General features: G+C 37.0%; 9 protein-coding genes across 11 annotated transcripts; 4 read left to right on the top strand and 5 right to left on the bottom strand.

Moving 5' to 3' along the window:
• The first annotated feature begins 4361 nt into the window (after positions 1-4361).
• On the top strand, positions 4362-6901 carry LOC107640259 (SUN domain-containing protein 5-like). The gene is made up of 5 exons (XM_088489029.1): positions 4362-4532; positions 4854-5185; positions 5222-6187; positions 6284-6369; positions 6661-6901. Exons 1-5 carry the CDS (start codon positions 4391-4393, stop codon positions 6899-6901), a joined length of 1767 nt encoding a protein of 588 aa, XP_088345155.1. The 5' UTR covers positions 4362-4390.
• Positions 6902-7213: 312 nt separating this feature from the next.
• Positions 7214-8676, bottom strand: LOC107641733 (SGNH hydrolase-type esterase superfamily protein). Its single transcript, XM_016345205.3, has 5 exons — positions 8415-8676; positions 8203-8330; positions 7879-8118; positions 7550-7805; positions 7214-7446 (listed from the first exon to the last, which is right to left on the bottom strand). The coding sequence occupies exons 1-5, from the start codon at positions 8674-8676 to the stop codon at positions 7214-7216; spliced, it is 1119 nt and encodes a 372-aa protein (XP_016200691.2).
• A 2667-nt stretch (positions 8677-11343) lies between these two features.
• LOC107643129 (phosphatidylinositol 4-kinase gamma 2) lies at positions 11344-14356 on the top strand. The gene is made up of 2 exons (XM_016346700.3): positions 11344-13331; positions 13535-14356. The coding sequence occupies exons 1-2, from the start codon at positions 12006-12008 to the stop codon at positions 13910-13912; spliced, it is 1704 nt and encodes a 567-aa protein (XP_016202186.1). The 5' UTR covers positions 11344-12005; the 3' UTR covers positions 13913-14356.
• A 1526-nt stretch (positions 14357-15882) lies between these two features.
• Positions 15883-16830, top strand: LOC107641732 (uncharacterized). Its single transcript, XM_016345204.3, has one exon. It carries the CDS (start codon positions 16119-16121, stop codon positions 16725-16727), a length of 609 nt encoding a protein of 202 aa, XP_016200690.1. The 5' UTR covers positions 15883-16118; the 3' UTR covers positions 16728-16830.
• A 3813-nt stretch (positions 16831-20643) lies between these two features.
• LOC148563488 (uncharacterized) lies at positions 20644-21995 on the top strand. The gene is made up of 2 exons (XM_088486826.1): positions 20644-21579; positions 21885-21995. Exons 1-2 carry the CDS (start codon positions 20644-20646, stop codon positions 21993-21995), a joined length of 1047 nt encoding a protein of 348 aa, XP_088342952.1.
• A 2796-nt stretch (positions 21996-24791) lies between these two features.
• LOC148563487 (uncharacterized) lies at positions 24792-25906 on the bottom strand. The gene has a single exon (XM_088489026.1). The coding sequence runs from the start codon at positions 25816-25818 to the stop codon at positions 24946-24948; it is 873 nt and encodes a 290-aa protein (XP_088345152.1). The 5' UTR covers positions 25819-25906; the 3' UTR covers positions 24792-24945.
• Positions 25907-30163: 4257 nt separating this feature from the next.
• Positions 30164-32349, bottom strand: LOC107643128 (alpha/beta-Hydrolases superfamily protein). 2 transcript variants are annotated; one of them, XM_016346699.3, is made up of 3 exons: positions 32109-32349; positions 31684-31798; positions 30164-31428 (listed from the first exon to the last, which is right to left on the bottom strand). In XM_016346699.3, the coding sequence occupies exons 2-3, from the start codon at positions 31743-31745 to the stop codon at positions 30462-30464; spliced, it is 1029 nt and encodes a 342-aa protein (XP_016202185.1). In that variant the 5' UTR covers positions 31746-31798; positions 32109-32349; the 3' UTR covers positions 30164-30461. The 2 variants fall into 2 exon arrangements, with proteins under 2 accessions (XP_016202185.1, XP_016202184.1); XM_016346698.3 differs by having other exon boundaries at positions 32000-32196.
• An 18667-nt stretch (positions 32350-51016) lies between these two features.
• Positions 51017-56085, bottom strand: LOC107643127 (dynamin-related protein 5A). Of its 2 annotated transcripts, XM_016346697.3 has the most exons (15): positions 55588-56085; positions 55378-55485; positions 55149-55250; positions 54980-55030; positions 54815-54876; positions 54570-54660; positions 54325-54389; positions 53773-53967; positions 53556-53675; positions 53236-53306; positions 52894-53119; positions 52427-52477; positions 51725-51953; positions 51471-51610; positions 51017-51333 (listed from the first exon to the last, which is right to left on the bottom strand). In XM_016346697.3, exons 1-15 carry the CDS (start codon positions 55778-55780, stop codon positions 51205-51207), a joined length of 1833 nt encoding a protein of 610 aa, XP_016202183.1. In that variant the 5' UTR covers positions 55781-56085; the 3' UTR covers positions 51017-51204. The 2 variants fall into 2 exon arrangements, 1 of the variants encoding a protein (XP_016202183.1); XR_015883193.1 differs by lacking the exon at positions 52427-52477 and having other exon boundaries at positions 51725-51980; positions 52873-53119.
• Positions 56086-56603: 518 nt separating this feature from the next.
• On the bottom strand, positions 56604-60786 carry LOC107643126 (UDP-glucose 4-epimerase GEPI48). The gene is made up of 9 exons (XM_016346696.3): positions 60075-60786; positions 59260-59309; positions 58990-59125; positions 58532-58633; positions 58182-58409; positions 57985-58063; positions 57795-57877; positions 57493-57584; positions 56604-57084 (listed from the first exon to the last, which is right to left on the bottom strand). Exons 1-9 carry the CDS (start codon positions 60420-60422, stop codon positions 56982-56984), a joined length of 1221 nt encoding a protein of 406 aa, XP_016202182.1. The 5' UTR covers positions 60423-60786; the 3' UTR covers positions 56604-56981.
• Positions 60787-70371: the final 9585 nt, after the last annotated feature.

The raw sequence follows: 70371 nt of genomic DNA, 5'->3' as shown, positions 1-70371 counted from the left end.
GGAACAACCATGATGAGGAGAATTATTGAAAACTCCCATGGACATTCACTAAAGAACCAGAAGATTCTTAAATCTAGTAAATTTTGTTGTGCTGCATGTTCTCAAGGAAAGTTAATTTTAAGGCCATCACCAGTAAAGATTGGATTTGAGTCCCCTGAATTCCTAGAAAGGATTCAAGGTGATATATGTGGACCTATTCATCCACCATGTGGATCTTTTAGATATTTTATGGTCCTAATAGACACATCTTCGAGATGGTATCATGTGTGCTTATTATCTTCTCGCAACCTGGCGTTTGCGAGATTACTGACTCAAATTATTCGATTAAAAGCACAATTTCTAGAAAATCCAATCAAAGCAATTCGTCTTGATAATGCTAGTGAATTTACTTCCCAAGCTTTTGATGCTTATTGTATGGCTAATGGAATAAGTGTTGAACATCAAGTAACTTATGTTCACACACAAAATAGGTTAGCAGAATCGCTTATTAAACGCCTCCAATTAATTGCTAGACCATTGCTTATGAGAACAAATCTCCTAACCTCGGTTTGGGGACATGCTATTTTATAGGCCGCAGCACTTATTCGTTTGAGGCCAACGAGTTACCATCAGTTCTCTCCTATGCAATTAGCATTTGGCTAGCAACCAAATGCTTTCCATTTAAGAATATTTGGGTATGCGATATATGTTCTCATTACACCACCTAATCGCACCAAAATGGGACCCCAGAGAAAATTGGGAATATATGTTGGATATGATTCTCCCTCTATAGTGAGGTATCTTGAGATACAAACTGGAGATGTATTTAAAGCTCGGTTTGCGGATTGTCATTTTGATGAATCAAAATTTCCAACATTAGGGGGAGAGAATAAGCTTCCTGAAAAGGAACTTAATTGGAATGCATCATCGTTGATGCATTTAGATCCTCGATAAGGGCAATATAAACTAGAAGTTCAAAAGATTATACATTTGCAAAGAATAACAAATGAATTGCCTGATGCATTTTCCGATACAAAGAGGATAACCAAATCTTATATACCAGCGGAAAATGCCCCAATTCGAATTGATGTCCCAGTAGAACAAGTAGCCACTGAAGCAAATTCACGCCAGAAACGTGGCAGGACGGAAAATGCCCCAATTCGAATTGATGTCCCAGTAGGACAAATAGCCACTGAAGCAAATACATGCCAAAAGCGTGGCAGGCCTGTCGGTTCCAAAGATAAAAATTCTCGAAAGAGAAAAGATGTAAATACTATTCCTGTTGAAAAAGACACAGTAAAGACACCTGCAGTTGTCTAAAATTCTGATATAATTTTAACGCCAGAAGACGTTCAGGTACCTGAAAATTGTGAAAATGATGAGATCTCGATAAATTATGTCTTTACAGGAGAGAAAGGGGACCGAAATAAGACAATTGTCAATGAAATATTTGCATATAATGTGGCGTTAAATATCATGCATGAAAATAAGGATCTTGAGCCAAGATCAGTCGAAGAATGTCGACAAAGGAATGATTAGCCAAAATGGAAAGAAGCCATGAAGGCTAAGTTAGACTCACTTGCAAAACGTGAAGTCTTTGGACCTATAGTCCGTACACCAGAAGATGTAAAACCTGTTGGATATAGGTGGGTATTTGTGAGAAAACGAAATGAGAAAAATGAAATTGTGTGCTATAAAGTCCGACTTGTGGCACAAGGTTTTTCACAAAGGTCTGGTATAGATTATGAAGAAACATATTCCCCTGTAGTGGATGCGATAACATTGCGTTATTTGATCAGTTTTTCTGCATATCATAAACTGCATATGTATTTAATGGATGTGCTAACAGTCTACTTATACGGCTCATTAGATCGAGATATCTATATGAAAGTCCCTGAAGGACTAAAGATATCTAAACCATCCAATGAATATTCGCAAGGGTTATACTCAGTCAAATTGTAAAGATATTTATATGGTCTGAAGCAATCTGGACGAATGTGGTATAATCGTCTTACTGAGTATCTGGCCAAAAATGGATTCAAGAATGATGATATCTGTTCATGTGTTTTCATAAATAAATATGCATCTGGATTTATTATAATTGTTGTGTACGTTGATGACTTAAATATCATTGGGACTCCTGAAGAGATTCCAACAATTATAAAAACTCTAAAAGAAGAGTTTGAGATGAAAGATATTGGAAGGACTAAATTTTGCCTCGGCCTGCAGATCGAGCATATAAAAAATGGGATCTTTATTCATCAAACAACATACACAGAGAAGATCTTGAAAAGATTTTATATGGATAAGTCACATCCCTTGAGTACTCCAATGATCGTAATATCTTTGGATGTGGAGAAGGATCAATTCTGTCCTAAAGAAGAAAATGAAGATATCCTTGGTCCTGAAGTACCATATCTTAGTGCCATTGGAGCGCTAATGTATCTTGCTAATAATACACGACCCGATATATCATTTGCTGTGAACTTACTAGCAAGGTATAGTTCCTCTCCAACCAGAAGACATTGGAGCGGAATCAAGCAAATCTCTCGATATCTTCATGGAACGGTTGATATGGGATTGTTTTATCCCTATGGATCCAAGTCACAATTAGTTGGATATGCAGATGCTGGATACTTGTCTGATCCACATAAAGGGAGATCTCAAACAGGATACTTATTCATATATGGTGGTACAGCTATATCATGGAGGTCCACGAAACAGACGATAGCAGCAACCTCCTTTAATCATGCTGAAATACTAGCGATTCATGAAGCTAGTCGCGAGTGTTTTTGGCTAAGAAGTCTGATCCAATATATTCTGTCATCATGTGGACTGATTCATCATAAGATAGATCCAACTGTCCTGTTTGAAGATAATAACGCATGCATTGCTCAACTTAAAGGCGGGTACATCAAAAGTGATAGAATTAAGCATATTTTTTCTAAATTCTTCTTCACCCATGATCTTCAAAATCAAGGGACAATTGATGTCCAACAAATTCGCTCAAGTGACAATCTGACAGATTTATTCACAAAGTCCCTCCCAAAATCCTCCTTTGAAAGATTGGTACATGAGATTGGGATGTGCCGATTTCGAGACATTAAATGATGTCGGTAAGAGGGGGAGACTGTACTCTTTTTCCTTTGGTCAGATTTTTTCATTGGGTTTTTCTTGACAAGGTTTTTAATGAGACAGTCCCCATCACTAAAGGATATTGTACTCTTTTTCCTTCACTAAGGTTTTTTTTCACTGAATTTTTTTTAGTAAGGTTTTAACGAGGCATAATTCTAAATGAGCATCCAAGGAGGAGTGTTGTGATAAAATTGAATTGAATGCCCATTTATGAGATTGGGCGACTAACCTTTCCTATACTAAAGGAATAGCTTTTCAAGGCAAAATGAAAGTAAATAAAGGTTGAAAACAAAGGCTTGTCACCAGTATAAATAAGTGAAGCCTCGCTTGATTTTAGACACAACAAAAGCAATAAAATCTTCTCTCCCTCTTACTTTATTTTACAAGTATTTTTGAATACTCTTCTCTCGCACTCTTTATATTAATATTAGTAAATATATTAATCATCTTTATTATATTGAGATAGTAATTATGGTATTAGAGTCTTTTACTTATACTTTTATATTTACTTTACAACAATAATAACATACATAACCAATTTTATTTTGTTTCGTACTGTCTATTGACACGGAAGAATATATATATATATATATATATATATATATATATATATATATATATATATATATATATATATATCTACTGTTTAGAGAATTTAATTAATACTTTTTTTTTCAAAGACTAATTAATCCTAAATCAAAATTTTCGAGAATCTAATTATCACTTTATTCTATAAAAAATTATATAACCAATTTAAATTATCCGTTTAAACAAATGTTAAAGTTTAAATACTGTATATAAAATAACTCAGACTTTTAAATAAAAATTAAATTTGTGGCAAATTAGTTAATGAATTATATAAATATTTTTTAAAAGTTAACGAAAAAAAATAAAAAAAAACTAAAAGTACATTTGGTTGCATTTTCATTTTTTACGTTTTTTATTTTTTATATTTTATAAAAATTAAAATAAACAATAAACAATAAAAATAAATTTATTATTTTTGTTATTTTTTTTTAATAAAATCTAAAAAACAAAAAATATTAAAAATAAAAATAAAAAATAAAAACTCAAACCAAAGCACCCTACTCTCCTTCCTCGCCATCCTTTTTGTTAACGACAATTTTGAGTTAATTAATAAAAAAAAACTAACTAAAACAGAAAATTGAGCATAAAACGCAAAAGCTTTGTATACTGTTTCGTGTAGTTTTACCACTTTTAGCTGCATCTCAATCACCCAACGACGAAGAAGATGATTCAACAATTCGAATGAAATATGAAGCATCAACCTCTCTATCCACCGAAATTAAACTGCAAATGTCAATGCAACCATGCATTACGGTCACTTTTCACCTTCTTCCTATTCTCTTTCTTCACATTGCGCTCCAATCTTCGCCTCCTTCATGCAACTTCTTCAGGTTCCTTTTTTTTTATTCATATATGTTTATATTTCCCCCATTTCTAGGTCTCTCGCATTTATCAGGAAACAAAAAATGTTAATAACAAAAATGCAAGCTCTAATTCCATTAATAATACCAATTTGTTCCTCGATATTATGTTCTGTACTGAAATTATCGTAAACAGTTTGCAATGACTTGGTTTGATTCATGCAGTTGGTTCTAGCTAGTGGAATAAGGCTTAGTTGCTATACTGTGACTATAATAACAACAGAAATAGTAGTAGTATGAATATTCCTATATTCCTATCTACAGCAGTAACAAGCAATGCTTTATTCACAGATGCAGCTGTAATAGAGTTCAGTGACTCAGCTAGCTCCAATAGTCTCGGGTGCCTTAAACAAAAAACTACAAAGCACAGTTACTCTCTTTCCAAAACAAGTAGATTAGAGATAGCATTTTGGAAAGTTTTAGGTAGCAGCACTGATTTAGTGTGCAAACTGCAACCTTCTGAAGAAGAGCAAGAAGAGAAGATTCTTCCACTAGCACAAAATGCTGATGAAAAAGTTCATCAACCTACTTCATACCTCAGTTATGTCGAATTCCGAAACATAGCAAAGCAAGAAAAACCCAAGGAAGTGATCACCATAGTGAAGCAAGAAAAACCTAAGGAGGTGATCACCACAGCGAAGCAAGAAAAACCAAAGGAGGTGATCACCCCTGTGGTCGTTAATATAACTCACAGGCTTGAACCTGATGGCTCAGTGTACAACTATGCCTCTGAGTCCAAAGGTGCCAAGGTGGTGGCTCACAATAAAGAGGCCAAAGGTGCCAACAATATACTAGGGAAGGATCATGATAAGTACTTGAGGAATCCTTGTTCTGTTGGAGATAAGTTTGTTGTTATTGAGCTTGCAGAAGCGACTCTGGTTGATACTGTGAAAATTGCAAACTTTGAGCATTATTCTTCGAACTTCAAGGAATTTGAATTGGCTGGTAGTATGAGTTATCCAACTGAATCATGGACAATGATGGGAAACTTCATTGCCGCAAATGTGAAGCATGCTCAGACCTTTAGGCTTCTTGAACCCAAATGGGCCAGGTATTTGAAGTTGAGCTTGCTTAGTCATTATGGATCTGAGTTTTACTGCACTTTGAGTGTTGTGGAGGTTTATGGTATTGATGCAATAGAGAGAATGCTTGAGGATCTTATTGTTGCTTCTGTGGGAGCCATGCCAGAGAAGTCTTCAGAGCACAATGCCAGTGATACCCCTTCTTTGAAGCTAGAAGCTGGTCAAATTGAGAAAAGAAAAGACAATGAAAGTATGAACGATAGTGTGCCTACTGAGATATCAACTGTTAATGATGACGCTCAGAAGATTGTTGTGGAGGTGGCAAAAACTCCACCAATGGTGAACTTGGTTCCTGATCCTGTACTAGAATTGAGGCAACAGCTAAATGGTAGGATAGCTGGTGACACTGTTATGAGGATTTTAGTGCAAAAAGTGAGGTCAGTGGAGGCGAACTTATCCACAATCGGGAATTATATCAAAGAGTTGAACAGGAGACAATGCGATACAATACCTGATTTCGAGAAAGAGTTGCATAAATTATCAGAACGCCTGGGACAAAGCAAGTCAGAGATTAAAGACCTACGGGAGAGGAATGCAAATATGGTATTACCATTTGCTATTTCTTTCCGTATTTCATTTCCTCTCATCATTGTTATTCTGTCTGAATGTGCTAGTTATTTGGTCTCTTTCCTTTCCCAGGAAAAAGAAATATCCGAAGTTGAGTCATGGAAAGATGCTGTCTCATCCCAACTTGATGAACTGGCCAGACAAAATTTATTGCTAAGGTTAATTTAATATGATTATAATGAAGTTACTTGATATGATAAATAATGGATCATTGTGGTACCTTTCATTAAAACCCATTGTTGGTTATAAAAATGCATGTCTTTGTCTTGCACCGAATTTAAATTTAACCTCTGTTAGCCACTACTCTTCCTGTTTGATAATTTTCTCCAGTTGTAACTGTTCTTCCATGACCAATGTTCCTTACCATGTGTTCCATGATGTTTCTTTATTTTGATATCTATTTTATATTCTATGATGCCTGACATGCCATTCATACATTCCCATTTCAGATCAGATGTTCAAAAGGTTGCAAGTGATTATGCAGCCCTAGAAATCAAAGAGCTTGCTGTGTTAGGAATGAGTCTTCTTTTTGTTTGCATATCGATTCTCAAGATAACTTCAGTCCACATGTCGTTGATGTTTTCTGAAGCACACAATAATGCTGATAAGGGACCTCGGACAATAAAAGGATGGGTTACCTTGCTTGTATGCTGCAGTATAATGATATTCGTTATTTTGTTCTATAACTAAGCAGTTACTTGTAGAAATTTGGATACTTGTACATACGATTTTGTTAAAGTTATCAAATCAACACAGAACACTTTGTATACTGAAGAGTGAACACTTTGTTCAGTGCCTCCTCACTAAGGTGACTGCTTGCTGATAAATGTTAAAAGAAATGCAAGGATTGTCTTTGATTCAGTCGGTTAATGGAGAACAATTTCGCCCAAATAAAAGAGATTCTCATTGTACAACCTTATATGTATAATTGTATATATACACGGTTCTTTACAGTAATATATGCAAGAAATCATAATACCCTAAACTAACATCACAAATCAATCATTTTTCCTTTCGAATTACCATGTCCTCCAGGTTCATAGGATGACACATTTTTGTGTGCCGACCATTCCATATGTTGTCTGCTAAAATTTCATTGACTGCATCAGTTGGATGGAACTGGTCCCACCAGATATGGTTTGAAGCGTTACTGCATGCCATTTCTGGTGATAAGCACATGATCCAACCCTTGTAATTCCCAAATCCACAGCATGCCTCGTTAGTGACATTGAATCCTAATTATACAACATAAAAGCTTAGTGAGATTTGATGTCCCAGAAAAGCAAAACCGAGAAGGAAAATAAAATAAAATATAAAAGAAGAAAGAGGGTACTTTACCATAACTTTGATGATTCTTCAAAATATCCATGGAGCCTTCAAACACGTCACAGAAGATGATACTGGCATCAGAGAGCTCTCTACCAAGCTTGATAACCATGTACCTCATGAGATAGTTAAACTCAGTGGCCATGTCATTTATCTGTTCAACACACTCTCCATTTTCACTACCATACTGCCACAGGTACTGAGGGGCACAACCAATAGGGGCAAGTCCCGTTACCACCACTTTCCTAACATTTAAATTGTACAAGTTCTGTGCCACAAAGATCACATATATCAGGTACCAAATTATCTTAAACTATGCAGCGAAATTGCTGTATTGTTACCTTGATTTCTTGCCTAACTGAAGAAGCTAAAAACTGGTTGAAGCTCCAGGGTAGGTACAAATTATCAACGTTGGAAACATTGAGCAAATAGTAGTGAATGTAATCATTGATTCCGATAGAAATATAGAAGACAGAGTTAGATATGAGGTTGGTTGCAGCATCCTCCCCCATACTTATTACAAACTGCTGAAAGGTGTCAGTAAATTGCTGAATTTGTTGAGCAAACGAGATATGTTGACCCTGCAAAGTTAATTATTCAATCAAACTCAACAAATATTTGGAGACGGAAGAAAGAAAAAAGGGATAAAAGTAAAAGAAACACACCAATTCAGAGCCACTTGAGAAGATAATGCCAGCACCTGCAGAAGCGTAGTTGACTCCATGAATCATATCTTTCACATCTCCAGCTTGCCCTAGATAACTCGGCACCAATGGAAGCCCAAGACGCATAGCTGATTATGCAAAATTGGATGAGATATTAGAATCTTGAGAAGAAAGAAAAGGTAAAGTAAGGATCTTGAAAGGAACGAACGAACCAAGATAATCGACGGGGATTCTGCCATTGGAGAATCTGCCAGTGGGTTGGTGAGTGTCGAAGTCTCTTCCATAAGGAAGGTGGTTGGCGCGCGCAAAGGTTCCAAGGAAGTTGTTGGTTCCACAGTCGACGGAGGAGTCTCCGATCACGAATAGCGCCGGCGCTAGAGGAGGAAATGTAATCGCCGACTTCAACGAAGAAGCAAAAGAAGAAGAAAAGAGAGTGCACATTGCCAAAAGGTTCAGAATAACGTTCACACCCATTTCTTCTTCTTCTTCTTCTTCTTCTTCTTGCACTTCTCAGATATGCTCAGCAATTTTGGCGGGTAACTATAATAATATTTTAAAAACATAATAAATAATAAATATTCTATCTACTGTTTTCTTTTTTCTTTTTTCTTTGTTTGGTTTGATATGCCATTAAGGGCCCAAATTTTCAATAGTGGGTCAGTCGTCATTTTTAGCCCAATTTGTAATCTAGTTCTAATCAAGTAATCAACTACCAATTCCAAAAAAAAAAAATAAAAATAAATTCAACTACCATACCCCATTAGACATTAGTAGTCCATTACTAACGCCTTTGATCCTTATAGTTTATTGTTGCTTTATTTCATAAAATAAAAAAATGTCGGTAAAAAATCTGGAATCTAATAATTGCTTGAAAAACAAAACAAAAAATAAAAAAATGAAACAATAGTCTCAGGTTGACGCGTGCCTAACTAGCTAACTGCCCCACCGACCAAAACGGTCACCTGAAAGATACCCTAAACATTAACAAACATATTTTTCGCAAAATCATTATGTTTTCTTTGTGTGAAATATAGAGTTTAATTTTAATGTAACGTTTTATATAATTATCTAATTATTTATTTTTTTAAATTATTATTTATATGACTAAGATAAAAAAAATAATTCATTTTATTAACGTGACATTATGATTATATATATATATATGACAGTATATTAAAATTAATCTTTTCTATTCTACATTTTCTTAAATTAATTTTTTTTACATCAAGAAAATATTCACTTATATGTATATATACATAATGCATCTCAACTGTAGATTTTAAAAGAATGTAATATTAGTGTATTGTTCAAATGTGAATTAGAATGGTAAAATATTAATATATAGATCAATATATTTTGATAGATATAAAAATAGAGCACAATTTTGACAAAAAAAAAAAAGTTATTATATGTGTTAAAATGTTCAAATTTTTATTAAAATATTGCCGTAATTTGCAAGGCTCTTCGTTTTTATTAGAAAAAAGTTGCTTCCAACAAAACGAATTTTTCGCTTCCATTGGAAAGGCTTTTCGCGTGTATGTTCTCCTATACATGTAAATCATACTATCAAAACTATTTTCAGGGTATATATATACGCCTCTGACGCTTCCATATTTTAACTTTTTAGTCTCTACCATTTTTTCTTTTGGTGTCGTCTACCATTTTTATATAAATGACTTGTACAAAACTTAAATTAGATATGTTCTAAGTAAAATCCATTATCCATATTCGAATCCTAATAAAACGGCTGCTTCCTTCACCCATTGATTATTGTTGTTTTAGTTGGTTCGTCTCAGATACGATGATTTAGGTACGTTAATATGTTATGGGGACATAGTGGGTTCAAGCGCACATGAAGAGTGATGACACTCTAAACTAGATAAAATAAATTAAAGCTCAACCTTATTCCCCATTATTATACTGCATTATTAGTTAGCACTTAGCACTGCTACTATATATTATATATATATATATATATATATATCAAGAATTCAAGATCATGGGACACTAATGGGAATTATTTTGCCTATTTTAGATTCGAACCCATGTGCCACATTACAGATTACAATTCCAATATTCAGTGAACCTACTCATCAAGTTCATTTAATTGAATCATCATCGTATAACAAAAGCATGCATATATAAAATAAAAAGCATACTCGCTCCATAATCAATATCAATTGTACAAACAAAAACAACTAAAATGAGTGTGCATTGAAGAGTGCTTTTAGTTTGAATATGCAAAGCATGCTTCGTGGATGCATAAGACAGTATTATGTGATTACCTGAGGTAAAAGGTAGGGAAATAATGAGTAGTTTACTAGAGAAATAGCTTAATACCATATTACCACAACCACAACTAATTTTATTTTTGAATGTGGGGTGCCATGTCTTATACTCTGATTAACCCTCTACCACATGTACATTGGTTGTTAGTGGTTATATATTGTGTGTAGTTAACTTATCTCATTCATAAGTCGTAAGCATGAAATTAGTTAACAAGAACTTATTATCATATTTCCCTAACTAACGTTTAGTTAGTGTTCATGTGTTACATGTCTCCTATTTATTTTTTAAAAAATACAATTTTACACTAAAAATTATTAAACCAGTGATCATATATTATATATAAATATATGTGTAATTTTATTTATTTTATTTATGTAATTAGTTTAATGACTGACTTTTGATGTTATTTTATACATGTTTAACTCTAAAAAACTATTTTTTTTTTTAAATTTATTAAATTGATAATTTCTTTTTATTTTGTTAATTATAGTGGTGATGGATCACAAATTGGTGGCTAAAATATAATCTTAAATAATTTAATTAAATATGTTAAATTATTTCATCAATTATTTTTATATAAAAAAAATTCATATGAATAGTCTTTATATAGTTTTAGAAACTAATATTTTATATTTATCTTATAAATAATGTTTATATTACCTTATGTGTATTTTTAAATTTTTTCTAAAATAAGATAATATTCTATTAAAAAAAGAAAAAAGTCCTCCAAAAATAGAAACGCTCCTGGTGCTTGTGGGGTTGGTAGAAAAGAAAATAGAATAATATTTACTTTGTGTTGCTCTGAAAGAAAGCAATGTTCCCGTTATAGGGAGTAAGGAGCCAATTTTTGTTTTGATAAATAAAGGCAACGACTAAAATACCGTTACTTTTCTTCAACTTTCTCTCTCAGAGAAGAGCGCCACCAAAATCGGTTCTACTACCTCGAATTAGTTTCAATCTACCGCTAAACCCATTATCAATCAAATCTCTGCAACCTCCTTATTCGGTTATTCTCGGTTATTCCCTTCTCTTCCAATTTAAGCTCTCTCCTTTCGCACATTCCCATTTGGTTCTTTCCGTTGGTAAGAATCCATTCTCGCTCGCTGCATTTTCACGCATGCTTTTTTTCTCGAGTGATCCCAACCCAAACACATTACACTTTCACCCAATTTTTTTAGTTTGAGTTGGTCTGTTATTCATACAGCAAATGAAGTATCCTTCTGTGAATACATATTTTCCTTTGAAAATAAAATAAAAATCATTTGATTATCCTTTTTTCTTTTTTTCTTCTTTTTCTTCCTCAAGTTTTAGGGTTTTTGAGGGGGTCTTTTCGATCGTTTTGATTGGGAGGCCTTCTTTGTCTCATAATTAATGGAATCACTTCGCTAATTAGTACCCTTTTTGAGAACTCAAGTTTCTTCTATCTGCATAGAAAACTTGAGTTTTAGAATCAAGGGAAAAATAATTAAAAGCAAAAAATAAAAAAAAAAGTTGGTGATCCTGCTCTTCCAAAGATGTCAGCTGCTGATGTTGCTTTGAGTCCGATTCGTCAAGAATCGGCACATTGGCTTGGACCTCTCTCTGGTGAATCCATATTGATATATCTCACTGTGGATGGTGTTATGACTCCAATGCGTGTGTTGGAGTCAGATTCCATTTCTTCAGTGAAAATGAGGATTCAAACATGCACTGGAGTCTCAGGGAAGAAGCAAAAGCTTGTCTCTAATGGCAGAGAGCTTGCCCGCAATGATTCACTCATCAAGGATTACGGTGTCACTTCTGGGAATGTTGTTCATTTGGTTCTTCGTCTCTCTGATCTTATCTTCATTGTTGTAAGGACCACGACTGAGAAGGAGGTCGAGTTTCGTGTCGATCGGCATAGGAATGTTGCGTACCTCAAGCAGCATATTAAGAAGAAGGGGAAAGGCTCCATTGATATTGAAAATGAAGAATTTTTCTGTGATGGGGAAAAGCTTGATGATCAAAAGCTATTCCATGACATATGCAAGAGTGATGATGATGTGATTCATTTGATAGTTAAGAAATCATCAGCACAGGTTAAGGCCACACCAGTTCAAAAGGATTTGGAGCTTTCTGTTGAGGCTGCAACTGCACCATGTGTAGATGGAGAGAATACTAATCAAGCAACTAAGATTCCTCCACCTGGTGTAGATTTTTGGTTGGAACCAGTTATTGTGAATCCTAAGATCAATTTTTTCCCTTTCCTTTGGGACATGATCAACTCCACATTTGATGGTTTGAAGAATAAACATCATCCTATTAGGTCTTCTGAGGGCACAGGTGGTGCTTACCTCATGCAAGATTCATCAGGGATGGAATATGTTTCTGTGTTTAAGCCAATTGATGAGGAGCCAATGGCCGTGAACAATCCTCAAGGCCTGCCACTTTCGTCAAACGGCGAAGGGTTGAAAAGAGGGACAAAGGTGGGGGAAGGCGCCGTGAGAGAAGTCGCTGCATATGTATTGGATCATCCAAGGGCCGGGCCGCGTTTGGTGTCTGGTGAGGCTGTAGGCTTTGCTGGTGTTCCACCTACTGCTATGGTCAGGTGTTTGCATGAAGCATTTAATCACCCAGATGGATATGCTTGCTCAGCCAAGCATGTCAAGATGGGGTCATTGCAGATGTACATGAACAATGATGGCAACTGCGAGGACATTGGACCCGGTGCTTTTCCAGTGGAGGAGGTACATAAGATTACTCTTCTTGATATAAGAATGGCCAATGCAGATAGGCATGCTGGCAACATTTTGTTCAAGAAGGAGGCAGGTGGCCACATTTCTCTCATTCCTATTGATCACGGCTACTGTCTACCGGAACAAGTAAGCAATTTCACTTTCTGTGCATTGATATCTTTTGTCTGCATATCTGATTAGTATATGTAAAATTGGTGAATGTGGATAAATGTGTTATCTATGCAGGCTTGAAATTGGGTGTTGCATTGGTAGAAAAAAGTATTGGCCTGTTGAAATTAAGATGATTCTTATTAACCTTAGTTGAATATCATTTTTTGTTCTATATGCAGTTTGAAGATTGCACATTTGATTGGCTATACTGGCCCCAAGCACGCCAACCTTACTCTGCTGATACAGTTGATTATATTAGGTCCCTGGATGCTGAGAAAGATATAGAACTTCTGAAATATTATGGGTGGGATGTTCCAGTTGAGTGTGCACGTATACTCCGTGTCTCCACAATGTTATTGAAGAAAGGGGTTGAGAGAGGTCTCACTCCTTATGACATTGGAAGCATCATGTGCAGGCAAAATTTCAAGCAAGAATCAGCGATTGAGAAGATTGTTTATGAGGCACAGGAATCATTGTTACCTGGCATGGAGGAATCTGCATTTCTTGAATCTGTCTCGAAGATCATGGATTCCTGGCTCGATAAGCTTTCAAAATAGGCTTTTTTCTGAGTCATATATACATATGCGTATATAAGGATATAAATATGGACGTGCATGGATTGAGTGAATGAGTAGTCCATATTTTTCTTTCAGGATTGTATTGTCATTTTGAGCAGAAGTTAAAGGTCTGAATAAGAAGAGTCTGTCTTCTACAGAAATTTAACATATTGTAGGTTTTTCATGGAGGCTGACACAAGAGTTGGATCTGTCTTGGCCTTGTATTCTGTACATAAGTGTCTTTTGTTAGGTGTTCATTAATTGTGCACCTAGGTAAGTAAGCAGGTGCCATTTGGAAATTTAAATTTCCTTTCTATTTTTTGTATTGATGGAAGAGAAGAAAAAAAAAGGAAACTTGTTGAATTTCATGCGATTTGCATGAAAGTATTAACGTTATCATGTAATATATTCAATTATATACTACAACACAGACCTTTTTGTAATTACTTTTTTGTGTAACCTTCTGTTCTTTACCATTCAGTTGTGATCGTGTATGTCATGGTCTGATCATGATTCAAAACATATTATAACTGCAAGACTGAAATCGGTTTGGGATCTAAGATTTTCAAGGAACATAGTGGATTGGCTAAAGACTATAAGGCTGGTCTTTGTGAATAGAAAGTAAAACAAGTGCTTGGTAGTGGTAGCTAAATTTTCTGTTTGCATAGAAATAGAAAACTAGTGCAGAGGGCTGCATTGCAGGAACTCATTTTGGCTTGGAGATTTTGTTAAATCTGCAATACTTAGTTACTTAACAAAGCCTTTTTCCACTAAGTAAGGTCCGCTACATGGATAAAGCTGTCATTGTTTTACATTGGCTGTCGCAGGCCTAACATAACCCAACATGGCTTCAAAGACGTCACTGCGTCGGGACAATGCATTGGGATGCAACATTGTTTTCCGTTGGTAGTCGCACACTGAACAACCTTTCTTGTTTTTTCGGGCTTGGGACCGGCTATGTAAACATTGGCCGAGTTTTGTTAAAGCTGCAATATGGAGCTTAGTATACTCTAATTTCTCATTGCTGTCATACATACTAGTATATGAATGAGATTATTGGCAGGGTATTGTAGAAATGCTTGGGATATTATGTATGGGACTATAGATCGAAATCTATGATGCAGCAGATGGTACCAACTACCAACTACCAAGTACAAATATTTATCATTTATTTTTAATAAACTATCAAAATGAATCTCAAAAAGATTTTGGTGCTAAATTCTGAAAAGATTAAAACAACAAAAAATACCTTCAAAGATAAAGTTTGACAAAACCATCCGATTGTTAACTTGCCTCAGTTCTTTTTCTTTATCAGAAAATATAATAGGTTGGGCCAAGTTTACACCAAGAAAGATAAATGGGCTGCTGATCCAAGAGGTGACCCATATAGATACCAATAATTCAGTCCAGAAATAACGAAAACTAATTGACACGTGTTTGTTAGAAAAGAAATTAAACTTGTATAGTGAGTTTCTGACAAAAAAAAAACTTGTATAGTTAGTTTGTGACCAACAAAAAAAAAAAACTCGCTCGAAGAAGATGATGCTCCAAGTGATGGATCCGGGTGGGTGGGCTTCCGGTAGTTTCGGGCTGGGTTGCCCTAGCCAATTCCACCCACGACAAAAAAAAAAGGGCTTGTTGAGATATCTAAATTTCTCAATCCAGCAATTCCAAAAAAGAGGAATTCTCAATTCAGCATCTTCTTTTATCAAGCCCCAGAAAAAAAAAAAGCATCTTCTTTTATGAAACGCAGAACGATGAGATGTTTGCATCTTGTTGAATTGAGATCTCAATATGCACAGCGTACTAAAAGAACACAGATAGAGCCATAAAAAAACATGACAGATGGGGACCCAAACCACATCACATAAGCGGCAAGAGTAAGAAGCAACAGCACTATCTTAGGCTCTTAGCGGACCATAATTTCGTGTAGCTGTAACGCACATCACTGTGAAAAAAAAAAAAAAGAAAAAAGAAAAAAGAAATCATTGAGAATTGAGAAAGAGAAAAATACAGACAGAGAAATTTTACTGACATATAGGTAATTAACAGTATAACAGACAAGATCCCCTCCATATCATAACAAATCCACATGCTTCCAACATAAATTAGTAAAATTACCATTCATTCATTAGAGATCTACTTATCCTGTTTAGTTCCCTTCACTTCACTCCACTCCACCGCAACCGGCACCACCGCACCAGTCATGATGATTGCGAAGCCGCAAAAGCCGCCACCGTCAGGGGGCACCAACCTAGCGTCTTGTTTGGTGGCCACCATCTTCTTGATCTTCATCCTCATCGCCATCTTTCTTGTTTACTTCATACTCTTCAGGCCTCAGGATCCCAAGATCGCCGTCAGCGCCGTCCAGCTCCCCTCCTTCTCCTTCTCCGCCTCCAACGCCACCGCCAACTTCACCTTCTCACAGTACGCCTCCGTCACCAACCCCAACCGCGCTACCTTCTCCCACTACGACAGCTCCCTCCAGCTCCTCTACTCCGGCAACCAGGTCGGCTTCATGTTCATCCCCGCCGGCACCATCGAAGCCCAAACCACAAAGTACATGGCCGCCACCTTCCACGTGCAGTCTTTCCCCTTGTCACCGCCATCTCAGCCGCTGAGCGTGGGTCCCGCCGCCGTATCTAATGGCGGCGTCATTGGTAGAGTGGGCCCCGCGTTGGAAATGGAGTCGAGGATTTCGATGGCTGGGCGCGTGAGGGTTCTGCACCTTTTCAGCCATCACGTGGAAGCCAAGACTCGTTGCAGAATTGCAGTTTCAGTCACCGATGGATCCATCATAGGTTTTCATTGCTAAAATTAATTCTTTCTTCCTTTCACTTTTCTTTTGTAATTGTAGATGCTGCATCTTCTAAATTTAAAATTTGTTACTATTTTAATTGAAGCGAAAGGCTAACTTAGCTTAAACCTACTGAAAAGCTAAACAATCTAGATTAAAATTTGTAAACAAAAAAATTATATAAAATTAATTTTAATAAATAATAAGTTAACGTTAATGTAGCACATTTTTATTTTTAATATTGGATTAACAATAGTGTATTTTTGAATTGTAATCTGTTATTTTTTTAAAATGTGGGATGATTTAATTTAGAGAAGACAAATTGGACCGTCCGATTTTTAAGGAGTACAAAAATTGGACCGTCCGAATTTTGTACTTAGATTTTTTGATTTGTGTTTAAAAAATAAAAAAAATTGGAGTACATAAATGAATCCTCCAATTTGTGTACCCAAAATTTTTAAATTTTTTAAACATAAATCCGATTTATATACCTTTCATAGTTTTAAAAAATACAAAAAAATTACAATATTAAAATATATCACTTCTTCTACTTCCATATCTAAATTTTTTATTCGTAATGTAATGTAGATTATATTTGTCAATTTTTATATTAAAATATATTATAATAAATTAAATATTATTTAAATTATATTATTTAAAATTATTTTTTGATAAAAAATTATTAAAAGAAATATAAATTTAAATAATTATTTTATTAATTTAAATAAATTTTAATATTTTTAGTCGTACTCTTTAATATTTTAATAATAAAATCATAATACAAAACAAAAATATATTTCATATAAAAAAAACAATAACAGTAAAAATATTATATAAACAAAAAATAATTATTTTATAAAAAATAATAATATACTTAATAGAACATTAAATAAAAAAATATTATTAAATAATAAAAAATAAAATTAATAGATGTGAAATAAATTTCAATCTAATTCAAAAAAATGAACCTAAAAATTAGGATTTTTAACTTTATGTAAACATGAATTGAAAGGTAAAATCATCTTTGTTTTTAGAAAAAAAAAAAAAAAAACCAAATAAAAAATTAAAATTTCATAAAAAAAAAAAAAAACTAAACCGCGTATTTAGTGTTTGATGCTGGAACCGTTAAACCAAAGACACCTTAGTGTTAAATTAAATCAATAATAAAGTAATATCAAATGGTAGTTTATAATAAAAGTAATATCAAATGGTAGGTTAAACTAGATTAAGTTTAATAGAAAGCATAAACAGTTGAAACTGACAATGACGCTGTCACTAGACACTTCAATATCAATGATCGCATCCTCCATAAATATTTACAGTAACACAGTCATGCTACCACAAACTCAAACATAACATATCAATAATCCTCCGGATCGTCGAAGTTTGGATCATTGGCATCCAAAGCCACCAGATCGATCTCCATCTGCCAGTAGTCTTGGCCGCCGATCCACGTGAACTTTTCGCCGTGGCCTCCCTTCTTGGACGATCCGCTGAGTCCGCTGCTGACAAATTTCCGGCTTTTCTTCGACTCGAAAAACGATTTTCGGCTTTCCTTCCACTCCAAAAACGATTCTCTATTTGCCTTGCGGTTCTTTCCGGCGTCCTTCGCCTTGGGGTTCTTTCCAGCATACTTCATTCTCACTGCTTTCGTTTTTCACACTTTGAACCCTGATCACTGACGAAGGGGAAGGATTACAATGTATTCATAATAGACCAGAAATAATAAGTAAATTCTAAAATTCTATCCAAACAATATAAATTAGATACAAAATACCTGAAGACCTTTATTATCGATAAAAACTTTTCTTCCTCTAATAGTACCAAGGTGCTATGCGCATTCAGCAAAAATTAATCCTTGCTCACAAAAAATTGTATTTAGACATAAAGGAACAAATTGTGATTTTTTACTATTGTTATACATATGTATATTGTTACGGATCCGGCCCACCGTCCCGGATCCAAGAATGAACCCGACACCGGTTCCCCGGGTCCGACTCGTTTCCCGCTTCTAGAAGGCCTGAAAACGGCACTCTCAGGATTCCTAACCGACTTTCGAATTCAAACGTCTCCCTTATCTTAGCCATATAAGATAAGATAAGATATTCTCCATCACCTATAAATAGAGGACCCAGGTCCCTCCAGGTATTCATCCACTCCACACACTTTCTACCTCTCAGATCCATTCTGACTTGAGTGTCGAAGTGTCTTTGCAGGTACCTCCCCCCATCGCCCCAGTCAAGTGATCCGGCATCCGCCTCGACCCGCAGGTTCCCGATCCATCTCTCAACCCGTACCAGAGACATCTTGTACATTGGCGCCGTCTGTGGGGAACCTGCGCCAACCGGGCCCGATGGGGGACGTCCTAGAGGAAACCCCCTCAAGCCAGGATGACTCTCAACCAATTAACCCAACCCCCGAACACCGTGAAGTCACAAACCAAGCAAGAATAGCGACTACGGTCCAAAACGCGAACAATTACGACGTCACGGACGGACGACATCCTGAGAGAGCCAGCGACAAAGCAGCGCAGATCATCCAGGATCTCTGCCTCCGGGTTCAGGAACTCGAAGGCAGGATAACCAATAAAGGAAAACACAACAACGAGCACGAAAGCCATGCAACCTCCAGATCAAGATCTCGCCGCGGTAGATCGCCAACCCGACGACACGACAGAAGAGACGGTCGCAGTTCATCACGCGATCACAGACACGAGAAATCGCCAGAACGGCGATACAACAAGAAACATAACCGTAGTGCCTCTCGAGATCTGAGTTATCAACACTACTCAGACGAAGATCGGAGGGACCGAAACACTAAACGCACGAGAAACGACCATATAATAATGGGCGCTACACCCTTTACAGAAAGAATCCTAAGAGCAAAACTCCCCAAAGGCTTCGACAAACCTACCGATATGAAGTACGATGGAACTAAGGATCCCCAAGAACACCTAACGGCTTTCGAAGCCAGAATGAACCTAGAGGGAGCAGCCGACGCGGTCCGATGCAGAGCCTTCCCGGTAACCCTCGCAGGACCAGCGATCAAATGGTTCAACGCCCTCCCAAACGGATCCATAACCAGTTTCCACGATATCACACGAAAATTCATGGCCCAGTTCACTACGAGGATCACTAAAGCCAAACACCCCATCAGCTTGCTCGGGGTCACACAAAAACAAGACGAATCCACAAGAAAATACCTCGACCGCTTCAACGACGAATGCCTAACGGTCGACGGACTCACGGATTCCGTCGCAAGCCTTTGCCTGACCAACGGACTAATGAACGAAGATTTTTGCAAACACCTCACCACCAGACCAGTATGGACCATGCACGAGATCCAGAACGTCGCCAAAGACTACATCAACGACGAAGAAGTCAGCCAAGTCGTCGCGGCCAACAAACGGCAGCACGGCAACAACCAACGCGGCAATTCAGCTCCTCACCATAACGCAACACCCAAAGAGAATCAACGGGACCACCCGAGGCCGACCAACCGGACACCGAGAATAGGCAAATTCTCCAATTACACACCCCTAACTGCACCAATTACCGAGATATACCACCAAATAGCGGATCGAGGCATCATTCCGAAAGCCCGACAACTCAAGGAAAGGACAGGAGGCAACAAAACCCTCTACTGCGAATACCACCGAGGCTACGGTCACAAAACACAGGATTGTTTCGACCTTAAAGACGCCCTTGAACAAGCCATGCGAGACGGCAAACTCCCAGAATTTACCAAAATCATCAGAGAACTGAGACGCGCGGAGAGAGACAGGTCACCGGAGAGAGAATGACGTAACCCGAGAACCCAAAAGCGACCCCCAAGAGAAAGTCCAGAAGAAGACCCGACCATCATAGTAAACGTCATCACGGGCAAAGATGCACCATGCAAGTCAAAATCCAAGATAAAAAAAGACCTCCAGGTAATGGCCGTCAGAAACCAAGCCCCAACTCCCGTGTCCAACAAAGCAATAACCTTCCTACCCGAGGACTGCCAGCACGGCACCGCAGCCGAAGACGCACCCTTCGTGATCTCGGCGAAAATCGGAACCGGACTAGTCCGAAGAATATTAGTAGACACCGGCGCAGATTCCAACATCCTCTTTCGACGGGCCTTCGACAAGCTTGGGCTCCGCGACGAAAATCTTCAGACGCACCGCAACGGTGTCACGGGACTCGGGGACAACTTCCTCAAACCGGAAGGCTCCATCACACTCCCCCTCACCATAGGAACCGGTGACAAGAGGAGGACGCTCATAGCCGAATTCGTGGTCCTAAAAGACTCCACTGCCTACAACGTCATCCTCGGAAGAAAGACAATCAATGACTTTTCGGCCATCATCTTTACCAAGTACCTCCTTATGAAGTTCGTAGCGGAGGACGACTCCATCGGAACCATCCACGGAGATCGGGAAATCGCGGCAGAATGCGACAACACCAGCCTGGCTTTACGGAAAAAATCCCGCGACGCAGCCGGGATATTCCTAGCCGACCTAGACGCCCGACAAGACGACCAACCTAGACCCGAACCGGAAGGCGACATGGAGAAACTGCAAATAGGACAAACCAAGGACGAGTACACCTTCATCAACAGGAACCTCCCCTATGACCTAAAAGAAGACCTTTCCCAATTTTTAAAACAAAACAGAGACCTGTTCGCTTTCACGCCAGCCGACATGCCGGGGATAGATCCCGACTTCATGTCCCACCGGCTAGCCGTGAATCCCAAAGCCAAACCCGTAGCACAAAGAAGAAGAAAAATGTCAGCAGACCGAGCGGCCGAAGTCAAGAGACAAGTACAAGCCCTGCTCGAAGCAAACTTCATCCGAGAACTTCCCTACACGACCTGGTTGGCAAACGTTGTACTTGTAAAGAAATCCAACGGGAAATGGCGAATGTGCGTCGACTATACGGACCTCAACAAAGCCTGCCCCAAAGACGCCTTTCCCCTGCCGAACATCGACGGACTAGTGGACTCCGCATCCGGACATCGATACCTCAGCTTTATGGACGCATACTCCGGCTACAATCAGATACCCATGCACCGACCCGACGAGGAAAAAACGGCGTTCATCACCCCGACGGCACGTACTGCTACACAGTCATGCCCTTCGGTTTAAAAAACGCCGGAGCAACGTACCAACGGCTCATCAACAAAATATTCCAGAACCTATCCGGAACAAAACTAGAAGTCTACATAGACGACATGCTCGCCAAAACTGACTCCGACGAACAACTCATCAGCGACCTCAAGGTCGTAATGGACACCCTAAGATGACACCAAATGCGACTCAACCCAACAAAGTGCGCCTTCGGAATGGAGGCAGGGAAGTTCCTCGGCTTCATGATTACACAACGCGGAGTTGAAGCCAACCCGGAGAAATGTCGCGCCGTTCTCGAGATGACGAGCCCAAAAAACCTACGCGACGTTCAGAAGCTCACCGGTCGACTGACAGCCCTATCTCGCTTTCTCGGAGCGTCAGCCCAAAAAGCAATCCCCTTCTTCAAACTAATGAAGAAAGGAGCCCCCTTCACGTGGAAAGAAGAGTGCGAAGCGGCATTCCAACACTTCAAGAAAACCCTGGCGGAACCACCAATTCTCGCCAAACCCCAAACAGGGGAAACCCTGTACTTATACCTCTCCATAACGGAAGAAACACTCGCGGCGGCACTCATCCGAGAAAACAAGAAAAAGGAGCAAAAACCTATATACTTCACAAGCAAAGTCCTACAAGACTCAGAAACCCGCTACTCGCGCCTAGAAAAACTAGCCTTTGCCCTCCTCACGGCGTCCCGACGCCTGCGACAATATTTCCAAGCCCACCCCGTAACGGTTCGAACCGACCAAGCAGTCAAACAGGTACTACAGAAGCCCGACCTAGCGGGTAGAATGCTAGCATGGTCCGTCGAACTATCCCAATTCGACATCAAGTTCGAACCCCGATACGCAATCAAAGCACAGGCCATGGCCGACTTCATCGCCGAGATGACCCCAGGAAACGCCCCTCCCGAGTCATGGAAACTACACGTCGACGGCTCCTCGAACGTCACTTTCGGAGGCGCAGGAGTCATTCTGGAAAGCCAAAACGGCGTCGTGATCGAACAATCGGTCCGATACGATTTCCCGGTCTCAAACAACCAAGCAGAATACGAGGCCCTCCTGGCAGGCCTAACCCTAGCCAGCGAAGTCGGGGCAAAAGTCCTGGAAATCAACACGGATTCGCAAGTAGTCAGTTCCCAAATCAACGGAGACTACCAAACGCGAGATCCCCTACTACAACAATACCTCGCAAAGGTCAACAAACTAAAAGAAGAATTCGACCAGGTAACCATACGGCACGTCCCCAGGGAAAGAAACGCCAGAGCCGACCTCCTCTCTAAACTTGCTAGCACCAAACCAGGACACGGCAACAAATCGCTAATTCAGGAGGTCGTCAAAACGCCGTCTGTATCCCTAACAGCCGACACCCACCTGACACACTCCCACCACAAGTCCTGGACCTACCCCATCCTACAGTACCTCCTCAACAGAACGCTGCCCGAAGACCCTAAAGAGGGAAAACGAATAAAAAGGGAGGCCGCCGGTTATACGGTCGTCGCAGGACAACTATACAAACGTGGATTCTCGCAACCCCTGCTCAAATGCGTCGAGCCCGGGAGCACTGAATACATACTACGCGAAATCCATGAAGGCTGCTGCGGCCACCACGTCGGAGGTAAAACCCTTGCCCAAAAAGTCATCCGCGCCGGCTACTTCTGGCCCACGATCATCCGGGACTCCACGCAACTAGTGAAAAACTGCGATAAATGTCAAAGGCACGCCAACATCCACCAAGCCGCCCCACATCAGTTCAGCATCATATCGGCAGAACGGCCATTCGGCACCTGGGGGATCGACCTTGTCGGACCTTTTCCCACGGCACCAGGCCAACTCCGATATCTCATCGTCGCCATAGACTATTTCACCAAATGGATCGAGGCCGAGCCGCTAGCCTCTATCACGGCGACCCAATGTCGAAAATTCCTTTGGCGACAAATCATCACCCGATTCGGGATCCCCGAGATTGTCATCTCGGACAACGGAACCCAGTTCGCCGACACAAAATTCAAGGAATTCCTAAGCGGACTACGCATATCCCACCGCTTTAGCTCGGTAGAACACCCCCAAACAAACGGGCAAGTGGAATCAGCAAACAAAATAATAGTCAAAGGCCTCAAGAAACGACTCGACGAAGCCAAAGGGCTATGGGCAGACGAACTCGGATCGGTCTTATGGTCGTACCGCACGACCCCCCAGACAGCCACCGGAGAAACCCCCTTTCGATTAACCTACGGCACGGAAGCTATCATCCCAGTTGAAATCGGCGACCCAAGCCCGCGAAGAACAGTCGGAGGCAACGACGAAGAAGCAGAACGAGACCTTACTGACGAAATAAGAAGCGTAGCCCATCTCAAAGAGCTAGCCCTAAAACAAAGAATCAGCCTAAGATACAACCACGGAGTCATTCGGCGAGAGTTCGCAACAGATGACCTCGTCCTACGACGAAACAACATCGGTCCCCCAACCCCGGGAGAAGGGAAACTCGCCCCCAACTGGGAGGGACCATACAGAATCAAAGCTGCAATCGGGAAAGGAGCGTACAAGCTCGAACGGCTTAACGGTAACGAAGTCCCGAGAACGTGGAACGCCGCCAACCTACGGCGATACTACTCCTAAAACCAACCCAGGTCTCCATTTCCCCCCTCCCCCGTTTTCTTTTACGCTTTCGCTTTACTTATTTGCAAATTTACATTTACATTTCAAAACTACGCCTATGTATCAAACTCGGGTACTCTTTCCCGCCAACAACGGAGGGTTTTAACGAGGCCCACCCATCAATAAAATCACATTACAAAGCTATCCCGAAATTCTTTATTTTTTCGCACAATGTCCCAAATACAGAACAAAAACACGGCCACAACGGGAGGACCGATCACCCTCCGGGCCCAACCCACGGATATCCATATAAACCCGACCACACGACGGTCCACCCATCCCAAATACGGGAAGAAGATTAATTAAACGGAATAGCTTTAAAACGGAACATACGAAAAGAGCCCGAACGGCTCAAAAAGTTGTTAAAACAAACTAAAAGTTACGGAGTCACGGTTACACGGCCCACGGCCAAACCAAAAATATCCAAAAAACAGTCTAAAAGAGCGGAAGAACAAAAATTACAAAGATAAAGCTACTCGAGGTCGACTATCCGACCATCACGAACGGTCTTGAATGCTCCCATCACGGACACATCCACTCCCGGAGCAAGCACCAGGGCCTGCGCCTTCATCGTCTCCTCGGTAGCAGCAATTGCATCCTTAGCATCAGCCAGCAGTTCCGCCTTCTCCCTCTTCAATGCAGCAACCTCGGCATTCAGAGCCTCCGTCTCACCAAGAAGTATGGCAGCCCGGGAACCCGCATCGGAAGCCTTGCGCCGCTCCTCGCCCAGCTGAGAAAGGAGTGAAGTCTCAACCTCGGAAAGCCGGAGAATCTCCGCCCCGGCTTCCTCAGAAGACTTCACCGCCTTCCCCCTCGCAATCTCGGCAGCCTCGAGCTCCTCCTTCAACTTAGCCACCTCAGCCTGAGACTGGCGAAGTTTCTTGTCCAATAAACCGACCTGGGCCATCACGGGCTCAGCCTTCCGAACAACAACAGCAGAGCGAAGGAGAGCACGGTACACTGACTTGGCCTGGAATGAGACATCACAGCCATCAAAATAAGGCTCCGTACCAGGCATCAAATGCTGATCAATAAAACCCGGGGCATCAAAACGACGATCCATCACACTCGGCACCAAACCCTCCTCAAAAGTCTCGCTGCTCGGGTCCTCGGGCCTCTTTCTCTTCCGAGAAGCCTCAGCAGCCGACACTACCACAACCTCAGGAGAGTTCACAGGGCTAGGGGAAACTTGAACCTCGGCCCGTGCAGCCGAGGATATCACCTCCTGGGAAGCCGGTTGAGATTCCACGGCAGGATTGGAGACAGGGGTAGAAGGAGACGAGGATCCCTCCTCCCGACCCATCGCCGCCTTCAACCTAGCCAGAGAAGTCAGCCCACCAGCCATCTCAACTGAAAGAAATCAAAAATAACAAGTTACAAAAAGACAAGAATAGAACGTATGAAATCGGGAAAAGAAAAGGCACACACCAATATACGCCCGACAAGCCTCGGGATCCCCCATAACGTCCCGAGGATTCAACGGACGCTCACCAAACAAATGCCACAAAACATTGGCAACGTCCTTATCATCCTGGGACAAACCATCGTAGGTGAATTTAGTTAGAACCGACGGGCCAGCTTGGAAATTCCAGTATGTCGGAAACCGACGTACGCCCTCCGGCGACAGCCAGAATGGTTGGTGCCCCTGGACAGGACGCACCTTGAAATACTCCCATTTAAAACCATGAAAAGAATCCTCAAATAAGCCAAAAATACGGCGATGGGGCTGAGCACGGAAAGACATATACCCCTTCTTATGCTTCCCCTCCTTAGTCGGAAGAGTGCATAAGAAAAGAAAAAGAAAAACAGGAACGGAAGCCGGAAGGTCGAGATACCGGCACACCAACTCAAACGACCGCACAGCGGCCCAGCTGTTCGGGTGAAGTTGAGACGGCGCCACGGAACACCGACTCAATAGATCCTGAACAAACGGCGAGAAGGGGAGTCGCACGCCGAGTCGAGTGAACATCGACTCATAAACCCACATCCAATCCGGAACGGTGGGGGAATGCAGATTCAAGTAACAAACGCGCTCGTCGGCATCCGGGAGGACAAGCTCATACCGCCCCTCCTCATCACCACCGCCACAGATGGCCCCCTGATCACGGAGCCGCTGAAGGTCGCCCTCCGTCATCCGCGACGGAACGCCCCATACATCACTAGTCACCCAACCATAACGATTGGGAACTCCCCTGGAAGGGGCTACTGGAGCTCTCACACCCTCATTTCTTCGCCGTTGCATACCTAAAACAGGGAGGAGCACCACCATCAGCCTGCTAACCCTAGACAGAAGCAAGACAGAAACCTACACACCGCTACCAAACCAACACGGTGGTACACCGCCACCACCGAATAAACACGGCAGTGCTCAACCCCTCCAAAAACTCAAAAAACTACCCCCACCCAAAGAAACTAGTCCAACGCAAAAACTAAAAATAGGCAATGTATGGCAAAAAACAGAGCAGCATTCACAAAATAACAGGAAAGAATAAGCGAAACGTGCTAACCTGGAAATGCAGAAAGAACACTTGAGAAAGCTCGAAAAGCAGAAGCAGCAAGCAAAAACCAGCAAGCAAAAACCAGAAAACGAAAGACCACAGAGAAAGGAGGAGACTTTCTGTGCAGCTAGAAATTCTTCAGAAGAGAATGGGAAAAGGAAAAAGAAAGGGAAACGAGCGAGGGAATTGAAATAAAAATCCAAAACGGTTTCAAAGAGAGGGGTGAAAAGACACAATTACCCCTAAAACGCAGTTAAAGCTAGTAGGGGCAGATGAGGGAAAGCGTCCCTTCACATTTAATGACCCTCCCTCGAAAAAAGAAGCTAATAAAGCCTCGAAGAACGCAACAGACACGGCAGAATCGGAGGAGTCACGTCAAACCAAAAAACGGTCAGACGGGCCTTCAGCGAAGCCAGAGCCGAGACACCGATCTCCCTTCAAAAACCAAACGAACTCCCGAGACAAACTGAAGCCCACAGTCAAGCATCGCACCTTTCAGCGACAGATCGACCTTGTTCGCTCCCCCGCTGCGGGGGCAACTGTTACGGATCCGGCCCACCGTCCCGGATCCAAGAATGAACCCGACACCGGTTCTCCGGGTCCGACCCGTTCCCCGCTTCTAGAAGGCCTGAAAACGGCACTCTCAGGATTCCTAACCGACTTTCGAATTCAAACGTCTCCCTTATCTTAGCCAGATAAGATAAGATAAGATATTCTCCATCACCTATAAATAGAGGACCCAGGTCCCTCCAGGTATTCATCCACTCCACACACTTTCTACCTCTCAGATCCATTCTGACTTGAGCGTCGGAGTGTCTTTGCAGGTACCTCCCCCCATCGCCCCAGTCAAGTGATCCGGCATCCGCCTCGACCCGCAAGTTCCCGATCCATCTCTCAACCCGTACCAGAGACATCTTGTACATATATATAGAGTATGAGTTTATCTTATCAAAAGTTTATCTTATTTTAAATTTAAATCTTATCTTATCAAAAGTTTATCTTATCTTAAATTCAAATTTTTTAAATACATTGTAGAATAACTAATTATTCATAATTGTTTATACACTAATTTATTCAAATTATTATCTCTTTCAACAATTATACAAAATAAATAAATTAAATTAAACTATAAAAAATTTATATTTCAATACTATAATCTAATAAATTTTTAAATTCAATAAAAAAATTTATTATATTAATTTTTAATTGAATTATTATTATTATTATTATTATTATTATTATTATTATTATTATTATTATTTGACTGATATATTAAATTGTTCTTATACTACTTGTATCCATCGATATTAAGTGGCGTTTTAGACACCAAATAAAATATTAAGTGGTCGATTAAATTTGCAGAAATATTTAGTAACCAAAGCAAAAATAATTCAAACTTTTCATATTTGACATTATTTAATTTTATTGAGCTACATTTATGATTTACTACCTACACGTCCTTCATTTTTTATTTTTGATCCACATTTAATTATAATTGATCATGTGAATCATTCTGTAACTGTAATAGAGATTTATTATATTCATTTATAATTAAAAATTTAAAACACACGAGTTCTTTATTTGAAATTTTTATTAAAAAAATAAAAAATTAGAATTTTAGTACTTTTATCGCATAAAATCTATTTTTATAAATATAATATTAAGTTAACAGATATTTTTGTAAGTGTTTACAAAATTTGCAAATATAAATAATTGTTTTTTCAAAAAAATTAGTTAAATCTTTTTATAAAATTAAATAACAAAATATTTTTATTTCATTAAATTAAAAGAGTATTTTAGTAAAAATAATAATATGGAATTAAAATGATTTGAAATTATTATTAACAGATTACAACTTTCTGAAACTTATACTTGTTTGTAACATTTATAAAGATACTTGTAACATTTATAAAATTATATAAACCACTGCAGACACTTTGTAATATTTATAAAACTATATAAACCGCACCAGCAGATTAATCCACTATTGGGGCGGAATTCGAAATGCGCGACACTTATTTAAACCGAGTGAACTTACTCGATCGACCCAAATCGGTTACTATTTTTGGTTATTATTTATGATATTTTGACCACAGAACATGTAACATTTAAGATTTAGCACTGGATTAGATTAATTAAGTTTAGGAAGTTTAATACAAAGCATGAACAGTAAAACTGAAAACGAAATAGCTCAATACTAGTGACACTGAAACTGACACTGATGCTGGTACTACACTACAATTTCAATAATGGAATTGGCCATTAATATTTACAATAACACAAGTCATGGTTACTCCCACCACAAACTCAGACATAGAATATCAATATCCGATCACGAAACCCATTCCGAACGTTTCATTTTATTTCTAATTTTCCACGGATCAAGTTGATATTTACAGATCTGATCACCGTCGATGTTGCCGACTCAGCTGAGGCGCCACGACGTTGCCGATCACACGGCGGCGACGTCCTCCAGATCGTCGAAGTTTGGATCCTTCGCATCGAGAACCTCCGGGCCAATCTCAACGTGCGAGTAGCCTTGGCCGCCGATCCACGTGAACTTTCCTCCGTGGCCTCCCTTCTTGGGCGACCCGCTGATTCCCGTCGCCGATTTCCGGTCTCTCCTCGCCTCCGAGGGCAGCTTCCCATTCGCCTTGTGGCTCTTTCCGGCGTCCTTCATTCTCACTGTTTTCCCTTTTCACACTTGAACACTGATCACCTGACCATTTTATTTATTTATATATGTGAAGGCGGTGAGGGTATTTTGGGGATTCCATGTAAAACGTTGATTTAGCATCCCGGTATTAAAGTCTATGGATGGATGCGTGTCAAACTGCGAATGGGGGACACTCTGCAATCGGATAAGCACAGAAGGGGAAGGCTGTATACGGTGAGGAACACCTTAGCTTATGGTGCGACCTGGCCTTTTTAGCCTGGCCCATGTGTCATTTTGTATCTGTGGCTGATGATTTATGATTGGGCCAATGGCCTGTGGGCCTGATGGAGAATGAGTTGTTGAAAAATGGAAACGGATTAAGCATTTTTGCTTAGGAAGAAAGTGACTCAAAATTGTGGTAAGGGGATTTCCATTACATAACAACCGACAAACGGTGAAAATTGAGGATAAAATTGATGAGTTTGGTATTTGGATTGTGAAATTGTGTTTCATTTGCAAAATAGTCTAACTTGAGATATTGTAAATGTATCCTATCAGGAATACTCGAATAACAAAGAATAAGTTGTGCTGATCTGTATACATAATTACTCAATGCATACGTATTTTTGGTAAGAAAAGATATAACCCTAATAATAAACATAACCAAGCCGAGATTTGATTCCGGAAAGCTAACAATTCCTAAAAATAAACAATACTGTTTATCTACAATGTCCAATAACTAATAATTAACAGCGTGATATGTGCTTAATATCCATCTAAACCTCGCATCACATGGAAAACCAAAAAGATAAAAGTTGCAACTAGAAAGTAGTATTAGTATTTGTAGAGTTTGGATTGAAGGTGCAAGTGAGGTTTCCACCACTGGTGAATCCCATGAGCTTCTTTGAAATCTCTTGAAGGAGTCAAATTCACTGTAACAGAAGCAGAAGGAATGAGGTGCAGTGGTTCAGATTCCTTCCCAAATGCACCCATCAACAGACACCCAAGGGAGTTTTGTGTGGCTAACCTCTCAATGCTCCCTGCACCAATCTCCTCCATTTTTTTTCTATGTTCAAAGTATCCAATATACTCAGAGCATATATGATCTGATGGATTCACAAACAAGCATGGAACCCAAGCAGAGAAAGCAGCAAAAGGATCAGATGACAAACTCTTCTTCTGCTTAGCTTTCACAGCAAGGGTGAGTCCAGCTGTTATCACACTGCCAGCAATTCTAAGCCCATGCTTCACTTTCTTATCCTTTATTCTCTCAATTGGAGCAGACACATATGGAGGGTTGAAAAGAAATGATTCAATGAAATTTCCACTCTTGGCCATGGTTTTCCCACAAAGCAATGACACTGCCGATCCTAAAGAGTGACCAGCCAACCAGATACCTGAATCACCAACAGTAGCTATCATGTTTCGAACAGCTTGGATAGCTATTTCATAGCGCGAAGTTTGATGAAGACCATTTCGCACAAAATGCATATCCAGCTCAATATCACGCGAAACTGAGTCTGCCTTCGTTATGGTTCCCCTGAAGGCAATGACATAGCTTGGACTTCTATGAAGAGTGTCATTGCAGTAAGTAGATGGGGGCTTGAACTCATAGATTGCACCAAAAATAGAGGAATCAACATCATCAACAAGTTTATGGAGTAACTGAAAGTTGAAGAAAACCCACCAAGGCGATGCTAGAGCATCTGTCCCTTCGCGTCGTTCTTGTCTATCCTTTTCTAGCACATAAACACCTTGGACCAAACTAGCAGCAACTGACTTTCGATGATTCGGATTATCCCTAATGTAATAAAAATCTCCTTGTCTATTAGCCAAAAAGAAAGTACTCCCCAGATTAAACATTTTGAATTCAGACTATATCTTTAGTCAACAAGTATTTTCAATATTGAAGAGAAAGATAGCAATGGAAACATCAATTTTCCTTATATATTGCTCTGAACATATACTGTAAAGCATAATCAAGGAAACTGATACACAGATTTATTAAGCATAAGAAGCATGGTGAATAAAGTAGTGATTGTCTGGAAGAACTTACCAGTCAACATGCGTTAGATATAAGGGTCCAGAGAGGTCAAAACTTTCCCTCTCAGAGGCCATTACAGTAACAGTAACACCCTAACTCCGCAGATGTCTTCCTTAGTTATTAGCATCTATGCAAAGAGGAAAGGTAAATGGATCAATTGTCAGTCATTACTATCGGTCTGTGAAATCTACCCTATAAACGATGAACCAGTACAGGTAAAAGGTTTCTCATGATGAATAATTTCAATTTTCAACAAAATAATAATAATAATAATTAATTTGCTCGCATTATTCTCAACACATTGCATATCAACAATTATTCAACTCACCGACAAAGTCAACTTGCAAAATGCAAAGTAGAGATCGAGTTACATTGCATCTGTAACAGTAAGAAAACCAAATTGCAGGGAGTGAATGGAAATAAGATTGATACGATACCTAAACAATAGAATGAGAATGAAGAGATGCAGAAGCTGAATGCTGAGGGGGGTGAGCTTAAAATGGAAGCGATGCAGTGTTGTTTAGTATTTAAGAATTATTGGTATTTGGTGACTGGTAATGGTGGTTGATTAGCCGTGGTACTCCGGTTGCTTTCCGATGCGACCCCTTAACCAATCATTTCCATTTTCCACCAAGTTGCTTCTACTATAATAAATTCATAATAAATAAATAAACCATCATATGTTTCCTTCTTTTTTTTTTTTTTTAAGGTTTATGTGTTAATGCGGTTTTTTTTTTTTTTTGGTTCGTTATCTATCGTGTGCAAATTTTAGGTAGCATTTGAAAGAAAGATGAGAATGAGAATTAGAGACTAGGAGATTGAGACTGAAATAAATTCTAATATTGTGTTTGGTATAAAGTGTATAAAACTGAATTATGTCTCAATGTCCTGTTTGGTTTGAGATAAAAGTAGAGACTAAAATGTTTGAAATTACTAAATGTTTTTATTAATTAAAAAATAAAATAAAAACCCTAAACCCACCTACCCCCTTCTCCTTTTTTCCTTCTCCTATATGCTTTCTGCTCGCTTTGCCTCTGCCTCTCCTTTTCTGCTCTCTCTTGGTGGCTCGCTCTCTTTCGCTTGCTTTGCTGTCATTCTTGCTTGCTCTACTGTCACCGTCGAGCTCCTCTGTCACTCTCGCTCACTCGGCCAAAACCATCAAGTTCTTTTGTCACTGCCTGCGAGATAGATGGAGCCAAACCCGCCATAGCCGATCTTGCACTTGGGGTCAAATCTATTGCGCCTCTGTTTTCTATGCTCGTCAATGGTCCTCTGTGCCGTCTCTGTTCTTTGTGCTCACTGCGCTGTCTCTATTCCAGTTTCATGCCGCCGTGCCACCTCTATGTCTCACTATTCTTCTCTTTTCTATTCTAAAATTGTTGTTTTTTATGAGATTGTTCTTGTTTTTGGTATTATTGTTGTTGTTGAATATGATTGATGAGATTGTTGTTGCTGCTGACACTATTGTTAGTGGTGGCAAAAGTGTGTTGGTAGAGTGAAAGATGAGGTGGGGTTGGGTGGTGGAGTAAGAGGTGGGATGAAGTTGAGGGTGAAGAATAAATTTGGAAAATAAAATTTTGAATGAGGACATATGAGGAAATAAAAAAGTTATTAAAGTTTCAGTTCCCTGTGTTCCCATTTTTTGGAGGTACTCAAATACTAAAATTTTGGAACGGTGACTGAAATTTTAGTACCAGCCTATAGGCCAACAAACATGATATTAAGTCTCAGTCCTTCAATCTCCGTCTCAATACCACAAAACAAATGCTATCTTAGGACACATGTTAAGATTATAAAAAATTTAAGTTTACAATTCATTTGTTTTGTATTCATTAAATGAAAATATTTAAAAATTTCCACTAGTGGTAAGCTTAGGGTACATGTTAGCTAAGTTTTTTTTTTTAATATGAGACAACACCTAAAAGAGTTACCTTAATTTCACTTTCCCTCCCATTCACAGTTAAAAACACAATCACAAACCCTTATCACTCTTACTCTCCCCAGAGCCGCAATCGCTGAGGACGCACCACCCACGCCATTATAGTGCTGCCGTTCAACCTTCCGCCACCACCCGCCGCAACACACACTTGTTTAGAAGCGGAAGAAGGTCACGCATCACACTAAGGAGGTCGCGCATCACGCCACCGAGGAGGCTGCCATAAGTCCGTTGTTGTTGCCGCGCCGAGGGTCGTGACGTGCATCACGCCACCAAAGAGATCGCCACATGCCACAATTGTTGCCTCACCGAATCTCGCGACGGAACGACTAGCGAGGAAGAAGGACGTCGTGCTCTGACTGCATCGCTCTTCTTCTTCATTTTGGATGATCCTTTATACTAATGTTTTTTCTCCTAAGTTTCGGATTTTTTCCCTTAAGTTTTGGATATTTCTTCTTTTTGGATTATTTTTTTGATAGTTTTAGATGTTTCTTGCTTAGTTTTTGGATGTTCTTTTTCAAATTTTTAGATGTTTTGTTTCGTTATGTTTTGTAACTTTTAAAATGGTTTTGGATATCTCATTTTTGTTAAGTTTTAGGTGTTTTTGTTTGTTACGTTTTAGATGTTTCTTTTTATTTTGGAATTTTGAAAATAAATTTTGAAATTTTTAAAATGATTTTTTATAGACATCAGGGCATAAAGCCCAAAAAGAAAGAAAATTATATAGAAACTATTCTAGAGAAAGCAGTTCCAATGAAGTCTATATGAAAACTTAACGAAATACATGAGAAAAATAGAGAAGAAAAAATGGGATCCCAACTGAAGTTCATGTCCTTGCCATGCCAATGTATCTGCAAAAGCATTCGCTTCTCGAAATTCATGAACGATGTTCCAATTGCTTATCCTACTACAATGATCTTTAATAGCCAAAACTAATGGTCTTGTAGAGTGTAACTCGATGGTTTCTTGAAGACAGAGACTTAATGCTACTTTGGAATCCACTTCCATACAAGCATTCATGTATCCAATGGTTAGAGTTAAGTCCAACCCCAACAGAATACCCAGAGCTCTACTAAAGTCACCTTATAGGTCTAGATTTGCACTATAACAAGCTAAAAACTTACCTTCATGATCTCTTAATATACATGCCTCTGCAGGTTACCTGGCCGTCTTTTGTAACAGAGCCATCAGAATTTAGCTTAATGAAAGGAGGGTTTGGGAGGATCCAATGAATTTATTTTTCAGCAAAGCACTCAGCACTTTTCTTTGCCCAAGTTATCTTCTCATGCACTAAGTTATACTATTTAGCTAAGTACACAGCCAAATCATGGATCTTACCTTCATCTACTGCATTGTCCCTCTCAAAAATATGCTTGTTGTAACGATACCAAAGAGAGCATAGGGTGCAAGTAAACAACAAGGGCCAAGAAATGCCTTGGTAATGGGATTGAAATGAAAAGTTCTTTAACAACCAGGGAAGGAGGGGTTGACTAAAGAATGTACCAGAACTCAATGAAGTATCAATGTTCTTCCACGTATTCTTTGCGAATCTACAGTCGCGAAGGACGTGGAGTAAAAAATCTGAAGAAGAACCACAAACGGACAAGTATCCTCTTGGGTCATGTGCCTGCGAGCTCGAACCTTATTTATCTAAACAGCTTCATTAGCAACTAGTCAAAGAAAGGTGTGCATCCTTTAGGAGGCTTTAACTTTTCAAATTCTCAAAAATAATTCAGTTTAGACACTACAAGAATATGGCTGATTAGCACCACAAAAAGAGTCATAAAATCATCGCTAATCTGACGCAAAATATAATCTGTGACAGATTAGCTACCACCTAGCAACTAATACTTTTCTCGCTAATTACAAGTCGCAGATCAGTGAGGCAAATTCAACAGTCGCTATTTCATCGGAAAGTTTTTTAGCTACCAAATAGATAGTCGCAAATCCATCACTAAAGTAAAAGCTAATTCCATAGAAGAAATAGACTAAACGGTAGTCACTAAATAGCGACAAACTCTACTGCAACAGACTCATCGCTAAATGCAAGCTAACTTCGTAGACAAAATAGAATGCTTAGTCGACGCTAATTAGTGAGAAATTTTTCCAAACCTAACTCGTCGCAAGTTATCCACTAATATGATCGCAAATCTGTCACATTTTGTAGCAAATCTATAGCTAATCTTTGAAAATCCTTAACCAAATTTGTAGGAATTTTGTCGCTAAACCAAAGCTATTCTAAATGAGAAAGTAGAGTTATGAAGTAGTCGCTAACTTGCTAAAAAATAATATGTAGTCAATTAGTTGCAATACTATCGCGAAATGTCATCGCGATTTTCTTTTAAACTAGTAACAAATCGATAAATATCTCATAAATATTTCAGTCGCAATAGTCTTTAATTTGTCACCATCATCAACAACGAGTATGTCGCTAATTTTTTCAGAATATTAATTAGTATACCAATTTTATCGCTATACTAAAATAAACCTCATATTTTTTATTTTATAGTAATTGAACTAAAAAAATATAACACGCCAACAAATAAAATTAGTTCATCAAAATTATACATATTTAAAAAAGTTCAAACCATGTTTAAAGAAATTAGGTATTAAAGCTTAACCTAATAATAATCAAGCCTTTGGGTTTGATTAAATGCTATTTTATTTATTCAATAGCTCTAAAAAATATGACTTAATCAGTAAACTAATAAAGAAAAAGATTTAGTTACAATATCATGTAAAAGTAAGTATTCACTAAATTCTTTAGAAATGCTTCAATCTGGCTGCACAAATGTGATCCTACTTCTATAAAATTCATTATACATTACACATCTCAATTCCTCATTGCACATTAAAAATTTTAAGAAAAGGAAAAATACAAACACCACCTAAGACTTGGCATATCAATTACACAAAGAACATGTCCACCAGTTCCACATTCAGTTTCACCAATATTGTCACTTATACTACGATCAAACTACAAAAATATCAAAGAAAAATAACATCAGTAAATAACATCTTAGAGAAAGGCTAATTAAAAAAAAGACTCCAAATGCATCTTAGAGCAATTAGGGATAAGTACTTTTTTCATCCCTAAGGTTTGAGGTCAAAATCAAAATCGTCCCCGACCTTTTTTTCTTATTAAAATCATCTTCAACGTTACAAAATGTTATAAAATCGTCATTTTCTACTTCAATTTTATTTTTTTACCAAATTACCCTTCATTATTAAAAAATTATAAAATAAAATAAATATAAAATAAATAAATAAAAAAGAAGAAAAGGGGGTGGGGAGAGAAAGAAAGGGGGGCCGCGAGAAAAAGGGGGGAGGAGAGGGGAGGAGGGGGGAGAGAAGGGGGACCGCCGCCCTGCCCTGCCACTTTGCCGTCCTGCCGCACCGCACTGCACCACCGCACCGCCGCCCTGCCGTCCTGCCGCACCGCATCACCACCGCACCACCGCTTTTTCTTCTTCTTCTTTTGTGAACTGAATTTTTTGTGAAATTTGTTGTGGAATATTTTTTGCTTGAATTTTCTGTTGATGATGATGATGATGACTATGAAGAGAGGGGCATGAGGAAGGGGGTGGGGGGTTACGGTGAGGGGGTGAGGGGGTGGGGGGTGAGGGGTTACGGGAGTGGGGTGAGGGATTGTTTTAATTTTTTTATTATTTTTATTATTTAATAAGGGTAATTTGGTAAAAAAATAAAATTGAAGTAGAAAAAGACGATTTTATAACGTTTTGTAACGTTAAGGATGATTTTAATAACAAAAAAAGGTCGGGGACGATTTTGATTTTGACCTCAAACTTTAGGGACTAAAAAAGTACTTATCCCGAGAAATTACCTACTACCAACAATGTTACGAAATTCATCATCCATAGCATATAGTTGTGGAAATCATATGTTAGGGGAAGCTCATGATTCTACATAACAAAAAAAAAGTATATACATATAGCAATAAGAAAATGCAGAAACATCAGGGTGCATTTGGTTTGCGTTTTCATTTTTTGTTTTTATTTTCAATATTTTCTGTTTTCTGGATTTTATGAAGGAAAAATGAAATCAGTGAAAACAATATAATCCTGTTTTCTGTTTTTACTTCCTGTTTTTACTTTTTTCTTCACAAAATTCAGAAAATAGAAAATGAAAACGCAAACCAAATGCACCCTTAGCTTCTTCACATGTTTTCAAGAACAAAAGAATAAATAACTAAATACAAAATAATCAAACAATGATAGATGGAAACTAGATGCCACGACAACCCATTACACTTACAATGTAACATATACAAATGGACAAGTTCAAACTCATTAAATTGTTATTTATGATTAGCAAACAGGATATTAGGAGTAGATTTGCATGCTTACCGTGTCATCTAAGGACTCAATAGCACTGTTGACCTCTTCAGAGCTGCTGTAAATCACAAATCCAGAGTCTCTTGATCTTCCACTTTCCCTATCATAGATTACCTTGGCCTCCAAAACGTTTCCTTGTTCACGAAACAAGTTCTCAAATGCTATGTGGTCAACACCCCATGCAAGATTACCAACATGAACACAGTTTTCGTTAAATCACCCCTAGAAGAAGATCTGAAACGGGAACCCTCATTTTCAAATTTTAACATAGATAACTTCACAGAATAAAAGATATAATAATAATAAAAAATATAAATAGTAAGATGTATTATCATCAAACAGAACACCACCAACTTACAAAGCCATCGAATTACTGTTTAGCAGCTTCAACTTCCACAATCGAAGACATGGTCACGAAACCAAAGATCCTACTTCTTCCATTCATCTTATCATAAATCATCTGCCAAAAGCAAACAACTTCATCTCGTGCACCCAACCAAAGAAAACAAAAACTTTGTACGCAATTCAATTTACTAACCATAGAATAACTAAATTTGTAGTACAGTTCACCTTACTTATCAATTCTTAGTATGAATAACTATAATACCTGAAGAAGATGACAGAGCAAACAGTGCAATATTGCTTATGCTTGAGGAGAGGGCTCAAAACATAGAAATTCTGAACCAGCTGAAAATGACATTTTCTGAGAAACACCAACTACTACACCAGTATTTGAAAGAAATTCTAGAAGGTATACTTCACGATCAAACTCTAGCCCTGGATCCAACTAAAATATTGAGTCCTAAATCAGCAAATTTAACTGATTCTAGAATAAAGGAATGGTTGAATATTGTTTATCTTAATAGTAAATATATCTAGCAAATATATTTAAGTTGATGAGGGTATCTTTCAAAAAACATAAGCAGAAAGAAATAGAACAGAGCAGCACAACTTCCTAACCAAGTGAATAGCAGCGATCAGAACAGCAGTGAAGATAAAGTAAATTAAAATCAAGAACAAAAACAATAGCAGGAGCAGGAGCAATCAGCCAACCACATTATATTGTCAGCTTCGATATCCATTGCTTTATTCTCCTCGATAATTTGTGGAGGGATACACTTTTCTCCTCCTCGCAAGTTAGTGACAGATTAGTGACAAAAAATATTTCTCACAAAAATTTGTCGCTAATCCATCAAATTCTTGCAGTTAGAGTCCTCAGAGGCGTTCAAGTTGATAGAGCATGCTGACTTAATGCTAAATTTACTGTTAGAATTAAGAAGCCACGCTACCTAATCAACTCCCAAGTTTGCTTCTGGAGCCTTCAAGGATGAGAAAATAGTGATCCAGTCCTTTCCTAAAACCTCCTTAATTTTACTTAAATCCCAATTGCCATTTGCTGCATATTTACTGACCATGTCGTTCAGCATATCCTCTGATATATCTGGTTGAGCAAAGTCTTCAAGTTTATTCACGTCGTAGATCTAATAATTTTTTCAAAATCGAGTGCTATCACCATTACCGATATGCCATACCAAATTTATTTCAAATTTAGGCCATACTTGAGCGATACCCTTCCAAGCATTTGAACAAGATTGGAACTTCTTGATGATGGGAATAATATTCTCCCTATATTATATTTTCTTCTGATTACCTTGACCCAAAGAGCATTCCTGTTTTGCACTAAGTTTCATGCTAATTTTATGAGATTAACATTGTTTACTACTCTAGCCAGTCTGAATCCCAAGCCGCCAAACTTTTTTGGCAAACACAGTTTCTCCCAACTAACTAAATGGATCTTCCTACCAGCATTGTTGCTGTCCCACACGAAATTTCTGCAGATTTGATCAATCTTATCACACACACTCAGTGACAATCTCATTGTTTGGGCCAAAGTGACCTTGCCTGCAAGATAAAGGTTTTGCGCGTCGAGATATCATTCTATCATGGATGAAAATGAAAATCTTCCTTTTTTGTACATTCATGCAGCAAGGAGACTCCCAAGTATTTATCCAAATTGGATGTTAGCCTCATCCCTAAAGCTCTACTCAATTCTAGCTTCCTTGCCAAATATATCTTGTCAGAGAAGAAGACACTTGATTTCTCTTAATTTATCTTTTGACTTGAACTCTAGCAGAATAAGTCCAAAATACCCTTTACTATCTCAACCTGATCTAGAAACGCTTTCCCAGATAATAATATATCATCTGCGAAGGAAAGCTGAGATAGTTCTGGACCACCTCTATTGAGGACAATTGGTTCCCAAAGTTTGTGATTTACTTCTACAGAGATGATCTGAGATAATCTCTCCACACATAATATAAATAGATAGGGGGACATGGGGTCTCCTTGTCTAATACCTCTAATTGGAAGGAAGGAACTAGATGGGACACCATTCCATGGGACTTTCATTTCTACTGACATGTGACATTTCACAATCAAATTAATCAATCTCTCTAGTAGACCAGCTTTGATGAGAGGATAAATTCCTAGTTTAATCTATCATATGCTTTCTCTCTAAGTCGATCTTGATCGCCATATATCCAACCTGTCCTTTCTTTGTCCTAATTGTGTGAATAACTTCCTAAGCAATTAGAATATTATACGTGCTCTGCCTCTCCAGAACAAAATTGCATTGAGATAGACTAATAAGCTTTGGCATAATTGTTTTGAGCCTGTGAAAAATGATTTTAGTGATCAACTTATACGTGACGTTGCATAATTAAGTCGGCTTAAAATGACTAAAAGATTCTGAATTGTCCTTTTTTGGACTAAGGGAGATGAAAGTGCTGTTGACTGCCTTGAATTTCTCATGATCTACGAATACTTTCTTCACCAACTTTGCCAAAGACCATTTAACCGAGTCCCAGTTACTCTGATAAAACATCGGAGGTAGGCGATCAGGTCCTTGAGCTTTCCAAGCACCCATTAGCAAAGAGTGATGAAAAAAATCACTTCATCAGTTACCATACTATCTAGTCGACTTTCCTCCTCAGTTAGTGGAGGAAACAAGCTAGGGGACTCCAACTTCTCATAAGGTATATCCTCTATATGTAAATTGTGAAAGTGTTGTGCCTCAAGATCTTTAAGTTATTGGGAATCATCTATCCAAACCCCTTCATTATTCTTTAACATAGTCACTTTATTCCTCCTCTTTTTAGAAGTCGCAATGCTATGAAAGTAGGAGGTATTTCCTCCTCCTTTTAGAACACTACTTCTAGTAAAACTCTTTCTGAATAAGCACTATCTCCAACTCCTTCCACAGAGAGGATTGCAAATTATCTAGGAAATGGTTTATCTCAAACCAAAGAGCAATAGGAATGCCATCCAATCTTGCAAACAATCGGTGTTTTCTTTTGAACAAGTTTCCAAATACGTCTTTGTTCCAATGCTTGCTACATCCATAAACTTTGAAATATTTTCATTCAATGGTCTATTTTTCTACCAGTTACTCTCCAGCAATTTCTTAAATTCCGCATATGTTTGCCAAGCTACAATAAATCTAAAAGGCCGAGAAGAATATTCGCCACTTGACTCAGCAAAATGAAAACGAATAGGAGCAGGTCAGACTTTAATTTTGGAAGGTGTTTCACTACTTCTTGATTAAATCTTGGGACCATGCATTGTTTGCAATATATCTATCTATAGTCTTCTTCTAGTTGATCCTCTTTGCCAAGTGAAAGGTTGGCCTTGAAACCCTATATCTTGCCACCCACATTCTAAGAGACAATCCGCAAAGTGTTATTAGTCTCTTGATAGCTGATAGTTACCCCCATGTATCTGCCATTGATAACACACTATTAAAGACACCGCCCACACACCACTCACCATGTAAGGAAACAGCAATTCTCATTAAGCCTTCCCACAGAGCATAATGTAACCCAAAATGAGGGAAACCATAAACCACCGTCAAATGCTAAATCTGATCTATACTATATGCTACCTTCAAGTGTACAAACTGTCTATGAGACTTAATAACATCAACCTTCCAGCTGTTAGAGTTCCATAGTATCCAGATACCTCTAGAAAAACCAACTCCTTCTTCAAGATGTTAGTTTGAAAACCCAAACCATCTTGCAAGATTACGTGCTTTTGCACCAGAGACATGCGTTTCAAGAAAGCAATCGAGGTTAGCATGGCATCTACAATACAACTCTCACAGCGAATTGGGAAAGTCCTTGCTTCCAACCCCTCCTGTAGTTCCATGTTAGAATATTCATCAAAACTCACTTAGAGAGAAAGGAATATGAGGCACTAGTCAATTTTGACCAAGACTGAAAGCTTTGATGGATTACGCTACCACCATACTCGACGAATCATCCTCAACAGGGGTCGGAATGCTAGTTGACGATGCAGCTACCCCTACCCCAGGCGCACTCGGGTTTGGCGGGTTTGCCATTGCGAGCTTTGACCCATTCCTCTGGCGAATCGCTTCCACTACTATAAGATCTTTCTGGGATGGCAAATGTGTTCAACCATACGGGATACCTCACTAAGCTAATGCACCGTCTCCCACCCAATTTCTTACATGTTTAAGCATTTCCAGCGTCATCCAATAGTCTTCTTGTTTTTTCTTCAAATCCTTTGTTTGATTGGATGTGATTACTTTCTTGCCTTTTTTTATTGCAGCCTCTGAACTTTAAGCACTTCCTTTCCTCACATTTATGCTATCATTCCTTACACTTTGACTTTTTGTCTGACTGACATGAGGTTGGATTTTACTAGCCGGGCCCATTTTTGGAGGAGATTGTTTCTTTCATCTTTTCGAGATATTGGCTTGAGGTTATTTGACCCCTCCATCCATTTTTGAACTTAGACATAATCTGAGACGTGAGCCTCCTCATTATCCATAATTTGAAAGCCCAATCCAGAGATATGAATCATTTTTTTCCTAGGTCAGTAGCATCCGTATTACGAGTCGGCCTTCGTTGGGTTTTTTCACTAACATATACAACCCAAACATACTAGAAGCTTTTCCTATCTTTGTATTATCTCTTGCTCCTAATTTTTTGCCGTTTGCATCCGTACTCTTTGCTGATTGGACATCTGAGTTTGAGGAGTTTGGAACCAAACCAGAATTATCTACTTCTTCCAGTTGAGGCGAAACAGTTGGGGATTTCTCAATCAACCTCGGTAACAACTGAATATCTTTTCCCTGATTTCCTTCCTAACAAGCTTCCAATCTATGGCCATACTTGCCATAGCCAAAGCACACCAAGTGCAATCCTTCGTATTCAACTCTAAAGTATCGATCCAACACCTGAATTGCTGATACCAACTTTTACCAGAGATCAATTTCGACACTCAAGCGCACAAACTTTTCCTAGAGTGGATGGAAGTGTTTTGGTCTATTTTTAGCATTGTACTAATTTTTTCTCCTGCTCTTCAGAATAATTTTTTAGTATATAATTCTACCAGAAGATCTGGAATTCTTACCCATCCTAGACGGTTAAAACAGAGGTCTCCAATGCTGTACTAAAAGATAGTGATATGCTAGTTGCCAAGGTCCTTCAATAAGTGCATGTTGATAATCTCCTTCATTCGTAAACTGAACCCAAAAAAAATCCTCTATGAGATCAATGATCTTCACCTCCCAATTTCAAGACCAAACTCACTCACCCAAGACTATATTGACCAGTAACCAAGACTTTTCCCGAGTAATTTAACAATTAGTGAACATTTACATGGTTTACACTAATCCTCAAAACTCTTCTAATGACACCTCCACTATAGGTTTTGGATCGAAGGGAGCCTAAGCTTCATAAGGCATATCCTTAGTCTCACATTGGTTATAGTCTTCAACCACCAATTGATAAATATCTTCCTGTGATAGCATTATTCCAGTACCATCCTGCAGTCCTTATACGAGCACGCCCCAGCGTGAACATCTGTTTCGTTCGCAACTACAGTTAACATATTCTCTTCAGTGAGCCTATCCATCACAACTTTCGTAGAGGTTATTTTCTCCACCTGCATGTTCACCTCATCCCTAGCCTTTGTGATTCAGTATCTACATCCGGCAAGGCTTCATGTCCATTTGATTTGGCTTTCTTGATGCTTCACAGTAACAGATCTTCCTCTTGTGGAGAGTGCTTCTTCGACGTAGTTGCCGGATCATGTCCCATTCTTTCTTTCTAAATAGAAAATAGAGAAGAAGCACATGGAGAGAATCAAGCCCAGGACCCACGACAGCAAAAGGAAAGCAGACCAAGTGCCAGGGGTAGCTGACCTCCCGCAACAATGGTGCAGCAGGACACAGCGCGACGGGGAGAGGCACCAACGCCTTGGACCCACGACAACAGAGACAGAGCAAGTGTACAGCGATGATGGGGGAGCAACGAAATTATTGCCCAGCAACGACGGAGTGATTGAAACTCCAACTATGGCGGCGCAGTAGAGCACAACAAAACAGGAGAGGAAGCAGAGCCCAGGTCTTGTGACGGCGAAGAGAAAGCCCGCAGATGCACATAGATGATGGAGAGTAGTAAAGGGCTGGTCCATCTGTGACGAAGCGGCTAAAACCCTACGATGACAGCAAGGCGGAACCCAGCAACAACAACACGACAAGTCCTAGAAGAGAGAGACGTTAAGTCGTTAATGATATTAGATGTTTTCTTTTAAATTTTAGATATTATTTTTCATTAGATTTTGAATTGGCATTCCCTTTAATAAAAAAAATTCAAAAGAAAAATTTACTAATTGGTTACCCCTTATTAGTTAGCTAGCGCCTAGCGGAATTAGTTAAACTCACTAAAAAATTAGAATAAAAGCTTTTTGTTGTGAAATAAAAGATATATATAATAGAGATGTATAAATAGAAGAATCTAGTATTAAAATAATTAGCTCAATAATAATTTTTATATATATATAATAATATTATATGTTGTAATGTATATATATAGACAAAGATAGAAAGAAGTATTAAAAATAAAGAGAGAGAGAATTGCATATGTTTATTATTACTATCTCAATATAATAAAGATGATTAATATTGCTATTAATATTATATGTAAAGAGTAATAGAAAAGAGAATTCAGAATACTAATAAAATAAAAGAAGAGAAAGAATTGTAGTAGAAATATAAAGAGAAGAGTATTTGATTGCAACATAAAGAGAGAAGTGATTTTATTATTACTTGCTTGTGTACGTATAATCACAAACCCATGCCCTATTTATACTTGTCCAACATTCTCCTTTTCAAACTTCATTAATATGAAGTCTACCATGGGGAAACAAAGCACCGCATATATTTAATATTGCACAGCCCAACGTTAACTTGATGGACATTCATACTTATCGTAACACTCCCCCTTAAATGTCCATTTAGGATTATTGCCTCGTTAAAACCTTACTAAAGAAAAATTCAGTGGGAAAAAACCTTAGTGAAGGAAAAAGAGTACAATATCCTTTAGTGATAGGGACTGCCTCATTAAAAACCTTGTCAAGAAAAACCCAATGGGAAAAAAACCTGACCAAGGGAAAAAGAGTACAGTCTCCCCTTCTTGTCGACATCAGTTGATGTCTCGAAATTGGCGCATCCCAATCTCATGTACCAATCTTTCAAAGGAGGATTTTGGGAGTGACTTCGTGAATAAATCTGCCAGATTGTCACTTGAACGGATCTGTTGGACATCAATTGTCCCTTGATTTTGAAGGTCATGAGTGAAGAAGAATTTGGGAGAAATATGCTTTGTTCTATCACCTTTGATGTATCCACCCTTAAGTTGAGCAATGCATGCTGTATTATCTTCAAACAGGACAGTTGGAGCTATCTTATGATCAATCAGTCCACATGATGACAGAATATATTGAATCAGACTTCTCAGCCAAAAACACTTGCGACTAGCTTCATGAATCGCCAGTATTTCAGCATGATTAGAGGAGGTTGCTGCTATCGTCTGTTTCGTGGACCTCCATGATATAGCTGTACCACCATATGTGAATAGGTATCCTATTTGAGACCTCCCTTTATGTGGATCAGACAGGTATCCGGCATCTGCATAGGCAACTAGTTGTGACTTGGATCCATAGGGATAAAACAATCCCATATCAACCGTCCCATGAAGATATCGAAAAATTTGTTTGATTCCACTCCAATGTCTTCTGGTTGGAGAGGAACTATATCTTGCTAGTAAATTCACAGCAAATGATATATCGGGTCGCATATTATTAGCAAGATACATTAGCGCTCCAATGGCACTAAGATATGGTACTTCCGGACCAAGGATATCTTCATTTTCTTCTTTAGGACGGAATTGATCCTTTTTCACATCCAAAGATCTTACGATCATTGGGGTACTTAATGGATGTGACTTATCCATATAAAATCTTTTCAAGATCTTTTCTGTGTATGTTGTTTGATGAATAAAGATCCCACTTTTTATATGCTCGATCTGTAGGCCGAGACAAAATTTAGTCTTTCCAAGATCTTTCATCTCAAACTCTTCTTTTAGAGTTTTTATAATTGTTGGAATCTCTTCAAGAGTCCCAATGATATTTAAATCATCAACGTACACAGCAATTATAATGAATCCAGATGCAGATTTCTTTATGAAAACACACGGGCAGATATCATCATTCTTGAATCCGTTTTTGGCCAGATACTCAGTAAGACGATTATACCACATTCGTCCAAACTGCTTTAGACCATATAAAGATCTTTACAATTTGACTGAGTATAACCCTTGCGAATATTCATTGGATGGTTTGGATATCTTTAGTCCTTCAGGGACTTTCATATAGATATCCCGATTTAATGAGCCGTACAAATAGGCTGTTACCACATCCATTAAATGCATATGAAATTTATGATATGCAGATAAACTGACCAAATAGCGCAATGTTATCGCATCCACTACAGGGGAATACGTTTCTTCATAATCTATATCAGGCCTTTGTGAAAAACCTTGTGCCACAAGTCGAGCTTTGTAGCACACAACTTCATTTTTCTCATTTCGTTTTCTCACAAATACCCACTTATATCCAACATGTTTTACATCTTCAGGTGTACGGACTACAGGTCCAAAGACTTCACGTTTTGTAAGTGAGTCTAATTCAGCCTTCATGGCTTATTTCCATTTTGGCCAATCATTCCTTTGTCGACATTCTTCGACTGATCTTGGCTCAAGATCCTTACTTTCATGCATGATATCTAATGCCACATTATATGCAAATATTTCATTGACAATTGTCTTATTTCGGTCCCATTTCTCTCCTGTAAAGACATAATTTATCGAGATCTTGTTATTTTCACAATTTTCAGGTACCTGAACGTCTTCTGGCGTTATATCAAAATTTTGGACAACTGCCGGTGTCTTTACTATGTCTTTTTCAATAGGAATCGTATTTACCTCTTTTCTCTTTCGAGGATTTTTATCTTTGGAACCGACAGGCCTGCCACGCTTCTGGCGTGTATTTGCTTCCGTGGTTATTTGTCCTACTGGGACATCAATTCGAATTGGTGCATTTTCCGTCCTGCCACGCTTCTGGCGTGAATTTGCTTCAGTGGCTACTTGTCCTATTGGGACGTCAATTCAAATTGAGGCATTTTCCGCTGGTATGTAAGATTTGGTTATCCTCTTTGTATCAGAAAATGCATCAGGCAATTCATTTGCTATTCTTTGCAAATGTATAATCTTTTGAACTTCCAGTTCACATTGCCCTAATCGAGGATTTAAATGCATCAATGATGATGCATTCCAATTAAGCTCCTTTTCAGGAAGCTTATTCTCTCCCCCTAATGTTGGAAATTTTGATTCATCAAAATGACAATCCGCAAACCGGGCTTTAAATACATCTCCAGTTTGTATCTCAAGATACCTCACTATAGAGGGAGAATCATATCCAACATATATTCCCAATTTTCTTTGGGGTCCCATTTTAGTGCGATTAGGTGGTGCAATAGGAACATATATCGCACACCCAAATATTCTTAAATGGGAAACATTTGGCTGCTGGCCAAAAGCTAATTGCATAGGAGAGAATTGATGATAACTCGTTGGCCTCAAACGAATAAGTGCTGCGGCATGTAAAATAGCATGCCCCCAAACCGAGGTTGGGAGATTTGTTCTCATAAGCAAGGGTCTAGCAATTAATTGGAGGCGCTTAATAAGTGATTCTGCTAACCCATTTTGCGTGTGAACATAAGCTACTGGATGTTCAACACTTATTCCATTAGCCATACAATAAGCATCAAAAGCTTGGGAAGTAAATTCACCAGCATTATCAAGACGAATTGCTTTAATTGAATTTTCTGGAAATTGTGCTTTTAATCGAATAATTTGAGCCAATAATCTCGCAAACGCCAGGTTGCGAGAAGATAATAAGCACACATGTGACCATCTCGAAGATGCGTCTATTAGGACCATAAAATATCTAAAAGATCCACATGGTGGATGAATAGGTCCACATATATCACCTTGAATCCTTTCCAGGAATTCAGGAGACTCAAATCTAATCTTTACTGGTGATGGCCTTAAAATTAACTTTCCTTGAGAACATGCAGCACAACAAAATTCACTAGTTTTAAGAATTTTCTGGTTCTTTAGTGAATGTCCATGAGAGTTTTCAATAATTCTTCTCATCATGGTTGTTCCCGGATGACCCAATCGGTCGTGCCAAGTTATGAATTCATTTGGGCTAATAAACTTCTGGTTTACAGTGGCATGTGATTCAATTGCACTAATCTTGGTATAATACAACCCAGATGAAAGTGAGGGTAATTTTTCTAATATAACTTTCTTATTTGAATCATGAGTTGTGATACATAAATACTCATGATTTCCCTCATTCATCGTCTCAACATGATATCTATTTCGGCGAATATCTTTGAAACTCAACAAGTTCCTCAGAGACTTGGTAGATAATAGTGCATTATTTATTATAAATTTTGTTCCTCCAGGAAACAAAATTATAGCTCTTCCGGAGCCTTCTATCACATTGCCTGAGCCAATAATAGTATTAACATATTCCTCTTTTGGCACAAGATGGGTAAAATATATATCACTTTTGAGAATAGTGTGCGAACTTGCACTATCCGCAAGGCATACATCTTCATTACATATCCTTGCCATTCTCTTCAAAAACAAATAATAATAAAATGAGTAGTATGCACAGATAAATTGAATACTTGATCAGAATTATTTTTTTAAGAAATACTGTACATAAAATAATGTCATATACTAAAATTTTATTTTAAAATTTGACACATTTAATAATTTCAAAATTCATAAACATTAATATTTCATTATTTATGTACATCACATTTGAAACTTAAATACATAGAAAATAAAACTTAACAATAAATTTTTTTTTACATTATTTATTTACATAGATACTTCACAATTTCACATATTAAACTATTCCATCATTGATCAAATGGCCAATATTTCCTTCAGGGTCCTCAAAGAAATCAGATCATAATGAGTGGTGGAATTTTCTGCATCATTTGAAAAGAAATTCGACTCTTTTCCCTTATCGTCCTTTTTCAAAGATGCCTGGTAAAGATCAACTAGGTGCCTTGGGGTACGACAGGTACGAGACCAATGGCTCTTTCCACCACAACGAAAACACTTATCCTCTGTTGATTTACTCTGCCCGATATTTCTTTCTCTATCCCACTTCTGGTGAGATCCTCTCTTTTAAACATAATTCTTTTTCCTTCCATAATTTTTCTTGTTATTAAAAGCTTGCCATTTACCTCTTCTGGGGTAACGATTTGCCGCATTTACTTCAGGAAATGGGGCGGCGCCAGCTGGGCGCGCTTCATGATTTTTCAATAATAACTCATTGTTGCGTTCGGCAACAAGAAAGCAAGAAATTAACTCAGAATATTTCTTAAACCCTTTCTCTCGATACTGCTGCTGCAGGAGCACATTCGAGGCATGGAAGGTTGAGAAAGTTTTCTCCAACATATCATGATCAGTTATTTTTTTCCCACACAATTTCATTCGTGAGGTGATTCGAAACATTGCAGAATTATATTCATTTATAGATTTAAAATCTTGTAAACGCAAATGCGTCCATTCATATCGGGCCTGAGGAAGTATCACCGTTTTCTGATGATTATACATTTCTTCAAGGTCTTTCCAAAGATCTGCAGGATCTTTTAATGTAAGATATTCATTTTTCAATCCTTCGTTAAGATGACGACGGAAAAATCATAGCTTTGGCTTTATCCTTCTGGGATGCATTATTTTCAGCCTTAATGGTATCTCCAAGATCCATTGAATCAAGATGGATTTTAGCATCTAGTATCCATGATAAATAATTGTTTCCAGATATATCAAGAGCATTGAATTCAAGATGAGAGAGCTTCGACATAATGAAAATTTGTTACCTGAGTCTTCCTAAAAATTTGATCAGAGTCTCGTGCTGATAACGTGTTGTGAAATAAAAGATATATATAATAGAGATGTATAAATAGAAGACTCTAGTATTAAAATAATTAGCTCAATAATAATTTATATATATATATATAATAATATTATATGTTGTAATGTGTATATATATACAAAGATAGAAAGAAGTATTAAAAATAAAGAGAGAGAGAATTGCATATGTTTATTATTACTATCTCAATATAATAAAGATGATTAATATTGCTATTAATATTATATGTAAATAGTAATAGAAAAGAGAATTCAGAATACTAATAAAATAAAAGAAGAGAAAGAATTGTAGTAGAAATATAAAGAGAAGAGTATTTGATTGCAACATAAAGAGAGAAGTGATTTTATTATTACTTGCTTGTGTACGTATAATCACAAACCCATGCCCTATTTATACTTGTCCAACATTCTCCTTTTCAAACTTCATTAATATGAAGTCTACCATAGGAAAACAAAGCACCGCATATATTTAATATTGCACAGCCCAACATTAAGTTAATGGACATTCATACTTATCGTAACACTTTTGATTTAAATATTGACTATTCGGTTCTTTTATGTTTTATCCCTTTATCCTTCTTCACGTATCCAAGTCCCAACCAAACTCCTCTTATCTTTTTTCCCCCTTTCAAAAGTCAATAAAAGTTAAAAACTAATAAAAAAGAATAGAATGTTAAACCACTTGCATTAATGAAATATAAAGTCACAATACAATTCATGGGAAATTTTAAGGACAATTCGAAGCCCAAAAGAACAAGTAAGAGATGTCTGAAAGAGTCAAGAACAAACTTGAAGAAGTACTATACTCGAACATATACATATACATATTATATACACATCCATACACATCTGACATCTACTTGGACCAAGCAACTGAATCAATTTCCGCTTGTGCACTTCGGTATAACTCAAGCCTCTTTCTGAGGGCACTTCTTCTTTCCATGACTGCAGGATCCTCATTCAGCAATGAAGACAGACGCTTAGGCTACATTAAAAAGAAAGTATTCATTTATGCAGCCTTTTTCATCAATGACTCAATGCTTAAATTTTTGAAACATACAAAACAAAATGAAAACCAAGCAAAATATAAAATATAACAATGGAAAAGAGATTTGTTCTCGCCTCAATCTTGCCTAGCTCGGTGAAGAAGTGATCAAGTAGGCTTCGTTTGGCTTCTCGCACTTGACAATGGACAATTGACTTGGGAATCAAATGCCGTAGAGTCGCACAAACCATGCCAACGTAGGACAAAACATTGCTCCCTGTTTATATACGGTGAGTTTCAGCAGTTAACTTCATTTTCAACAAACTGAAGATGGACATGTCATATTCACCAAGCAAAAACGAATTTTTTTGAGTCCAAGTCTAGAACTTACCGATTCGCCTCAGGTATGAATCATTATATCTATCAAAGATTGAGTGTGTAGGATTGCCACCCTTATCAATATCTTGAGGAAGCTTTCGAAAGAAATCAACAGTCAAATAGCCACACTCCATATCAACGAGCTGTAGTGTTGCTTTCTTGCTTTCATCCCTCATTTTTTCTAGGGAATCAATAGCTGCATTCCCCACCTCAGCGCGGAGACTAGGATATTGCTTCAAGTCCTGTGCCGAACCAACATATAAAGTCAGCTGAGAGATTTGAGTGGGAACCCCAGATGATTCAATGAATGGACAAAAGAAAGAGATACAGCTCTTAGTTTGGGAAGATTAATCAGCAAAAAAAAACAGCATCATAATTACTTGACCAAAAGAACTCCCTCAAAACTCCAAAAGTTTTTTAAACTGTTAAGTACCTATGCCAGAAATTACACCTTAAAAGCTAGCTATTAGGGTTTTTTTTTCTTTGGCCGGGGGGGAATCAATTTTGGGCACCCGATAATACTGAAGTCCCTAACAATAACCTCAATATCGAAGACAAGTATTTTAGTAATTATTGCAAGAAGAACCTTGTTGATAAATTAAACCTGGCAATATCATAGAACCAGCATGAAGTGCCAAACCTATTAAGCATAAATAAACAAAAGCAGCAAGAAATAAAGTAGAAGCATAAAAATTTTGCATTATCAAGAACATACCAGAGTCTCACTAATAGATTTGTGAACAAGGTCTTTTAAAAGGGAATGAACCTGGAAGCACACATTTAAATGGCAAATCAATAAATATGAAACAAGAGAAACAGAACATATGAAGACTTGCACATATAAACCAACCATCTTATCCGATCTCATACTTTCACCCATAAATGAAATCCCATTGCTACCAATACTTTTAATTGCTGACAATAATTATTTTTGCAGGAATGAATGAATGATTTCTTAGCAATGATAGAGAAACTAGTAATTCCAATATAAAAGTTTGAAAAATAATCTCACTGTAGTTCAAAACTGAAAGAGATACACATAACTGCAAATAATAAATGATAAAACAGGATTTATGTCACTTCCTCTGCATCAAACTGCAAAAGGACGAGAGTAATTGTGACCGGGGATGATGAGCATGCCACAATAATTTATATTATCACCATTCTCCATTTTATTCATACCGCGTCTACAGCTGCCTCAGCTGGTCCCTTGATAGTAATTAAAGAAGATTCAATGAGGCGACGGTATCCTTGTTCGGGAGCTATTAGATGAGGTTGATATCCATCAGCTTCCGTAATGAGTTTCTTTATATTTTCCATTGATAGCTGCTTATCAAACTGCAACCTTTTTAAAGCAGCAGGGAGCTGATTGTCAAAGACATTGTAAATTCTATCCCCTCCAGGCCGCCTATAACAGATTGACAAAATATTGAAGTTAGAGAAATGAACAGAACAAGGATAATAGCACAATGGAAGGAACAGAGCAGTGAAATATTAGAACAAACACAAAAATATAACACATACACGCCATCAAGATGCTCTTTAAATATTTGATCAAATGAGCGGCATATTTCCATGATTGCATACAACTTTCCCTGCATGCAATGTGCAATCAATTATTAGAGATTCTTCAAAATGGAGAGCTGAGGTTATACCATTTTCACATCACCGTAGATATCATAAATCAGCACATCAGAATCAATGGATGAACAGATGGAATGGAGATTTCACTCATTAACCACATAAAAAAAGTTAATCAAGAGAGTAAAAATATGTTTCTTCTTCAGAACTAGACATGTATAAATAACCAAAGATTATGTGTGAGCTAGGAGGAGCAAAATTACCCCGTCATCAGCTGCAATAGGCTTTCCCAAACGGCTCAATTCAGCTTCAAGTTCAGCAATGGTTTTACTAATAAGAGATTGAATGCCTGGAATTTTGGACTTGATCACTGCTTCCAAATGCTGAGATTTATCAAAGCAATGAGATTTGATCATTAGAAATCAATGAAACAGAAATTACTCAAAAATATAAGGTGCCAATTGATGTTCAGTAAGGTACCTTTGAAAGCACTTTTGCAAGATACTCAGAACCCATTCTGTGAGCAAGATGTTTGTATTCAGGGGTACTAGAAAAGTATTCACGTTCTCTACGCCTAGCAGCAATCATGTCAACATTCTTGTTAATATCTGCTTGTGATCTGTTGACAACACCAATCCAGGGATACTTCAACCTAAAAGCTCTGCCCTCCAGCATCTGAGGATAGGGAAACCGTCAAAAAAGTAAGGAATATCATCATATTCTTTTAGAAGATAAATGCACACAACTATTGCTGAGTGTGAGAAGTGCCATCCACCAGAAGGTTCCAATTCCATTTGAGCTATCAAGAATTACTGCTTTTGCACCTCAGACTCGGATAACCAATAGCTGAGTTTGGACAAAAGGAAATAAGTAGAAGGGAGGTCTTCAACTTCAAGATTTCAGTAATAACATGGTAGCACGAAACAATTTTGTGTAAATTTGTGAGTAGCTTTGATTTTTTTAATACTTTATAAAGAATTACATCATATCATTCCATGTTGCCCAATTAGAACAAAAAGTTGACCGACATACCTCAACAGCATCAGTACCCTTATCCATCAGATCAATCTTGGTCAACACACCAAATGTCCTTTCTCCTGAAAGGTTGGGGAAAATTTGAATTAGAACACAAAGAGTTTGTTTACTTCAAACTGTTCGAATCAAACATATAGTTCGAACGTTAGAATCTGGGTGAAATTGAAGAGAAAATACATTAAATGGAGGGAAAAAGAGGAGTAATTGAAGCCTAAAGAAAAGAAAATAAAATAATAAATTACCAGTGGGATCCACTTCACGGGAAATTTTGATTGCATCGGATGTTGCAAGATCTTGATTGGCTGGTGAAATAGCCAAAATTATACAGTTTGGCTGCAAAATAAAGTCAAATTCATTATATCGGACTGTTACCAGTTGTAGAAACTAGTAATCAATTAAAGCATGAAACTAGTTACTTCAGAATTCAGAATTCATATATATTTTTACAGGCATTTTCCTTGTCAATCAAATCGAATAGAAAGCCAACCTTCTCGATGTAAGAGCGAACCATATTCTCAATGTCTTGCACAATACTATCTGGTTGACCCTCTGTGTTTTCCAAAATCATCAGTTAGCATCTTGTTACCCACAGTTTCCATAACAATAAAAATCCCACAAGGACAATAAACTCATTACAATTCTGTTTTCTTACCTACAGCTACCTTTGTAAGGCCAGGAAGATCGATGAGTGTCAAGTTAACAACTGCAAAAGATTCAACAGCCCGACATGAATTTCAAATTCTAGCTTCTTGATGCACTACATAGGATAGTCTAAAGGAATCACGAACTAACTGAATAGGAAAATGAAACTAGAGACATACCATAGGGAGAATATATACTAAGATGAATTGGTACGCTTGAAATCTGTTTAGTTTTTCCAGTCTCCCTATCAGTTTCATCTTGAATCTCCTTCCTCACAGCAGCTACACGCATTTAAGATGATGAATTTCAATTCATCATAAAATAGACGCATGCAGAAACAGGTAAAACAAAATTGGAAGCAACAAGATATAAAGAATGAAGAAAAGTGATAGAAATTGAGGAAAATACCGAAATCAGTGAACCTCTTCCTGGGAAGATGAAGAAACTCAGCGTACTCTTTGCTTCCCTCTTCACCTTTGTGCAGCTGCAACACAAGCGGTCGCCGAGTAACGATCCCTGCAAAGCCGAAAATCACCTTGCAGCACTTCAGTTCCATAACATGACAGTTGCAACTAACTAACTAACTAACTAATGTAACTAGTAAGCAGCAAAAATTACCGGATCCTCTGGGTAAGAAATCCTTGCCAACAATGCTCTCTAAGACAGAGGACTTCCCGGAGCTCTGGCCACCGACGACCGCGATGGCGGGAAGAGAGTCCCAGAGAGTAGGGAGGGCAGTAGCTTCGCCGTAGTCACCTAAAGCGGTGCATGCTCTCTGTATTTTGTTCACCAAAGATATTAGGTTCTCCATTTACTTCAATTCTCAATTCTGTGGGTTATCAACTATACTGCGTGGTTTCAGTTCAGCTTCCAGAGAGGATGATGGATGCGTGCGTGTTATTGTAATAAAACAACGGTATATACTTAAGTCTCCAAGTCTTCAACTCGCGATATTTTCGTCTCACGAGTAATTTTGTGGACCGTTGGGGAGACTTTCACCTATCTTCAAAATTAGTGTTTTTCAGTTTTCACCCTTCATCTTTCTTAATCATTATGTAAGAAATGAGAAATCCAATCAAAATTTCCAAGAGATAACGCTGTTACTTTTAACCTTTTTAACAATACAATTGGACAATTGGCACCATGTATATATAAGTGACAAATGGCAGTTTGGATTGCGATGGATTTACGTTGCCCACTAAAATGCCATTTGCCATTTCACATAGTCGTTATAGAGATTTTTGTTTCTTTCTTCCCCCAAACTGAACTTCCAATTTTCGAATTCGAATGTTATCATGCGATGATTGTGAATTTGAATTGCCCACTTTTTAGGTGTGGGTGGTGTGGGGCTTGTATTTACTCCCACCTTGCTCACGCACCACTGTTTTCGTGTGTGTGGAAATTGAGATTCTCCGTCTCAATACCATATTTTCATCATATTTAACTATTTAATAATAAAAGTTGGTTTGCTAATAATTATAAACTAGAAGTCTAGAACTATAATAATTATTTAAAACGCTGCTCTATTTTTAAGTACAATTTTTTCAGCAATAATTCCCGTGGCTCGAACCTCGAAGCTATGGAGCTTTAGCACAGCAGGAATATTGACAGAATATACACAAACACGAGAGAACTAATGCAAAATTTGATATATTATTATTACCGCCAGTCTGACTAATTAGGTGAAATAACCTGTTAGTCATACTCTAAATGAAATATGTATTACTTTACAAAACAGGGCGCTGTCATGTTCAACATGAACATCAGACAGCCCAAGTACTATAATAACAATAACCTGTGATGTTGGGGAACCTATGGAACTTTAAAATTACAGCACTATAAAACCACTACTTATTTACCATTTAACTATGAATCAAAACAACAGAACCACTATACCACTTAAAAAATACTATGGAGAGAGTGAAAAATTACAAACTATGGAGAACTAAATTACAAGACCTATAGTGTGGTCGTGTTCACAAAAGAACATATTTGTCTAACGGCTATCAAAGCTAATCAGTAGTGTCTTTAGAATCTTCAGATCCATAGCCATAAGGGTTTTTGCTAGCCCAATTCCATTGGTCACGGCACATCTCCTCAACGCCGTATTTTGCCCTGCCAACAAGATAGATAAATTTGTAAGCCAAAAGCTTACACTAAACAGATCTGTCTATGTTCCCTAATTCTCCATAATAGTTGCAGACTTGAAGAAACAGATCTCGTATGTGAGAACGTTTCAGCACCCAAAAAGGAATGAAGAAAATTATTTGATGTAATTTCACATAGTATAGCCACATTAGCCAGGATACTCAGGAGGAGAATGCCTATCAAGCACAGCATATTAATGTTCACTCTAGGAAAAATTATTCCTCCAAATTTTGTCTCACCATTTTTTGAAACATCATCATATATCATATACAGATTGACTACAAATAGACATAATGGCAAAAGAAGAAAGAAAAATCGGCAAATAGGATAACATGTTTCACTAAGCTATTCGCAAGAAAGCAAACGAGCACTTACTTCCACTTAAGTTCTCTTTCTGCTTTCTCTGTTGATGCATAAACAATTTCAGCATCCCCAGCTCTTCGGCCAGCCATCACAAGTGGAATTTTCTGAAACAAATATATAATCATAGTTGAGTACCAATGTTACATCTGTATAACTACACTGAATTTACATGAATATCTCTCTGAAAAGTTCTAAACTCCCCATGAGAAAAAAGACTCAGGATTGCTATGCAAATAACACCAAGGTTGACAGCAAGAAGTATATAGCAAACAGATACCAGATCACCAGACCATAAATAGCAGTAAGTCTATTACCTTTCCAGAGGCTTTTTCAAAAGCTTTAACCATCTCCAGCACTGATGTCCCCTTTCCAGTGCCCAAGTTATAAACCTCACAGCCTGTATGCACACACCATAAATATCAATGCCCTATAATTTTAACACATTGCGACTTCCTTGAGAGTCCATCAAAACTTGAGCAAACTAGATGATATTTCAAATAATACCTATATTAGGTTCATCCAGTTTAAGCAATGCGGCAATGTGCCCGTCTGCTAAATCGACAACATGAATGTAATCACGAACCTGAGAAATACACAAGAGCCAACTTCGGTGACTAAATAAAAAAATAGATCTTCAAAACTGGAAATAATTTGCGCACCCAACAGAGATGGAGAGAACTTAACAACCAATGAGAACATACCCCAGTGCCGTCAACGGTATTATAATCAGTTCCAAAGACTGTTAGTGCAGGCCGCCTGCCAACTGCTACTTGCTGAACAAATGGCATCAGATTGTTTGGAATTCCACGAGGATCCTCCCCAATATGACCACTAGGATGTGCGCCCACTGGGTTGAAGTATCTCAACAATATTATTTTCCAGTCTTGCTCAGAATGGTAAACATCACGACAAATTTCTTCAATGGTAAGCTGAAAGACAGCAACTTAATCGTTTAAGACAGATAAGAAACGGATCACCCATATGAATATGACATTCATTTTACATGAGAACCAGCACTATGGCAACTACGTAGGGATCCATATCAAAACACCTTAGTTCGTCCATATGGATTCATTGCTGACAGAGGGAACTCTTCCGTACATGGAACCTCCTTTGGCCAACCATATACGGTGGCTGAAGATGAGAACACAAGCTGGAATCATTCAAATAAATAACAAATCAGTTAAATAAGCATAATTACAACTATGTATCATCATTTTAGAGGAGGGAAAAACTAGCAGCACAGAAGAAAAAAGCAACAGAAAAGTCACACGAGTGTTTGACAATGTTCTCAAAAATATTCCTCCACAGATGTAGTTTAAGTACTTAACTGAAATTTGAATATTATACAAGCAATATTCAGGAAATTCAATAGGCCATACAAATTATACTCCAAGCAGTAAGAAGGAACTAGAAACATAATGCATTACAGTATCTGACACTGTTGATAATATTCATTCCATGCAGATGAAGACTGTCAAGCAGGACCAAAAACAACGATGAATTTACCTTCTTGCATCCATGAGCAGCCATCACTTCCAACAGAGTGATTGTCCCAATCAAGTTGTTGTTATAATACAGTAACGGTTTCTGCACACTTTCACCTACTGCTTTCAGTCCAGCAAAATGTATCACAGCATCAAACCTACATAAAATGATAAAAAGATAAGAACGGTTATTTCAAAGATCAAGCACAACTATAACCGAACATTAAGCACCAACAAGGAGGGGCATATAAATTATAATTGTTATCACTGAAACTTGTGCCATAATCCTTACTTTGTGGAAGCAAATATTTGCTCAAGTGCAGCTCTGTCTCTGAGGTCAGTCTGCAGTGATTAAAACATAATGAAAACAAGTCAATCCCTATCAATAAAGTGATTTCAAATATGCTCAATAAGACACATAATCTCATGATTAAAAAGTGCTTAGCATGTATGTTTTAAGTTGTTTACCTAGTAATGACACATGCAAAGTAGAATCAAGCTACAGCCCTGATAACCAAACTTCATAAATAAGGAAACCACTAGTTTTTTAACGCCCAAAGAAAGTCTCGAGTTCCCAAGAAATCGTCACGATTGAGTTGAATTTTGGATTTAAAAAAGGCAAGACAGGTTACATCAACAAATGAATTATGAATTGTGAATTATGTACATAAAGATGTAACTTGTGGATCAAATTTGACACCATACATAGAAAGTACTACTAGAACAAGATTGGATCTAAAGAACATAATATACCAGCCGATTCGCCATCAAATCAAATAAATAGTACATCATGAACTTGTAAGTTGAGTTTGAAAATTGAAACCGAGAGCACCTAATCCGTTACTCTAAAAAACACAGCTAAACTTTACCCTGTCGGCGTCTTGTTTAGACGCAACAATGTCACAGAGAGAAAAAAAGAGTAAAAACAAAAACACAAAACTTTTGCTGTTTTCGGACCCACCGCAATCATAAAAACACAGCTCAAATCGAATCCAATGACAGAAATTAACAAAAATAAAATACTAAAACAGCAAGCACAAATCGGTAAAAGCTATATAAGGATTCTTCAAGAGAAAAATAAGCATATCTAAATTAAGTAGGACCGACCTGGTGAAAGATGAGGTTGCCAGCGAATTCACCGGCGAGCTCCTTGACTCTGTGGATGGCAACTTCGGAAGAATTATCCAAGTTATCAACAACGACGGTCCTGAAGCCGCCGAGAAGGAGCTGAAGGACGGTGTGGCTGCCGATGTAACCGGCACCGCCGGTAACGAGGACAGTTTTAGGAGCCATATTAGAGGTAGTTAAAGAGGAGTTGAGAGACGAAGAAGAGTGGGAAGAAAATGACTGAGTATTATTAGAAGGAAGGTTGTTATGAGAAGAACGAAAGGGATTTAAATAAGGGGAGGAAGGTGGAGTAGAAGAAGGGAAGTTGATGCTGACGCGAGAAGCCATGTTGTTTTTGGAAGTAAGTAAGGAAGCGAGAATTCTGTGACGCGAAAGAGATGGTTATAGTGGGAGAGGTTATGTAAAATTAATTTGGGAATGGGAATGCAAATTTTGATGCGAATATATTTATGGAGGGGGAAGAAGGAAGGGAGGGGGGGAAACAGATCAGCCACGTGGCTTTCCAGTATGTACGATTCCCGTGTCTTCGCTCTTTCCTTTCTGCGGCCACCTTTCTATTGCTGTCAATCTGTCCTTCATTCATTCATTCCCCTCTCTTCTTATTAGTAGTAGTTTTCTTTTCTTTTCTTTTCCTTTTCCTTTTGGTTTCTTTGGGAAACAGTTTTCATTGACTGATTGAGTCGTTAAAAAATTATAATTTGGTAGGACGGTTCCACACTTATGGTAGGCCTGTTTTGCTGGACTGGTCTATGGTGTTTTTTACTTTTCTTCTCCTTCATTGTTTATATTTTATTTTATTTTGTTTTTACTGTAAAACTTAGTTCCGGACTGTGTGTTTTTTACTCGCTGAAATTATAAGATGAGGAGTGTTAAGCGGCGTGTTTTGTAACCATCAATTGGTCATCAATAATATTTTTAATGGTATGGGATTATATTTAATGGTGAAAGATCATTTACTTTTTTTTTGATGATTAAATACTGGCCACAAAAGACAAAAATTGCTGGCTCCTAGACTTTCTCATATAAGATTATATATTGTAGATGCTTCGTATAAAAAGATGGTTCTTATATATGAGTTATCAGGATTTCTTAGATATAAATAAATTAATTATAATTTTAAGTGAAAGTAATTACAATCATCTATTTATGTCTTTTAAGTTTTAACACATTCATTATGTAAAATATAAGAGTATAAAAATAATTAATTTTTCTGTATTTTCAGAAATAAATAAAAAGATAAGCAATGGAAAAAATAAATAAAATATTATTTTAGTCTTTAATATTTGAACTAAATTTTAATTTTATCCATAATATTTAAAATATCATATTTTTGTCTCAAATATATTGATTTCATCTTTTTCTTAGTTTTTTTTGTCAAAATTAAATTTTTTTCAAAAATATTATTTTTTTTATTTTTTTTATTATTCTATTATTTTCACTCTCAAATCACTATAATCATCATCATAATTATTATAATTACGATTTTTATTGCTATTTATAAAAAAAAATCTAATAAAAAAAAGAATATTTTTGAAATAAAAAAATTTAATTTTGACCAAAAAATTAAAATAAGACGAAATAGAATATTTGAGACAAAAATAAAATATTTTAAATATTAGAGATAAAATTAATATTTGAATTTGTGAGTACTAATAATTGAAACAAAATATATTGATATTGTTTTTCTACTATTTGAAAACATAGATTTATTTTAAAAAGCCAAACACATTTCCTAAAGGGAAAATATGTAGTGTTTGATATACCTATTTTGGTTATCAAAAAATTTTAAATTGGACACTTTAGTCTCCAACTAAAATTAATTACTCGATTGGTCTCTAACAATTAATTTCGTAAGTCACTTGGGTCCTTTACTCCATTAACTTTAACGGAGGACAAAATAATCCCTGACAACTCTAACAAGGGACAAAATGGTCCCTGATCTTCTCTGTTCGGAAATGACACTGTTCTCTCCCAATTTCCATCATATCTCGCACAACACTAGCAGTTTAACACTGTAATTTCAAACTACACAATGCACACTCTATAAATTTAATGTTCACAAGAAAAAATCCTCAACTTGTTCTCAACCAATTCATACTCAGAAAACTAATGCCTATGTCTCTCAACTAGTTATCCTCTTCGATAGATCCCGTGAATCTAGACAGCAAGTCTAATTTGTTAAGACTCGTCGTCGTCGTTGTCATCTCCCTCTTCCTCTTCCCTATCATCTCCATGACCACATTGTCCACCACTCTGATCGCTTCCTTCAGCTTCTTCTCCGAACCAATGTTCAGTAATCGCTTTAGTTTCCATATGAGCGGCAACGGCGACATTGCTCATTGTACTGATAGCTTGGATGCGAGGTCGAAGCTGTCTGCCAACTTGGACTCTGGAAAAGAAGGAATGAAGTACTCGGTGTCTATTTCAAATGAGAATTTGCATATGATGTCGAAGGAGAATCTTCTCATGGTGTCCTAATGTCTAACAATCTATATTGCTTGCTGGAGAGTGGAGAAAGGCGTGCCCTTGGAATAGTTGTGGAACTTGGTCTTGAAGATGTCTTGGACGTGTTCGGGTTGGAGATGATGTTATCGAAGACGTGAAAGTGGATGCTTTTGGTGGGTGAAGTGCAGAGGAGGTGGATGTACCAATAACAAAGATTTAGGAAGTATGTGGTCCATGACATGTTGAGGTAGTGTGATACGTGTGACAATTACACCATAGCTTAATTTTGGAGCTAAAGAGGAGGAAGGAAAAGATGGAAAAGAAGAACGTGAAGGTGAAGAAGGAGAGTATGAATATTAAGATTATGCGAGATATGATAAAAATTGGGGAAGAACAGTGTCGTTTTTGAAAAAAGGGGTCAGAGATCATTTTGTCCCTTGTTAGAGTTGTCAGGGACCATTTTGTCCCCCTGTTAGAGTTGTTAGGGACTATTTTGTCTTCCGTTAGAATTAACGGAATAAAGGACCTAAGTGACTGACGGAATTAATTGTTAGAGACCAATCGAGTAATTAATTTTAGTTGGAGACTAAAGTATCCAATTTAAAATTCTTTGAGGACCAAAATGGATATATACTCTTATTTCAATGATAATACATGAGATCAAGTTATTTTAATAATTAAATTTAATCAAATTGATTTAATAACTTAAAAAATAATAGCTAAGAATTTTAATTGAAGAATGAGGACGAGAAAAAGAGATGTGATATAAGACAGGAAAAAAAATAATTGGATTTAATTTAAAAAATAATTTATCGTCTAATATTTTATGTATGTAGTAATTTATTAATAAATTTGTGATAAATTAATTTTTAATTTATCAAATTAAAAGATATAATAAATAACAAAAAAAAATCTAATATTTTTTAATTATTTTTCTTATGATTATAGATTGGGATAATACTCCAATTATAATATTAGCTTAGAAATGTACAATACAGAAAAATGTTGGCAAGTATAAGAGAAATCATTATTAATGATTTGCCAAAACGTGATTTACGATTTCCGTACAAATTAAATCAGCCTTCAATATGCATAATCGTTGGTAATGGTTTTTGTTTATTAAAGGGAAAAAAAAAAAGAAAATTCAAATATATGAAATCAAGAGTCATGATTTTAAATTAAAAAAAAAAACACCCGTCAAGATTTTCTATTTTTCATAACAAATCTCATATTTGCGAAATTTAACCGAAAACCTCAATATTTTAATAAATTTCACTTATATTTCCGATATTTAGGATTAATTTTGATAAATTTATAAGTAATTTTTTTTTAAATTTTAACTTATGAAAAATTATAATATTAATGTTTAGTATAATATTTAAAAAGTTTAATTACTCTATCGGTCTTTATAATTTGAGATAATATTCAATTTGGTCCCTCAACTTATATACGAACCTTAATTTAGTTCTTGAAGTTTCAATTGCCTCTGTTTAGCTCTCAAACATTGCGAATGTGACTTATTTTAGTCCTAAGAATAATTTTCGACGCACAAACATAACAGAACGCTGACATAGACAGTCGAATGCCATGTTGAACTCTATAAAACAACGTTATTTTTATTTTGGAAATCAAATATCTCAAAAAAAACATCGTAAGTGGTATTTCTTGAAACTTTTCCTCCTAAAATAAGTGATTTGACGTTGTTTTTGAGCTATTTGTGTGCCAAAATTAAAACAGCGGCATTTTACAAGTTCCAGCATGGTATTGGGTTGTCCATATCAATGTTTCATTAACGTTTTTATGCTAGAAATTTTCCTAGGGACTAATGTAAGTCATGTTTGCAAAGTTTGAAGACTAAAGAAAATCAATTAAAATTTCAATGACTAAATTGAGTCTCGTGTGCAAATTTAGGGATGAACTTGAGTATTAACTCTTATAATTTTAACAAAATTTTAATTAGGTCCTATATTTTTTTTTCTCTTTAATTAGGTCCCTATACTATATCAGATTTTGTAACTAAGTCTTTAACATGACAAAAATATTAAAATTAACAGAATATTCTATTAAACTATATAAGATATTTAATCAAGTATTACGGATATTCGTTTTGTTTAACGGAATATTCCGTTAATTTCAACATTTTTGTTTATAAAATCTGATATGGTATAAGAACTCAATTAAAAAAAAGTATAGATACTTAATTGAAAATTCAGTGAAATAATAGAGACCGACAGAATAATTAAACCATTTAAAAACTAACTTATAATTTTTTTTAAAGTTACTTTTTTATGAAAAAATTAAAAATGGTCATTTTTTCTATAATAAAAAACTATTTATAATTTTTTATAAATAATTTATAATTAAAACATTAAACATAAAATTATTTATTTATGTTAGAGATATAACCATTAATGTTGTCTTCTTCTATCGATTTAAAATTTTAAAATGAATGGTTTCATGATATGGTATTATAGTTTTATGTTCAAAAGGTCAAAAATTTTATTCTTGATAAATTCTAAAAATAAAAAAATTAGCCAAAAAAGACTCTCAATTAAAAAAAATATTAAAAATATAACCATTAATATTTAATATTATCTTTTACTATCAGTTTAAATTTTTAAAATAAATAATTTTATGATTATTTATATATTATTTTTAAATTGTTTACACTGACCCTTTAAAAGTTTGGCCTCAAGTTGTGCGCTCTTTTTTATTATTATTATAGTATTTATATGATATTTATAATGTTTATATATTATTTAAAAATACTATGTGATATAAGTAGTATTTGTTTTTAGAGATTAAAATTAAAGAATTGAGATTTAGTATTATATTAAATAATTTAAAATTAAAATTTTAATTTCAAAATATAAAATTTTAGATTTTTTAATACTTCTAAAAGATAAAAATATAAAAGATTAAAATTTTATAAAATAAAAATTAAAACTCTAATAATATTTTTTTTTAAAAAAAATTTCATTTAATTTTTAAAATTTTAAATTTATTTTATAATTTTTATATTTATTTTAAACTAAATATAATATTAAAATATAACTCATTTTATACTAAACTTAATACAAAAATTTAAATTAATCTCAATTTCTTGGTGCTTATTTTCTAATCTGAAACTCATTTTCAAATATCTTACCGTATAGGGCTAAAATGACACTTCACAGATATTAAGACGTAAATATATAGCTGGTTAAAAAATGTCTGAAGTTGGGTGAGAACGATTTTGTTAGTCAATAATTCAATTACTATTGCTAATTAAAAGACAAACATTGAGCTATGCTTCCTTGTTTGTTCTATAAACTTTTGAGAAAAGGATGAAGACTTTGACAAGTGATGGCGATGAGAATGCATGGAGTCAAAGTCGGGAAGCTCCCAGAATCTCATCATAGTGCGTTCGTTAGTGTCTCTTTTATACTTTATATTTAAAAAATTAATAATTAATTTTTAATATATATTTTATATTTTAATATATATTTTAAATTAATTATTAATTTAATAACATATTTTTAATGTATATAAAATATAATTGATTTATTTATTTATTTACTATAATTTCATTTTCATTATATTTTTTTTTATTTCATTCATTTTTTTGTCTTTCTCTTTAAAAAATAATTATTTGTACTTATAAACTTTGTAAATGTTGACAAAAGTACCTATCAAATAAAAAAAATTGTTATACCCACAAGCTCTAGAGGCACAAAATCAACTATTGATGCATCAATACATTTATTTATCATTTTCTTTAGTTTTATAGAAAATATTTTATTTATATTATAAAAAATAATAAATAAATGTATTGATGTATCAATGGTTGATTTTATGCCTCTGGAGCTTGTACTTGTTCTCCAAATTATCGATTTTGTTCTTGAACTGTTGTTATGTAGGACATTTTGTTAATTATTTAATTTTGACCTCACTGTGGGACTAAATTGATGCTAAATGAAAACGTTTTGGATTCAAATAGAACACTTTAAACCTTAAGGACCAAAACAGAATTACGCCCAAACCTAGGGGACCAATTTAGTACTTTACCCTAAATTATATATAACAAAAGTACTCAAATTTTAAATTTTTGTTAATTTTTTAATAAAATTCTCAAATTGCCAAATTTTACTTTCAACTTCAACTCCATCTCTCTCTCTCAGGCTTCTTCTCCATATCCATATCCTAAATATTTACAATCTTTCATTGAAAATAAACTCAATGCAGATTTTGATTCAACAAAAAATTTAGCACCATATTCAACAAATACAACAGATCTAGATATATTACTTCTAAAGTATTCTCAATTTCACATAATCATTAACACTCCAACAAACTAACAACTAAGACACAAACATTCTAGATCTGTAATTAGAAGAAGATAGTAGTGCGTAACGCACAACCAATAACGACGCCATCGCAAAGGAAAAGGTGCTTGAATCGGCAGAAGAGGAGGGGGTGACGCGACCACCACCAAAGCCACCGAATTGAAACTTGAACATGGTGGTCTTGGGAGACATAGATGAGCTCAAGGCGGAAGTCGTTGTCGATTTTATTTTGTGGTTGTTGATGATCTTGAGATGGTCTTTCTTGCCGTGGAAGGAGCACTAGAATTTGTAGTTTTTGTGGAAAGAGCAGAGGGGTGGAAGTGGTGGGTGGTGTCGGGAGCAGGAAAAAAAAGCATCTGAGCGTTGGCGAGGTGGAGGAGGAGGTGATCTCACTGGTTACAGATATTGTCGTTTTGGAAGCTAAAGAAAAGGGAGAGCTAGTCGAGGAGGTCCATGTCGGGATGCCATCGGGGAAGGAGGTGGAGATTGCTGACAGAGCGTAGGGCTAAAATGGAGGCGATGACCTCCAGGTAGCAGAGAAAAGGGTGTTGATCGCAGTGGTTGTTGTTGCTGTTAGAGATGGGGATGATGTTGTAGGTTTCGTAGCTTTGAGTCATGTTACTATGACAACAAGCTAATTAAGCATTATTGAGAATAAAAAATGGGATCTCTATGGCAATAAGCTAATTAAGTATTATTGGTGTAACGACCCAACTCCCAGTACGTCATGATCATATTAGAAATAAAGGTTACTAACTTATTTACCTTATAACTTTAATATAGCATATAAGCTTGTGTCGTTGTTAAAATTCGTGGACAGATTTCAAGTAATATTATATATATACATATATATTTAAAAGAGAAATTTTATTGAAAAGACAATGTAGTCCATACGAAGCAATTAACAGTATACTACCAAAAAAATGAATACATAATTACAATCCACACACATAGGTATATATGTATATTATAGAGTACAGTTATCCACAAATTCATTAACCAAATTCAGGTACATTACAATCCTTCATAATAGATACATAATACATACATATATGTACATCTGGCATCCCAGGGCCTGACCCATCTAAAAAGTCTCTAAGCTGGCGCACACACACATATATATGTATATGTATATTATAGAGTATAATTATCCACAAACTCGTTAACCAAATTTAGGGACATTACACCCCTTCATAATAGATACATAATACATACATATATGTACATCTGGCATCCCAGGGTCTAACCTATCCAAAAAGCCTCTAAACTGGTACCCAAGCTAATCTAGCCGTCTAGGTATCTCTAGCCCCTCCTATACTCTAACCATCAAAAGTGTGGTGCTATCATGGTCTGACTCCAACACACACACACACGCACACACAAACACACATTACAAAGTAGGACTAACTCTTTTAAGCTCCTCAAGTCGTGCCTAACCGGATGCCATGAAAAGTGTGGTGCCGTCATAGTCTGACTCCAAGATTGCACTCACTATTGGACAGGTCTGTAGGTGACTCGCCCGCTAGCTGTACTTCTCCCTCAGCCCATCCAGTGTCCTCCTCTGAATCCTCCTCCTCCTCCTCTAGGGATCTCCTTACTAGCAGAGTTGTCAACGTCCCCATTCACATGGATAGGTCCATTAGCATAGGCTGGCGCGAGGGCCTCACCTAGTTGTCCATATTGGGCGACTAACTGATCTACGGAAGAAAGTCGAGGCTATGGCTCCGGAGTTGTAGCTATTTCAGGTGGAGGCTCAGGGATATGCACACTGTCTAGGTCGGACTCAGGTGAAACCTCATACTGGATGAGCATGAAACGCGTCTACAGGTCCGTCCAGATATAACCATGATAAATAAAAGTCGTACGACATATCTGGGTCAAAATCAGAACTATCTAGCAGGTGCAAGAATAGTATGTTACATAGTATCTAAAATCTAACACAAGGTATCACATAGATAAAATAACTCTCAAAAATAGAATCTTCGTAAATGAATGGCTCGTACATCTTATAAAACATGACACATGTCTCTATCTGTGGAGAAAAAGAGGATAAGGGCTGAGAAGTTGGGATTTTCAGCAAGGATTTCACATAATAGTATTCTTTTTACCTTCTTTGAGATTAATAATTTATTTCTTCTAGTTCTAATAAAACGCTCCATTCTAGACATATTATAGAACATCACAAAATCTCAAATAAACAAAGGCAAATATAAACACACACATATCAGTATCATCGAAGAAGTTATGCAGCAAACAAATATGATGCATCTCTATTTCTATGCAGACTATTAGCTCATGTGTTAGTTGATTTCCCGTAGCCCCACAACATTTTCAAGATTGGCATTACGTAACGCCATCCTCATAGAGAAACTATCCTTACGGTTTCAAGTGGAAAATGCGTATCACTATATCGGGTCTCAAGTGGGCATTACATACCGCTGTCCCCACTGAGTCTCATGCACAATATCTCAAGTGAGCGTTACGTTTCGTCTTCCTCACAAAATTGTGCTCAAAATCAAATTCTTTAATTTAATTTGTTTTATTTTTCTCAATCATTTATTTCAATATCTATTTCTCAAACCTTAAAGCTTATTCCCTTAAACTTTAAACTTTAATTTCTTAAACCCTAAATCCTTAAACCTCAAACCTTAATTTTTTAAACCTTAAACTTTAATTCTTTAAACCCTAAACCTTAAATTTAGACTCTAAACCTTAAATCTTAGACCTTAATTTTTTAAACTTAAACTTTTATTTCTTAACACTTTTTTTAAACGTTTTCCTTAACTTTTAATCACTCATTCTTCCGGCTTTAACCTTCAGTTCTACCTCATGAACAACATTAAAATAAACTTAAATCAACCTTTTTCAGGGACATCTAAGACTCGACTAAAACATTCTTGAGAAATACTAATTTTTTAGACTTATATTATATATATAACAACTAATCAACCTCAAACAATTACTTAAACATAAGTTTTCAGTCATCAAACAACAAATTCATAAATTACACATCCAAGATACAATTCACACAAGTTAATTTAATTAAACCTTTATCTTTTTTTAAGTTTAAAATCGGTTTCCTTTTTGGAACTTCTAACACCCGTTTCTTACCTAGTTTTTCAATCAAAACAATAAAAAAAATTCAAGTTTTCTTCATACATTACTTCAGAACCAAAACTATTAAGGAGAAAGGAAAAAAAAAGTAATAATCCTACCTCAATTTCCTCCAAAGAAATTGGTATAAAATTAAAGAAGAGGAAGAGAGAAACACTTTAATCGATTTAAAATTTTAGTGACGATTTTGGTTGTGATGTTAACCGAACATCAAGTTGGGAATCATGGAAGTTTTGTCATAGACATTCTATTCTTTTTCTTTTCTTAACTACTTTCATAAAGAAGGTGATTTCTTTAAGGAGGATGTGGCTTTTACTATAAAGTCGTGGCACTTAAATGGGAGTTATAAGGATAGTTTTATTATTAAAATATTATTTGGTCGATAATTACTA

The sequence above is a fragment of the Arachis ipaensis genome, chromosome B5, assembly GCF_059453495.1.
Source record: "Arachis ipaensis isolate K30076 ecotype BB chromosome B5, ASM5945349v1, whole genome shotgun sequence".
Taxonomy (NCBI): Eukaryota; Viridiplantae; Streptophyta; class Magnoliopsida; order Fabales; family Fabaceae; genus Arachis; species Arachis ipaensis.
Note: the sequence above shows the minus strand (reverse complement) of the source record. Positions and strands in the feature narration are given on the sequence as shown.

Excerpts from the sequence above, each read along its gene's own strand:
- LOC107643127 (XM_016346697.3), bottom strand. The coding sequence starts at position 55,780 with ATGGAGAACCTAATATCTTTGGTGAACAAAATACAGAGAGCATGCACC. Across the intron at positions 55,031-55,148 it reads TAGTATATATTCTCCCTATG|TTGTTAACTTGACACTCATC; the intron begins GTATGTCTCTAG and ends AATCTTTTGCAG. Across the intron at positions 54,877-54,979 it reads CCTTACAAAGGTAGCTGTAG|AGGGTCAACCAGATAGTATT; the intron begins GTAAGAAAACAG and ends TGGAAAACACAG.
- LOC107643128 (XM_016346699.3), bottom strand. The coding sequence starts at position 31,745 with ATGGCCTCTGAGAGGGAAAGTTTTGACCTCTCTGGACCCTTATATCTA. Across the intron at positions 31,429-31,683 it reads TATCTAACGCATGTTGACTG|GGATAATCCGAATCATCGAA; the intron begins GTAAGTTCTTCC and ends TTATTACATTAG.
- LOC148563488 (XM_088486826.1), top strand. The coding sequence starts at position 20,644 with ATGGCCGTCAGAAACCAAGCCCCAACTCCCGTGTCCAACAAAGCAATA. Across the intron at positions 21,580-21,884 it reads CGACCTGGTTGGCAAACGTT|AACCTATCCGGAACAAAACT; the intron begins GTACTTGTAAAG and ends AAAATATTCCAG.
- LOC107640259 (XM_088489029.1), top strand. The coding sequence starts at position 4,391 with ATGAAGCATCAACCTCTCTATCCACCGAAATTAAACTGCAAATGTCAA. Across the intron at positions 6,188-6,283 it reads GGGAGAGGAATGCAAATATG|GAAAAAGAAATATCCGAAGT; the intron begins GTATTACCATTT and ends TTCCTTTCCCAG. Across the intron at positions 6,370-6,660 it reads AGACAAAATTTATTGCTAAG|ATCAGATGTTCAAAAGGTTG; the intron begins GTTAATTTAATA and ends TTCCCATTTCAG.
- LOC107643126 (XM_016346696.3), bottom strand. The coding sequence starts at position 60,422 with ATGGCTTCTCGCGTCAGCATCAACTTCCCTTCTTCTACTCCACCTTCC. Across the intron at positions 58,410-58,531 it reads ATCCATATGGACGAACTAAG|CTTACCATTGAAGAAATTTG; the intron begins GTGTTTTGATAT and ends GCTGTCTTTCAG. Across the intron at positions 57,878-57,984 it reads ACTGGATGAACCTAATATAG|GCTGTGAGGTTTATAACTTG; the intron begins GTATTATTTGAA and ends GTGTGCATACAG.
- LOC148563487 (XM_088489026.1), bottom strand. The coding sequence starts at position 25,818 with ATGGCTGGTGGGCTGACTTCTCTGGCTAGGTTGAAGGCGGCGATGGGT.
- LOC107641732 (XM_016345204.3), top strand. The coding sequence starts at position 16,119 with ATGATGATTGCGAAGCCGCAAAAGCCGCCACCGTCAGGGGGCACCAAC.
- LOC107643129 (XM_016346700.3), top strand. The coding sequence starts at position 12,006 with ATGTCAGCTGCTGATGTTGCTTTGAGTCCGATTCGTCAAGAATCGGCA. Across the intron at positions 13,332-13,534 it reads GCTACTGTCTACCGGAACAA|TTTGAAGATTGCACATTTGA; the intron begins GTAAGCAATTTC and ends TTCTATATGCAG.
- LOC107641733 (XM_016345205.3), bottom strand. The coding sequence starts at position 8,676 with ATGGGTGTGAACGTTATTCTGAACCTTTTGGCAATGTGCACTCTCTTT. Across the intron at positions 8,119-8,202 it reads TCTCAAGTGGCTCTGAATTG|GGTCAACATATCTCGTTTGC; the intron begins GTGTGTTTCTTT and ends TTAACTTTGCAG. Across the intron at positions 7,447-7,549 it reads GAAGAATCATCAAAGTTATG|GATTCAATGTCACTAACGAG; the intron begins GTAAAGTACCCT and ends TTGTATAATTAG.